Below are 60,948 nucleotides of genomic sequence, written 5' to 3'. Positions count from 1 at the left end.
ACTGGCTGTGGAGTTTCCATTTGCAATGAGTAGCATGGGGCGTGTGGACTGTGTGACTTGGGCAGGAGGGCCAAGAGGAGTGTGATACCTTTGTTGTACACAACCGAGGACTGGGAGGAATTCTAATGTTCCAATAACATACATAATGGGAAGGATCTAGAAAGACGTGAGGAGAAAAAAAAAAAGATTCAAAGGCTGTCTAGAATATTGTAGGAGCACCCTCTAAGGAAGCAGTCTTTATTTGTATTTTAAGAGAGTGAACACATAATGGAAAATGCTGTGACGGTGACACAAAGTTCAGTCCCTTTTTAACCGACTTCCTGGGGAGAAAGTCAAAGACACGGGGAAGCAGAACAGTGGAATGCAAACATAGAAATTACCTCTGTTCACCTCAGTGAGTAAACGATGTGGCCTAACCGCAGCCATTCCCAAGACCTGTCTTCGCTCAAGGTAAACGCTAAGTAAACAGAATGCTGAGCTGTGTATCTGAAACAAACGTGATGCTGCATATACTGGCCTCGTGTGCAGAGAAGGAATTTTGGTCAGACCATGACAAGAAAGGCAGATGGTTCTATGGAATCAAAAGCACAGTTCTTTGTGACTGGGAACGTTTCACTGGCAACGCTAACTATATACAGCCACTAACTGGAACGGTAGTTTCTGTTACTCTTCCCATCCCAAAAGCAGCGTGACAGACAGGAAATGGACGCAGAACAGAGGAGGATGTTGCTAGGTGATCTCAGTGCATCCTGTGGGAATGACTCCATGGGCCGGGCTGGAGTGAGGGTGCCCTCGGCCGCATTCCCCACGTCTCTATGTTGTGCGGTGGTTATTTACAGAAGGGTTAGACAAAATAGTTAACTACTAAAGGTATCCAAAAAAGGCCTGAGAAAATCTGGTTAAAATGTATAACCTTGTATTGCTACTGACGGGAGTAGTCGTTTTTATATCTTTTAAAAATAATAAAAAGATTCTGTTAAAAAATATATTTATCCAGAAAGATGTTGATTTGAACTCTAAAAAGCGACGTGGAATCATCATTTTCCCTTTTGAATACAGAGCCACTGAGTTCCGTTTGTAGCTCCATTTCTAATTTCAAGCCCACCCCTTCCTTTCAGGTGCGCCTAGGGTACGTAGCGGGGGTCTTCCTAGGCCTCTGCGAGGAGACTCTTCACCAGAGAAGGTATGGAACACACCCCTGGTTTGGTGATCCTTTGGCCAGTCTGCCCACTTCAGTAACAAGCCTGGGGCTCTCCTAGCTGCTCCTTCAGGGCCAGGATTAGCTGCCTTGGATTTCGCCTGGAGGATCCTGCTCTGAAAGGAACTGCCTTTACAAATTCAAATCAGATCCCTCAAAAAGTGGAGTGAGGTGGTTTGAAACTATTAGTCATTTTTAAGGCTAAGGCAACATCTGTTGTCATCTGTATATCTTAATTTGATGCAAATAGTCAACCCTAATCTAAAATAGATCCTGTACTTATCTCCTCTTTAGCTGGGGGTGGAAGGAATGGATTAAGGTGGGGATGGAGCTGGGACAGTGACAGTGCCCTAGAAACCCTGTATAAAGGTAAAGATAAAGGAGCAGATCCGCACAGATGATCCATTTCTTTGGTGAACTGTAGAGTGTACCCTAAAGTCTTATATACCCCACTCTGCAAAGGCTGCTGCTCTCGTGTATATAAAAGCACCCTGACTCTGCAAGAACTTGCTTTGTTATCACTCCTTGATAAAAATTAATCTACAAACTCGGGGGGAGGGGTGGGTTTTTATCTAAAGCTCGTAGTAAAAATGTGACCTGCAAGCCAATATAGCTAATGGGAAGTGACGATGCTCTCCTTTCCTCAAGCCTGGAGATGGGGCTGCTGGAGCCCAGCCCCTTTACCGGGAGCATCGCAGGTGGACCCCAGGGCACCCGGCCCCACACCTCTGGAGAAAGCAGCGGACAGCTGCCTTCCGCTGTGTGAGGCGCAGTCCCTCCACCCGCATGCAGACACAGCCTCTGCTTTGTGCACCGTGGGCTGGGCGGGAGGCGGGAAGGGCTATTTCTCCGTGAGTGACAGCTGTAAGACCTGCTGCAGCTCCGCCTCCTCCTCCCGCAGCCGCAGCTCCTGCTCCTCCAGCTCTTTGGCAGAGAGCTCCATGGCCAGCTGCAGGTCGCTGTCAAAACGGCTGTTCTCACTAGAGGCGCCGGGGCACAGGCCTTCGGAGCTGGTGAGGAGGCTCTCCTGGATGGCCCTGCGTTCGAATGACAAGGGGAAAGAGACAGTGATTAACACCACCATCGTGGCAGCAGAAGCCACCTTTCTTAACCGTGGACCTGGTGCACGCCGTGCCAGGTGCTTCAGATCTGCTCCATGTGCACAAATCCATCAATTTCACCTGACTCTGGGGGTGTAGGTGCTGGGTGCACGTACATACCTGCCTGAGATCACCTAGCCACGAAGTGATGGGGCTAGAAATTGAACTTGGATCTATTTTAAAGTAAAACCCAGCTTCTTCAACAGGTTTTCACATGTGCCCAGACTATAGGAAAATGCTTTGTAAAATGAATCTTTCCAGTCTAACCCCTTTTAAAACAGATAATCTGGGGATTCCCTGGTGGTCCAGTGATTAGTACTCTGGGCTTTCATTGCTTCATTGCCGAGGGCACAGGTTTGATCCTTGGTCGGGAACTAAGATCCCACAAGCCATGTGGTGCAGCCACAAATAAATAAATAAACAATCGAATCATCTCTGTAGCCCTTCCCTAAAGTGTCATCATCCTTAAAAAATTGTATACACTTCCCACTGAGAGCACCTAGACCCTCTGTGATCATACATTCTTCACAGAAGATCAGAAGGGTCTGAAAACACTGAGTGGGTGCCTTTCTGCCCATGGCCCTGGTCAGCAATTCTGTCACCAGTTCCTGGAAGCTCAGCCTCCAAGAGTTTAGAGCTAACTTAATGAGGAACTGCCACAAGAGGAAGCAGGAGAGCTAACATTTTATCAAGTCTCTCTTGCCACGCCCGCTGCTGCATGTCCTAAGGGCCTGTGCCAACCTCAGGTTACTCATCAAGGTCATGTCAATCACCTCTCGTACTGGGCATCGTAGGTATGTGCCTGGCCAATCCCTCCGTTAGAAGCTGGTCCTGAAAGCTCCTAGGAAAGACAAACGTGATGGACATGAATACCCCTTAGAAGGAATAAGTTGTACCAATAACGAAATGAAAGCAGCAAGAACAAGATTAAAAATATCTGCAAGTCCATTATCGACAGTGCTGTGTGAAAAATTAATAGGGTCTGGGGTTATCTCTAAAATGACATCCAAATGTCAGATAATATATGGTCTACTACCCTGATTGACGGCTACCACCTTCTCATACTTGATATAAAATCAATCTATTAAAAACAGCAACCGTAGGCAAAGTTTAAAAGAACAAAACAGGTAATTCGTTCAGGGTGAGATTGGAACACATAACTCATTATTTGTCATCTTTGACTCTGGCTATGCCTCTTTTCAAAATTTATGGCCAACAAGGTTTATGTAGTTAATGAGGGACAAAATAAGCTCACTTACAATAGGGAGAGGAAAAGCATACTGGATTGACAGTGATGGCTAGGGAAGGGAAGCCTCTCAAGGGGAACATGCCAACACTGGGGTCTGGCCCTTGGCCCAGCAGCCTCAGAAAACAGAATGGATCCAAGAATGGGTCCATGGGAGGCGAGGCTCACATTACCCAAGCTCTGAGACTTCAGAATAAAACCAGAATGCCAAAAATCTCAGCTGGGGGGACACTGGAGTGTGGGGACCATTGTAAAAGCTTAGCGGCCCCATGAAGGCAGGCACTGGGACTGCTTCACCCAGGAGCTCCCAGCACCTGGCACAGAGCCCAGCAACAAAGGAGGCACTGTGTGAACACCTGCTGAATGAACAGTGGAAGGACAGAAGAAACCAGTGGACAAACAAATGCACAGCAAGCGCCGAGGACCATACCAAAGGGCGGTGGAGGCAGAAGCAGACCCCACTCTAGTAGAGCGAGAAGCCACACAGGGAGGGGACGGAGGCCTGGATGGTCCCAGGCAGGTGAGGCCTTGAGGAAGGACCACATAGGAAGACAAGAGGCAACTGTTCTCCTGCTGGTCTGTCCTATCCTTAGTGCTACTTTCAGCCAGAGATTCAATTATGCCCCTTACCACAGAATGAAACATTTGAGTAAAAAAAAGATTTTAACAATGAATCCACGAACATTTTCATCACACACTTAATTGAGCAACCACAACGCAATGACTGGTCTTCATTGGGAAGGAAATTGGGAGTAAAATCCACATACCTTTGTATGTGACTACTGACACATAGATAAATATTCTAGGGAAAATATGATGGCATAAACTAGCAAGAATTTACTGTTTCACCACTGGAAAGTTATATAGCACACTCCGAGAGATAAAAGATTATTAGCTACATCAGTAAGTATGAGGAAAAGACAAGTCTGTCAGGCTATATCCTGTGAATGATGCTGACTGGGGCTATGCAAACGGTCTCATATCATAAGTTTTTATAAAAGACCAGGTGCATAAAATATTAAAAAATCCATGTATAGACCATGAACATGCCACACTTGTCATTTAGAGTGCGTCTGTCGGCTTAGCCAAAGACAGGCCAAACGGGAGGGCAAAACCTTCCAAGCCCCACCATTTATTCTGATAAATGCACCTGGCTCCTGCTGGACTCCAGTAAGCTCTGCTGGATGGCAAACTGCATTATCTCATAATCTTCGTCCTGCAAATGCACGTTTCTGCCGTTGTCTTGAACGTGGTAAGATTCAGGAATTTCAAACACAGATTGATCAACCTCAAAGTTTGTGAGAGGGGAAGCTGAAACACAAAAGATGACGGTCCAGTGCCTGAGTCAGTAAAATAAATTTCCACTTCAACTTTTTATAAAAATTTTTTAAATTAAAAAAAAATGAAAAAATTAAAATGATGAAAATCAAGATTGGCTACTATGTGAGAGAGATTTCGAAGAAGAATAATCTTGACAGAGGAAAGTACCAGAATAGTTTTTTTTCTTTTTGCCTTGACTTTTAGTAATAAAATGAATAGTCACACACACAAAAAATACAGAAGACTGTAAAATGAAGAGTGAAGATCTCTCTTCCTATACCCTGTCTTCTATTTCTAGATTCCAGAGGTTTTATTTGTGTGTCCTTTGAGGAATGTGATGTCCATGTGTGTATATACACACAATCACACCAATGTGTTTATTTTTTCCTTTTTATTGTGAAATATAGTAAACATATAAAAGAGTATATAAGATACCTGTAAACTTAAAATAAAAATGATAATAATAAAACAAAGGCCTGCATATCCTTCATCTAGCCCAAGACACAGAACACTATTTTACCACAATTAAAAAAAAATGAAAAAAATTCAATTAAGTTCCGATATACTAACAATGAGTAACTGGAAAATAAAATTAAGAAATAAATCCATTTACAACAGCATCCAAAATCTGAATTAGACTGATGGCATAGAGCCTGAGGAAATTTTGGGGGACGATGGAAATGCTCTATATCTTGCCTGTGGTGATGGTTAGAGGGGTGTATTCATTTGTCAGAATGCACTGAACTGTCACATTTAAAATGGGAGTATTTTATTACATACACGCTACACCTCAATAAAGTTGCTTCTTAAGAACAGGCTGTCTTTTTAATTCGAGTGGGGTCATACATATTCTACAAATTGTTTTTCTCACTTAACTGAAACTAAATCTAAAATTTTCTTCCATTCAAGACAGAGATCCACTTCATAAGATACTCTAATTTCAAACTGAATAATCAGTATAATGATTAAATGTATAAATTGTTTTCAATCACAAAATCCAACTTTTTTTTTTTTTTTTTACCTGAATCAGACTGGGTCCCTTCCACGTTTTGAGATACAGTTTCTTCAGCAGTGCTACAGCCATTAACATTTCCAAATGTAATCCGTGCATTTAAGACATGAAACAAGGGAATTTCTAACAAAATAAAAGCTTTTATAAATAAACTTTACTGAGAAGAATAACAGCCACCATTTACTGAGTGCTTACTATGCTGGTACCATGCCAAGTACATTTTATAAGTATGATTTCATTCAATCATCATAACAACACCTCCCAATATACAGATGGGAAAACTGAGACTCAGAGAGGTTAAGCGACTTCTCCTAGATCACAGTAAGTGATCGAGCCAGGATTCGAGCGTCATGAATATACGACTATCCAAAATGTAAATTCCTCACAAGCAATCAGTATTATATGTGGTATCACGCACACTAATTCAAGCCCTAAAACATATTAATGTATCAAAGGATCTTAGTGTCAACTGTCTTCCTCAATAAGTCTAATTTGCAGTTTCACTTAAGTAAGGTTTGATATAAAAATAACGAATGTGTCACATTTTTATGCTTTTTTCATCTGTCAGCACCATCTGTAAATAGAACTATTGGCTGGGGGAATCTCCTAATTTTGATATGCAAAATAAACTAAGACTCATGACACTTCTCTACACCAAATTAAACTAGAGGGTAACTCTGCCCTCTTCCGTTAAGTCTACCATCTGCTACTTTTGCCTCAAGTGCTACAATTCTCTGCAGCTCTCTCTGTTTCCCACAAAAACAGGCAGAACCTATGGGTGCTCCTGTGGTTTATTTAATGGTACCTATTTTGACAGGAAATCCAGGTGGGAATTCCAGTTTGATGAAGTCTCTCAGTCGGGCAAAATGAGCGCTGGTTCGGGCCATCAGGTCAATGATGGGGATGACCTGCTCCACAAGAGACAGAGGAAACTCCTCACACATCCACAGCGTTGCTTTAAACCTGCCAGGGTGGATGAGAAAAGACTTGAGGCCACGTCCCCCAGACAGGGAGACTGCGTTACTTCTATGCAGTAGGCTAGATGAGGCCCGCTTCCTTATGCCCCAGTCTTCCCAGTCATCCTACCTCCCCTGAGTCAGAGCTGGGAAGGGACTAGAGCCACAGAGAACTCGCATCACCCTGACATCTGAAAGCGGGCAAGCAGCAGAAATGACCTTCACTACGAGCTTTAATCGATAGAGAGCAGGAAGAATTGGTAGCTGGTAGAAACCATTTCATCTGATCAGCTGAAGCTTGTTGGCAGTTAAAGAATAAAAAATAAGGAATTCTTATAGCCAATCTGTATTCTAATCGGAGAAGAGCTAATCATAAAATGGACAATTTACTGTTAGCGTTCATCAGATAAAAGAATTTGAATTTTTTTTTTATGGCTGCATGGCATGCAGGATTTCAGTTCCCCAACCAGGGATTGAACCCATGCCCCCTGCACTGGAAGTGTGGAGTCTTAACCACTGGACCATCAGGGAAGTCCCAGTAATTTGAAATTACGTTCAAAGGAAGGGGATGGAAGAAGGACAGAACATGACACTGGAAAACAGCACGACTTCTGAAACAAACAAGAATTCGTTAAGTGGAAGATAGCCGCTGGGTCTCTCTTACTTTTGTGTTCTAATCGTCAGCTCTTTCGGCCTTCCGATGTCCCTGTCCTTCAGATCGAACTCTTCGTTGAAGTACTCATCAGGTGTGATGGCTGTGGGGTTGTTGGCAGTGGCACGCTCTGTGGTGAGGTCCTACCGAGCCAGAACTCAGGGGAGTCAGAAATGCCAAATGATGCTGCCAGGTGGAGGCCTGGGGCACCCCGCCTCTGAGGTGGACATGCTAGCCAGCTACAGGGCAGGACGTTCTAGTCATTAACTTTTTTTTTTTATTAAGTTACTGTACAGAACAAGAAAATCGACAAACATTATAGCCAAACTACATGGCCAAGTCTGATGGATTTCTCCATTTCAAATCGTTCCTCCACTCTCCTTTGCCTTTTTGTCTCCTGATTACAGAAAGGAAAAAAAAAGAGATACAGACAGAAATATCTGAAAGCACGTGGGATCTGGAAGAGTTGGACTTCAAGTTCCAGTTCTGCCCTTCTCTAGCCTGGGACACTGGAGAGGTAATTTCATGTTTCTGACCTGCCGTGACCTCCACAGCAGCAATTTCACACGGTTATTGTGAGGATGGAGTAAGAAAATGTTTGTTCCACTGCTCTATGAAAACATAAAGTCCTGAATCTGTTTTTCAGTTGCATTTTTATGGAGAGGTCCTAGTTTAAAACAGATAAGAGAGGAAGCACCTGGTTTCTATAATCACTTACCCGCCTTTAAAATCTTTATTTTCAAAGACTCCCTCATCTTATTCCCCTCCAAAAGAAGATCTCAGATTCCAGCTGGGGAGTACTCTTTAGCCTTTTCAAATAGAGTGGCCTGCTCAGGATTCAGTAAATGCCTCAACGATCACAGAACAGTCATCGCCTGTTACACTGTGATGAAAGCTCACGCTTCGACTTACCCCTTGAGCACCAAACTGGTGTTCCACAGTCCCCAGCAAAGACTCCAGTGGGTTCCTGTCCGCTAGAGGGGGGGAGGGGAAAGTTGAATGTCGACTATAACAGCTTAATTATGATTACAGAAAAAGATTCTCATCCTACCTTCCTGTTTCTCCATCATGCATTAGGAAATCCATCTATGGACAGGCCAAGAAAATCACCCCCAATAGCCATCAGCTAACTTATCCTTTCTAGGACACTTTTTATTAGGATCTCTAAGCTAGATGAACACCAGTTATAAGAATTCAACCGGAACAGTAGAAAGAGTTTGGATTCAGGAACGAGCCAGATCTAGATTCCAACTACGCCTTGGCTGGTCACCTCCTGTGTGCCCAAGGCCTCAGCTTCCTCATCTGTCAAACTGGACTAATGGGAAGAGTCGTGGAGGTGGGAGTTAGCAGTGACCGCGTGCTGAGCACACGCCGCAGGCCGCAGTCTCGAGGCTTACGTGTAACAACTCATCTAACCCTCCTGATGACGCTAAGGCAGGTCTGGCAGCACTCACGTCACTGCTGAGGAGACAGAGGCACAGCGGGTAGGCGACTTCACAAGGCCCTGAACCAGCCTCGGGCCAGCTGGGAGATGGCAGCCACAGGCGGGCCATGTTTTGGCTCATAGCCCAAGTCCTGTCCAAATCTCTCATCATGACAGTTTGAACTAAATCACGCATTCCAGTGATAAGGATACTGGAGAATATTTATCTACTTTTTTGGCCGATTCCAACAACTGTTCATCGTAACACATAAACAAGCCCTTGTGAATGGCTTCAATTACAGCTGGAGCCAACCACAGGGGAGGACCTCCAAAAAGGAGTCAGACTAAGGAAAATTTTATTAAAAGGAAATTTGCATTGGCATTGACCTGATCACAATAACCCTCAAATTTAACAGAGCCAACAAAGATTTTCTCTAAGCTAAAAAAAAAAAAGGGGTGGGGGGGAAGAGATGAGATTACCTTTATATCTCTTTTTTTCTTCCTCGGTCAGATGTTCTGTCCGTATTCTGGTTATCACGCTTACGTTGTTCACAGTGTAAACCTTGAGAGATGTGTGCAAAAGGAAACAGTGACACAGGGAATCAAAACTCAACAAATAAGCATAGCAAGAGCAAGAATGCTGAAGCCAAAACAAAACAAAATCCAGCAAAATAAAAATGAGAAATGGTTAACATTCATTAGGACCCTTCAGAGAAAACACAGCTACTACGAACTCAGAAATGCATCAGCAGTTACTTTGCATCTCTGACATTTTTAATTACCCCTGAGGAGTTAACAGTGGCAGGCTGCACCTTCCTACTTGCCCTTCCTCTTGCTAAATACTCTCAAAGAAAGTCCTGCAATTTAGGCCTCCCAGCTGGATTTCTACTAAGGGACCCAAACCTGTATGGCGTACTTGGACTGATCTGTGGTAATCTTAAACTAAGACTGACTTAGACAGCCATCTGCTGGGCAGAAGGAGAAAGGAAGGAACACAAGGTTCTCTATACCAGTAAGATGTAGAGAAAACCAGCAAGCCACTATTTAAAAGGTATTCCGTATATTGACCCCGAGTGATTTTAACTGCCAGGGTCAATGCTCTGTTTTCAAGGTTGATTGAGGAATACTGGGGTCTGGAAAATCAAACATCACAGTTCACAGAGAATTAACTATACGCCGAACGTGGATTCCCAGTGTTCAAAGACTCAGGAAACACACGCAGTACTGGAAGGACTATTTCTAAGTGCATCTCACTGAGCATGACGTAAGCCTTCTTTGCTCACTCAGAGGTCACCAGAGGACCCTGCTGCTCCTGGCAGCATCGCCAGGAGCCATCAATCCCCACTGCACTGCAGGGTAACGAGGCCAGGAAACCGCTTTCCAGTTGACAGCACGCCAGATGACTCGATCGACTGTCGTCTCCACTATGACAGCTATCTTCTAAATTCACGGACATCACGTTCATGGGCTGGAAGCCTCCTGCTTCCAGTTAGGCTGACTAAAAATATTGGGAGACTCACAAAAGCTACTTTACAATATATATATATTTTTAACCCACTCAGGTGATAAAAAAATAGATGAACAAGCATGTTAAGTCTAGTTCTTTCTTTCTTTTTTTTTTAAAGAATTAAAGGAATTGTTACTCCCACCAGGACAACTGGTACCTGGACTCATTTCTCTACAACATAGTTTCTCTTTGGCATCACTAGAGATCTCCTCAGGACATGCTATTCTGAAAGTCAAATAAGATACAAATCCAAGGAAGAGACACACTAGACAGAACTTATTCCCCAGAGCACCTCCATGGCATAGATGCATGACAAAATCTGAACAGACTCCTCATTTGCATAGAAGCTAAATAGCTATATTAAATCTTATTTTAAGAGTTTCCTTTTACCTTTGCTTCGTAACCATTAACAACTTCTGCTTTATCTGTCCTCCAGCCCCAGAATCCGGATTTAGTTCTGATAAAAAGTGAACACCACAAATTTCCACATGTACAATATGCCATTCAGATTTATCCCTGCAGCCTTTATAGGTTTTTTTCCCCCAGCTTAAGTTAGTTTGAAGGACACTTGGAAATTAGGGTCCTACTGTCCACAAAAGGATGTTATTAATGAAGGAAGGCTCAAACATCCCCCACCCCCTCCCACAGTTATTAATCAATTTGCCTCACCCCCAGCAGAGAAAGCCTCCATTCTTGGCTTCTTTACAAAAGCTGCCGGCAGAGGTGACAAAGGTGATGACATTTATTGGACAGCTGTCCCAAAGAAGTGAGTGCAGATGACCAGCACCCAAGGGCTCGCCACTAGGTGGCATCTGGGCCAGAGCACTTATCTGGGTCATCCCAACCTCAGGCACCAAAAGAGTCGGTGGCTCTATCGCCATAAGCAGCTGTATCTCAATCCAGGAATTCTCAGAACAGTGAGGCACAGACCACCCTGCTCCTGGGGAGGAAATGGGTGGGGCAGGAACCCAGCACTGTGGAGAGCTGCTTAGAGAAGCCATTAGCGCCTGCACAAAGGCTTGGGAGTCGCATGCTTTATCAGGTTTGGTGCAGCAGGGGAAAAGAATATCAAAAGCAGTTTTTCAGCCCGGCCGTTGAGTCCAGCTCTGTGGAACTGCTTTTGAAGCAGTCCAGCACTTCAGCAGCAGCTGCAGCATTGGGAAAGTGCCCGGACACCCAGTTACTCAACTCAATATACTCCTGGAAAAAAATGCATTTAGGAACTGAAAGCAGCCACGAGGCTCTGATTCTTTTGCAAAGCAGCTCACCCTGGGAAGTGCTCCCAGTCCCCGGGGAGCCCTGCCCAGGCTGCCCCTTTGTCTAGGACATCACATCCCAGCTCTGCTGTGACTGCTGCACATGGGCCTGTGTCAGACAACTGCCTGCCTCCTGCTCCGACCCCAGAGTGAAGCAGGACACCAAGCAGGAAGCTCCAGCAATGGTGGCAGGGAGGTGGTTGGTTATCTGCCTGGTGTGTTTCCAAACAGTTTGCTTTTCTTCTAATGAGATTTGGTAAATGAAATTAGTCCAGACAGGGTATGAGGAGTTTTATGCGTGCATTACAGTCCATCAGAGAAAGGAGGGACCTGAGCTTTAATTTTCCTATTCATTACCCACAATTAGTGCAATGTGACCCACAGAGGGAAAAAGAAAACTCCTAAAGGGATGACACTGCACACTAGCTATCTCTAATTTACAGTCCAGAAGCAAATTTAGGGACCACGCCTGACCAATTAATAAATTAGTCAGTGATCAATGAAAATCAAGATATTCCTTTGGGTGAACAGTTCAACCCTCAGCTCCTGTCTTTCACTAAAACCTTGATACCTTGGCATGGAAAATTTTCACTTTCTGGCCCTCGGTCTTCCGAGGGACCAAAGGATGACTAGGTCGGCTCAACTTTATCCTTTGCGGATACTGAGAAATCAGAGCCGCACCTTCTCCCTGGGAACCGCCACGCTTCTCACTCACCCATATCCTCTCTACCTGCAATCCTGGCTACTCCACCTCCTTCCCCACGTCCACTCTCTGACAGCTTAGTTACTAAACTCAACGTCTACATCCTATTTTAAAACCAAGATTCTAATAAATCCTTGGCTCCTTGATTAACTGTATGTGCAGAGGCATCTGAAAATGACAGGAGAAAACCCAGCTTCCTCTTTTGCCATTTTCACCTCTGCCCGTCTCCACTGAGACCACCACACCGAAGGCCACTTCGCAGCTGCTGGGACTCGGAGGCTGTCACACAGTGTGGAGAAAGGCTCTGAGGGTGGCAGGGAATGTTCTGTTTAAGGTGGGCAGAGCAGAACCTTTTAGAAAAATCCAAACTGCAACCAGGGGGTGTATATCCGCAGGCCCAAAATTCACTTGGGAAAAGTATTACTTTGCAAGCATCAAGCTCTGAGTAAGAATAGAACAAAGAAAATGATGAAAAAGGCTGTCATACTATAACAGACCCACACCTTCCAAATTTAACCAGCTGAACACTCACTCACACCTTGGGTAAGAAGGAAACAAGCACATTTTTTTCTAGCAGCAAACCTCACCCTCAAGAGGGGCTCAAGCCCTTTGCTAAAAGCATGAGAAGCGCACTGAGCACCAATTTCATTCTAAGCACCACCAAAAACAGCAGCTGCCTTCTAGAAATTCTCTCTCAGCAACCCTCTGATGGTCGCAAAATGAGGGTTATGCTGAACCGTCTGAAAACCCCGGGACCACAGGAATACAAAGTGCAACTCAGTACAAATGGAAGGGGCTGTCATTGCCCATCTACCCTCTGCTGGGTCACAGCCAGCAACCAACACACTCTCCATAAATTACACTTCAGAGCAAACAATGACGCTAAACTCTGCTCCTGAACTGGAGGGAACAGTGGCTCCTTTCATGACATCTGAGATTTCATCTCGAGATTCACTCTTTTTTTCCTTTCAGCTGAGGAAACAGAAACCCAAAGATGAAGCCGCCTGCTCAAAGCCACACAGTTAGCAGCCCTGCCGACGGCGCCAGGTTCCTCCAGCCCTCGGCGCCCCCCCCCCCCCCCCCCCCCCCCCCGCATCTTCCAGCTTTATGAGCAAAGCCCTAAGCTAGCGTGCCCTCCCGGCCTGCAGAGGCGAATGCTGAAGCCTGGAGATGTCTTCCCAAGACCCTTACAGGTAAAGCCAAGGTCAGTCCCATGAAGACAGTGGCTGTCACGTGGTAAGGCCGGTACAAGGAGGCTGGCAACAGGGGACTGACCCTGCCTCGGGGCAAGAGGGGGCAGGTGCCACCACCAAAGCAGCAGCACACCTGGCATTTTCTTTTCTGCCACCAACAAATACCCTAACTCCACAGCTTGATCTAAATTAGGGGAAAGGGGCACTTAAACTTTATGTCTGACTAAACAGAAGACTCTCAGTTTTATTAATAAATTTTATACTGGAAGCAAAGAAGAAAAGAAAGAGAGAACAGTTAGTATATTTATTAAGAGAAAAGAAAGCCTAAATCCAGGAGAATACTGTCCATGTCACCTCAGGCTATGCTGCTTTGGTTTACAGAGAGCTGGATGTGACATCCTAGGCAAACACTCAGGGCTCTTACAGACTCCCTCAGTTCAGTGTGTTCTACTGTAGAAACACTTAGCCCAACAGCTGGGACAGCCTCCACCCTCCACCCTCCGTTATAAAGGCCCTCCCTGCCCCGGTGCTGCCCACAGGCAGAGGCCCAGACATGGTGTTCTCACGCTGGTTAACCGAGGTGCAGACCTCCCCAGAGGTCTCCCCAGCTAAAGTCTGGAATAAAACGGAAACCCCGCCAGACTCTTGCTCTAAACTGTTAAGCCTCATGGGGAAGCAGGGGGTGGACAGTGGGGAGAACCACACTTAATCGTCAGTGTGAATCTGACTGACTATTATCAGTATAACTACACTCAATACTGGATCGACTCAACCTTGGAAACTCAAAGCTCCATGGTTTGGGACTAGGGAGTCTTGTGGATTGCCAAACACAAAAATAAAATTCAAGTAAAATCTATTAGAAAAGGGCCCATAAAAGAATATGAACACATTTCTCCAAGGCTTAAACCAATGTGCTATAAAAATGACATATGGTAAAGGATGTCAGCTGCGGTCTCTGTTTGGTTAGAGCAGAGATCAACTTTAAAACCCACTAGTGTTTCTTATGCCATATTAGAAACATGCCAATCCACCCATACTTTCCAATTAATATATACATGCCACTAAAGATGGCAGTAAAGGGATTAGACATGAAAATGCAGAACCTAAATCCGTACCTTTCAAAAGCAATGTTTTTAGTATCGAGGCTGGTGTTAATGACTGGGCTTGTGAGCCGCCGCTCAACCTCCCTTCCTTTTGGCTTCATCAAGTCCAGAGTGAGGCGCTCCATTTCCTGGGAAAGGTCAAAGTGTTCGGTGGTAACCACTCTGTCATCGTGGTTGACTTCCATCAACTCCGCCCAGTTGTCTGTTCATGGAAACAAGGGCGCAACTAAGCATAGTGCAAGGAAGATGCAAAACCAGAGAAGCTTCACGTGTTAAACTGCATCATCTTTCATATCTCCCCCCACCCCCCGCCAGCGCTAGCTGATAAAACCTAAAGCCTACTGATGATTGATTACCTACGTGCCCAAGAATGACCTGGCCAACGTTCCATAACTCAGAGGAAGCTCTGGGCCACCTTCCCCAGGGATGCAGACTTTTAAAATAATTTGCCTTCTTTGTTAGCAACGCATTTCATCTGTGTACTTCTTTAAGTATATGATTACATAATTAATAGAAGTTATTTACACAAAACACTGGGTTAAGCCACATCATTTTTCACCCTCCAGGAGGCAGGCCATGCCTGATCGTGGAGGGAATATAAAGAGATACGAGACAGAGTCTTGCACTCGGAGGTTTAGGAACGTCACATGTCAAGAGGATAACAAGTGTTGGATGCTAAATGACGTGTGCAAGAGAACTATCCAGACAAGACATGAGATACAGGAACTGAGAGCTGAGTAACCAGTAAGAGCAACAACGATAACAAACGTGCCCCAGACAGACACGGAAGAGGCACATACACGTGAATACGTTCTGATGGTTAAAAATCACTCTGAACTTAGCAAGAGCAGTGATTACTACAACAGAACCACTTACCTTCTCCCTTAAAGATAAAGCTCCGCCTCCCTCTTATCCAGCTCATATTCTCAAATCCCAGCAATGTGATATCCACACGTAGTTTGGCACCACTTTTCCAAATGCGACAGACGTCATTCGGGCATATTCTGGAAACCAAGGGCACTGGAGAAGAGAAGTGTACTACTGAGAAAACCCTGAGGGCCAAGCAGAACAGCCAGGTCCCAGAAATCAGGATTCTGACTTTAATGAAAGGACAGGAGTGGTAAGATGGCGTTAGTCATACAGAACTGGGCTTGGCACAAGAAGTCATTCTTCAACAATAAAAATGGACTTTCTGTTCTATAGCTGTTTATAAAACTGCAAATCTATGTCTTGTCAAGAGAAAATGCTAAATGAATTTCCCAAGAGTATTCTCAATCCCGAGTGAACCCCTCTTACTGACCGCCATCAGGGCTAGCCTACGTCCATCTGGCTGTCCCCATCCACATATGCTACTCTCGCCATCTGGCTGAGGCCACCATACTGTCATGCCCACCGTTCAAAATATCAGATGTCTAAAACATGCTGCTTTTTAACAACATCTGAGATCAGAGTGGTTATCTGCATTAAAGAGAACCCAGTTTCATAGAAGAACCTAAAGTCCTCTTCTTTCATATACTTTTTATGTCATTTAAACATTTTATTACAAATATGACTTCTTGCCTGAAAGGGAAGTCTGGAAGTGAAAATAGCTGAAAATCTGGCAGCTAGAAGCTGTCATTAACTGATCTACAAGAAACAGAAGTAGAACATCTAGGAAAATTACTGTCAGTCAATCTGCCTTACATAAAATTTTGGAGAAATACATCCATTTTGTTAAAACAAGCTATTCCAATATTCATCTCATCTTCCTCCTTAGAAAAACAAGTTTAAAAGAATCACGTTGAACTACATAAGGAAATGAGTAACTGAGTTATTATAAACCTACTAAGATTTCAGCCATTTAAAGGGAGATTTTAAAAAATGAATAACATGGGGACTTCCCTGGTGGCGCAGTAGTTAAGAATCTGCCTGCCAATGCAGGGGACATGGGTTCGAGCCCTGGTCCAGGAGGATCCTACATGCTGCGGAGCAACAAAGCCCATGTGCTACAACTACTGAGCCTGCGCGCCTAGAGCCTGTGCTGCACAACAAGAGAAGCCACTGCAATGGGAAGCCTGTGCACCACAACAAAGAGTAGCCCCTGCTTGCTGCAACTAGAGAAAGCCCGCGTGCAGCAACAAAGACCCAACACAACCAATCGATAATTTTTAAAATAAATAAAAAAACGAATAATATGGATAAATGTCAGCTATAACTCACAAAAGGAGGAGACAAAATTGTCTATATATTATATTGATGAATGCTTGGAAGAAAAAGTCCTATGCACGTGGTAAAAGATTGGAAGGAACACACCTAAAGCATTAACAGCAGTTGTGCTTATGTGGGACTGTAGGTGACTATTTTCCCTTATTCTCATCTATGAATTTTCCTAGATTTAAAAAAATATACATAACTTTTATAAAGGAAAAATAAACCTATATTCACACCCACAGCCACTCACCCCAGCTGGTGAATTCCCATTTCATCTGCACGTAGAAATCTGGAGCCTGAAGGACAAAGGTTTAAAACAAATTACCCCTTACGGTGGAAACTAACAACACTGTAAATCAACTGTACGCCAATAAAAATTAATTTTAAAAAATAAAATAAAATAATATAAAATAAAAAAATAAGTCACCCTTGGTACCATTAGCTAAACACAAACACCGTAAGCGTTGTTAATAGGGTTGTTTAAAAGGGAGAGGGAGAAAGAACAGAGAAAATAAGAAGAAACATAAATTGCAAACCCCTCAAACTAAATGCTTATTTTATGTTCAGACTGTTATTTTATCTCAATATAAAATATGTCTAGACAGTTAATAAAGTTAACTGCAAGCGACAAGGTTGAAGGCAGATAAAAGTCAAATCTGATTCAGGGGCTCCATTGGGTTCCTAACAGCAATGACACATGAGCCAGGAGGATGGCCCCAAGCACCACCATGCAGTATAGGTCACAGGCTAGTCTAAGCAGAGCGCAGCGTGTGTAGACCCCATCGGTTCTACGGGGAACTTGACAGTGAAAGGCTCTGAGTGCTGGGAAGTGCTTGGTGTTTATCGGACCACTCTGAAACCAAGAGGCTGCAAGACATCACCACCCCCAGGAAGTTGAGTTTTCCCTCCAATTAACACACTTTTGCCCCTACTTTCCTCTTAAACTTTTAGGATTTGGCTTTTTGAGGTTTCACCACCAGCAGGCCTGTTTAGGATGATTTTCTGACCCACCATGAACTCCTATAGAAGGCTCTTGGAGAGCGACTTAAGAAACCCAACAGTTACCATGCAAGAGGAGAAATACTAGAAATTCCAGGTGTTTTTCTGTTCCAGAAAAACCAGATTCCAATGATATGTGAAGACACTCCAAGGGGCAATGGATGAGAAATGTGGACACGTAACAAGGAGACGCTGTTGAAAGACATGATGTCAAGCACAGCCTCTGGTGCCACCAAGCACCAGGTTATTTGTGAGTTTATAATTTCCAGCAGAGAATGCAATTCAGTGCAGTTCAATCCTATGGATCAATACAGGTGAAAAAAAGAAAATTTTTTACACTGAATTTTTAAAATGTGAGTGACTGCATGTTAAATAAGTCATTTTCTGCTTTGTCAAATGGACAAATGATGTTTTTAGTTCCTCCTACAGTGAGTTAGATAAGAAAACAAACCTATGAGATCTTCATGCACTCAAACACACATCTATTTTAAAAACAATGGATACAACAATTTCATATTTCATGGACGGTTTCTTTGTAGTATGTGGAAAATGAATGTTTTAGGCAGGATTTAGCTTGTGTCACAGAAATTTTCTTTAAGAAGAGTGGTCACATAACAAGCAGTTGTCTCACAGCACAGTTACTCCTTTCTTCAACAGAATTGTTGACTTTTCTCAAGAAATGCGGAAAGCCGATTTATCTAGCAAATATCTTTGGAAATACCTGGGGGAGCTCACTTCTGTGCTTAAACTGAGAATAAACGACATGAAAACTGAAGCACTGGTACTATCTCGTCTTCTGCTGCCTCGGGAATATTGCACATGGTTGACCGATAAGATGGTTATTGCAAGTGACAAAGGTTATCTGAAGAATGGTAACCATCATCCAAGACAATCCCAGAGCCTAGAAATAAAGTCTTTTAAGAAAATGTTCTAAGTGCCACAGAGCCCATACATGTTCATACACGAGAGATAAACTGCCCCAAAGCCAATAACTATAAATCAACTAAAGCAATGGATTAGAAGTCACAAAATACTAACGGCTAGAAGTGACACGGGTGTCAAGGAGAGCTGCACACAGACTTCTGAGCATTAACAAGGCCCTGAAAATCCCCACACAGTAACGATGTGCATTACAGTTTCCACAAGGTGACTGAAGCTCGGGATGCCACTCTTAGGAAAACAGGCAGCTGCACAAATTCATTGCTTGATACCCATTTGACTTTAGTTATAATTTTTAAATAGCACTTAAAAGAGGAAGACTGGTGATGTGGAAACATAATTTGTGACAGACTTCATTTAACAACTTAGAAAAGCTAGGAATAATGCTACTTGGTATTCAATACATCCTAGTCACAAGTCATAACAATCTTTAGGAAGGCGCACAAGGATGTCAAACTGTGTCTGCAGCTGCCGTGTCAACATGCAACTCCAGTGATGGCACTGTCACTGTTGATGGCTACCTCGAGGATTTTCCGGAGCAGCTCGGGAACCCCCTCGAGGGCTGTGGATGTGTTGTGGAAGTCCCGATGCTGAAGGACCATGCACACCATCTCAGGATCGCCGGTGCTCACGGCCTCGTGCAGAACTGCAAGGCAAAAGGGTGAAATGTGATCCCCCTGTATTCTCATACTTTCTAACAAATTCCAAAGCCAGTTTGAAAAGTAGCTATCTGGATCAAAGGCCAACATTTTCGTCAAAATGGGACATGGCTTCCCTGGTGGCACAGTGTTTAAGAATCCGCCTGCCAATGCAGGGGACAAGGGTTCAATCCCTGGTCCGGGAAGATCCCACATGCCGCGGAGCAACTAAGCCCGTGCGCCACAATTACTGAGCCTGTGCTCTACAGCCCACAAGCCACAACTACTGAAGCCCGTGCGCCTAGAGCCTGTGCTCCGCAACAAGAAAAGCCACCGCAGTGAGAAGCCCGCGCACCACAAAACAAAGAGTAGCCTCTGCTTGCCGCAACTGAGAAAGCCCGTGTGCAGCAACAAAGACCCACCGCAGCCAATAAATAAATAAAGTAAATAAATAAACCTGTTAAAAAAAAAGTCCACAGTGGGACAGAGGCTGCAGCCCCAGCTGATCTTTATGACCACGACTACGTCCTTCTAGCCCTCACCTAACTGAGAAGAGGACAGACCACTCTTAGCCTCTCGAGTAAACCCTGCCATTCTTCCCTTCCCCCTCTTTCTTACCATTGGCTCTGAAATTCTGACAGTGTCTTCAGAGCTGGCTTTTACTGTGTGATCACACAACTGTGGAGATGGGCAGGCAGGGCTTGTGTTGTGTGTATCCCTGCTCAGTCAACTCAAAATTATTCTAACCAATAGTACCAGAGCTTGCAAAACAAGCACAGTGCCAGGATTTCACTGGAAAAGGATCCTACTTCCAGCTCTAATTTCTTTTTGGTTTTGTCTATCCTGATGGGTTCGCTGGAGTTACCACCACGTTCCCCAGGGGAAATCCGGCCTTCACACTCATGTCTGGTGCGCTGAGAGCCGCTTTCCAGATGAGGAGTCACCCTCTACCCAGGGCTTCTGACCCAGGACACAATTCGGACCGTTGTGCTGCAGACGAGCAGCTGCGTCCAAGGAGGATTGAGACTGGCCTTTATTCAGAAAATGAGATGAAAGGCTTTAAGTTATTTTACGAGTATACTTGCCTGTCCATCCGTCGTGATTTTCTTTTGTAACATCTGCTTTATGTCGGAGCAAGACTCTAGCAGATTCCAAATGTCCCAAAGAAACAGCAAGATGCAGTAAGGTTCGACCTCGTGGATCCAGAGCCTCCACGTTCTGTAAAGTAAACATTGGCATTTACATAATTGGATATACTGTATAAAAATGTGGGAAGGAGTTTGAGAGATAATATTAAGTATAAAAATTTAAAAAACAGGATTTGCATATTCATGACAGCAATATATGGGAAAATGAATGCTTGCACAAGGGCAAGACTGAAACATGACTCTGGGGCTATAAATAAAGATGACAGTTACTGAGTTCCTTTTTCTATAAAGTTAAGTGCCTCATAAATAAACACTGGCTATAGGCCTCAGATCATCAAACACAACCTTAAGCACAAATGGCACTCAATGCAACAGCACTCAAATTAAGTCTAAATAAGGCTAAGGGCTTTCATGGAAATGCAACCACCCTATGATGCAGAACGTGGGGGATTTCTCCAGCACATCTCAGCATTCAAGTCTAGAACAGGAAGTGCAGGACTTTAATCAAAACTGAAAGTGCAGAAGATAATTTGGGTCAGAATAAAATTACATTCTCTAGCTGGATTCCCACCAAAACACCACTCTCGTTATTGTGCGTTGAGTTCCAAGTGCCCCAACGTAGCAGCACCCACGAGTCCCATGGACAACGAGCACGGTCTGCCAGGCGTGTGTGTGGACAGATTTGCAGATAAATGTCCATTTGGCTTTTGCTCTTCTTTCCTATTCTGGCCCTCCTCCCGGCATGTGCACCGGGTCTCCAGAGCTCAGTCTGAACGACTCGGTGCTGCCTTCCAAAGACGGCTCTGAACATTCTTCCAAGGACACAAGAAACTGCCATGGGGCTTTTAGTATAAACTTTTAAGTGCTGTGACACTGCTTAGAAAATGTGCTTTATGTTGATTTAAGACGCTAGTTGTGGTGCAGCCTCCAGAGATATCCAGAACAAGCCACTAGCGGCCACAGAAAAGGAAGGTAAGTGGGACAGGATACACAGCTACTGTCCAACAGCTACTGGGTCTCCCTGTTCTGCTAATTGTATCACGGCTATTGTGGAGTAAAGACAGGAAGTGCCACTGAGGCAAAACAGAAGTGGCTGAAGACACTGCTAAGTGAACACGCATCCTCGTGGGCCAAGCCCAGGCCTCAGCGTTCTCTCAGGTGCTGAAATGCCAACATGTCTCCTGGAACGGGGCCCACATCACCTTCTGGGATTCCCTGACTTTTCCCAAGGGGACATCCTGTCTATCTCACCAAAGAGAATTCCAAAGGGCAGGATCCAAGTCATATTTCTTAGCTTCTGCCACCCTAGACTCTAATTTGCATTAAATCATTGTTCTTTAAAATAAGTAACATGGCCTAAAACTATTGACTGAGCTGAAGTTTAGTAGGAAATAAATAATTAGTAAATTCATTATTTTCTTTCATGTCCCTTATAGATACTGTCTTCTTACTCAACAAGTTCAATGTGCTATATGAAACATGCTAGGGTCAGCCCACTGCCTGACATAGGACATGCTTAACAATATTTACCACACAAAAGGGGAAACTCTACTCACTTTAATTCACACCCTAGAACAAAACCAACATCTCGGACTAAGCTCCTGGGCAACCATTAGGTACGATGTATAAAATCAAAGCCAAATACATTAAGTTGTTGACTTAGTTCTATTTTGGACCACAGGGAAGACTGTATGTCTGAGTCACATAGCTGCACACTTTGCACGGCTAACTGTTCAGAGCCTCCTGTGCCTCTCCTTCTCATTGGGAAGAAGAGATGAAGAATAACATAATATATTATGGTGACAGTGTGATTTAAAACAAATGATGAATGATGATTAGAGTGGAAATCAGTGGAAAAAAAGGACAGAAAATCAATAGAGAAAAAATCAATAAAACCAAAAGTTAGCTCTTGGAAGATATCCACAAAATTGATGAACTCTCAGCTAAACTGACCAAGGGGAAAAAAGAAAAGATTCATGTTACCAAAATCAGAAATGGAAAAGAGGATATTACTATCAACTTTACAGAAATAAGAAGTATTATAAATGAATATTATAACAACTGTATGGCAACAAATGAGAACTTAGATGAAATGCATATATTCCTAGACAGCCACAAACTAGCAAAAATGACTTAGGAAAAAATAGAAAATCTGAAAAAAATTTATAACAAGTAAAGAAATTGAATCAGTGATTTTAAAACTTCCCAGGGGAAAACACCTCAGGCCCAGATGGCTTCACTGGTGAAATCTACCCAACATTCAATGAATTAATACCAATTCTTCACAAACCCAAAAAATAGAAGAGGAAGGAAAACTTCCCAACTCATTTTATAAGCTCAGGATTATCTTATGACAAACATCACAAAAAAACAAAACCACGGGCCAATATCTCTTATGAATATAGATACAAAAATCCTCAACAATATTTTAGCAAAGTAAATTCAGCAACATATAAAAAATGTTTTTGTACACCATGACCAAGTGAGTTTATCCCACAAATGCAAGGACGGCTTAACAACTGATAATCAATTAATGTAACACATCATATCAATAGAATAAAATAAAAAACACATGACCAGACTTCCCTGGTGGCGCAGTGGTTAAGAATCCACCTGCCAATGCAGGGGACACGGGTTCGATCCCTGATCCGGGAAGATCCCACATGCTGCGCAGCAACTAAGCCGGTGCGCCACAACTACTGAAGCCTACGTGCCTAGAGCGCAAGATCCGCAACGAGAAGCCACCACAATGAGAAGCCCGTGCACTGCAACGAAGAGTAGCCCCTGCTCACCGCAACTTGAGAAAGACTGCACGCAGCAAAGACTCAATTCAGCCAAAAAATTTTTTTAATTAAAAAATGAAATAAATTTATTTAAAACAAAATCCACACATGACCATCTCTATAAATGCATGCTGTGGTCTGAATGTAAAGCAACCACTCAAAAGCCATATGTTGAAATCCTAACCTACAAAGACGATGGTATTAAGAAGTGGGGTCCTTGGGAAGTGTTTAGATCATGAGAGTGGAGCCCTCATGAATGGAATTAGTGCTTTTACAAAAGAGGGTCCAGAGAGGTTGCTAACCCTTTTCTGCCTTGTTAGGACACAGTGAGAAGGCATCTGCTATGAACCAGGAGGAGAGCTCTCACCAGCCACCACACCAACCCTGCTGGCACCATGATCTTGGACTTCAAAGCTCCAGAACTATAAGAAATAAATTCCTATTGTTTATAAACTACCCATTCTATGATACTTTGTTACCACAGTTCAAATGCACTAAGACAATGCAGAAAAAGCATTTCACAAAATCCCATACCCCTTCATGACAAAAATACTCAACAAACTAAGAATGGAAGGGAACTTCCTCAAACAGCAACCATCTATGAAAAACCCACAGCTAATATCATACTTAATGGTGAAAGACTAGATGCTTTCCACCTAAGACAAGGAATAAGACAAGAATGTTCTCTTCCATCACTTCTATTCAACATTGTACTAGAGATTCTAACCAAGGCAATAAGGAAAGAAAAAGAAATAAAAGGCATCCAGATTGGAAAGGAAGATATAAAACTATCTCCAGTCACAGACAACAAAATCTCATTTATAGAAAATCCTAAGAAATCCACTTAAAAACTATTAGAACTAAGGAGTTCAGCAAGGTTGCAGAAGGTAAGAGCAATATAGAAAAATCAATTGAATATCTATACACTTGTAACAACTCAAAAATGAAATTCCATTTACAACAGCATTGAAAAGAATAAAACTCTTAGGAATAAGTAACAAAAGAAGTATAAACCTTATACTCTGCAAACCATAAAGCACTGTTGAAAGAAATTAAGATCTAAATAAATGGAAAAGCATCCCATGTTCATGGTTCAGAAGACTTACTATTTTAATATGTCAAAACCCCCCAACCTGAGCTACAGAGTCAATACAATCTTTATCAAAATTCCAGCTGACTTTTTGCAGAAACAAACAAGCTGATACTAAAATGCATAAGGAAACGCGAGGAACCCAGAATAGCCAAAAACAGCTTGAAAAGGAGTAAAATTTGAGGATTCACATTTCCCGATTTCAAAATTTACTACACAAAGCTACAAGAATCAAGACAGTGTGATACTGGCAAAAGGACAGACATATAAATCAATGGAATACAATCTCGAGTCCAGAAATAAACTTACACATTTATGGCCAATTGATTTTCAACAAGGGTGCCAAAATGATTCAATGGGGAAAGAATAATCTTTTGAACAAATGGTACTTGAATAACTAGATATCCACATGCAAGAGAAGGAAGTACTGTATATACCATATGCAAAAACTAGCTCAAAGTTGACCATAAACCTAAATGTAAGAGTTAAAACAATAAAACTCTTAGAAGAAAACATAGGATTCTATCTTTGTGACCTGTGTTAAGCAAAACCTTCTTAGATACAACACCAAAAGCATAAGAGACAAAAGAAAATACAAATTACACTCCATCTAAACTGAAAACTGTTGTACTTCGAACAACATAAAGGAAGTAAAAAGACAACCCAAAGAATGGGAGAAAATATTGGCAAGTCATATGCTTAATAAGGGGCTAGTATCCAGAATATATGAAGAACTCTAACTACTCAAGAATAAAAAGACAAATAATCCAGTTTTAAAATGGGCAACGGATTTAAATAGACATTTCTTCAAAGAAGATATGCCAATGGCCAATAAGCTCATGAAAGATGCTCAACATAACTAATCATTAGGGAAATGCAAATCAAAACCAAAATGAGATAATACTTCACACCCATTAGGATGGCTACAATCAAAAAGACAGACAATAACAAGTGCTAATGAGGATGTGGAGAAACTAGAACCCTCACACGCTGCTGGTGGGAACGTAAAATGGTGCAGTCAATTAGAAAAACAGTTGGTAGTTCCTCAAAAAGTTAAACACAGAATTACTACAAGACCCAGCAGTTCCTCTTGTAGGTGTTTACCCATGAAAAATAAAAACATACAACCACACAAAAACTTGTACACAGATATGCATAGCAGCATTATTCATAATAGCAAAAAGGTGGGAAAAAACAAATGTCTATCAACTGGCAAATGAATAAACAAAATGTAGTATATACATACAATGGAATACTATTCAGCCATTAAAAGGAATGCAGTACTAATACCCGCCACAACATGGATGAACTTTGGAAATACTGTCTTAGGTTAAAGAAGCCAAACACAAAAAGTCACATATTGTATGATTCCATTTATATGAAATGTCCAGAATAAGCAAATCTATAGCGACAGCAAGCTTTATGGTTTGCCTGGGGCTGAAGGGGTTGGAGGAAAATAGGGAATGACAGCCAATGGGTGTGGGATTTCTTTTTGGGGTGATAAAATGTTCTGGAATGTGATAGTGGTGATAGTTGCACAACTCAGTGAATATACTAAAAAACAGTGAATAATAAACTTTAATGGGTGAATTGCATAAGTGAATTATATCTCAACAAAGATGCTTAAAAATCAACATATGTATGTTTTATGTAACACATAAAACTAATCTACCATCTATATGCTATTTGACGAGTTGCTTAATTTCTCTTGAGTTTCAGTTTGCTCCCTTGTCAAATGGAAACAATAAAAAAAAACAAAAACAAAAAACAAAAACCACCTACCTTACAAGGTTCTTACAAGGGCAAAGGCACAAGCCTAACCCCACTGTAAGCACTTGGAAGAGTCAGCTCTTATTATCATATACACCTACAATACATCGTTTCATACAAGCTGTCACTTTCTCCCTGAAAGGGATTTGTTCAGATTTCCTTACAGTTCATAGTAGAGCTTAGGGTCTTCAACTAATGACATTAGTTTAGTGAGCAAGAGCTTTCAGATTTTAACTGGAATTCACTGTTGAAGCTGATCATTTAAGTTTTTCCTTAAAGTTTCTTCAGTCATGAGCTGTACCAGATTAAAAATGCCAAAAAAAAAAAAAAAAAGAGCCCACCCTTTTAACTATCATAGTGACCCCCAGAGAAGAAAAGGAATGAGATTTCTACACATCTCCTTATGTGCTAATTTAAGCCCACCGACTTTTCCTGTCCAAGCCCTCTTTCCTGCTGGCCTCCAGTGGCAGTCGAGGCGCAGCTGAGTGTGGGCCGCAGAGCCAGACAACCAGGGCCCTCACTAGCCTCAGGTGAATTACTCAACCCCTCTGAGCCTCGGTCCCTAGAGTGCAGCCAGTGCTTCAGAAACTATCACAGGCACCTCCTAGGGGTGCCTTGGGCAAGGGGCCGCTAACTGGCCCTCCATGCGCTCAAGAGAGTCAACCACCCTTATTCCCGGTCACTCTCAGACCACCCTGGTCCTCTGCAGCCGTGGCCTAAGCTGGTTATCCCACCCCAAGTCGGGGGTGGGGGAGATAGCCATACAGGCCTGGTTCCTAAGGTGAGCTCCTGAGGGCGGAGGAGAAGCAGCTGAGAGGAGGCTCCAGGCTCTTTCCCTTGGATGCAAGGCTCTGGCTCACGGTGGGCCTCCAGCCAACAGGCACAGGCTTGAACGTGCGCCCAGTGGCCTCACCCAGCCTTGCCCCGGGCTGGGATGAGAACCCCTGGGTGGTTCCCTGTTAGGTTCCGAGAACGGCTGCTGCCTAAGAACCTCCTCTTCCCCTTGCTCAGATTTCGTGCTTTCACTGCTGGCTCCCTAACTGGGGGCAGGCCCTGAAGTCAGGCCTCATCTGCCACCCTCCACCTGACTCGATCCCAGGGCTTTCCCTCCCCTGCTAAGGTGCACTGACTGACCTCTGCGTGTGTCCCCTTACATTTTCATTCATTCTCCCAGCATAGGCAGGAAGGCCGAACAATGTTTAACAGGCCTCTCTGGCTAAGTGACAAATGACATAATCATAACACAAATCATTTCAACTGCACCAACCAACTTCAAGGCCCCACTGAATATTAAAGACAGTAGAGCTGATGGGTTAAGGGGCGCTTAATAAAGTGCCTCTGCTGAGTAAACGTTGAAAGCCTGAAACAACCTCATCGTTGGCAAAGTTACACAAGCAGTGAACTCCAGCTATTAGCAAGACGGGGGCACTGGGGCTGACTCACTCACACTCAGAAACACGTGCTTATCCTCTTCATCTGGATAAACTTGATTCTTTCAGTGCTGCTGTTCCTAGAACAAAATAAAATTCTTACAGCTACCAGTGTGCCCGCTTCACATCTCACTCGTGGGATGCAAGGAACGAAGGAACGGACAGCAGAGCATTACTAGCAAACAAAGTCCCAAGTGAAACCGCTGGTTTTATTGCTGGGGTGATAAGAATTTTTTGTTTTTAATTATGCAACCAATACACGTTCTTTGTAGAAAACCTGGAATATACATAAAAGAAGTTACATTTCCAGGATGATTATGATAATAACAGCAGCAACTTGGTAAATGTACTGCTCCCATTTACGACATGCCTGCGCTTTCTGGTCTGTTCTCTGCCTCATTCTCCAGAATCCTGAAATGGAGGCACTTTTACTGAAAGAAGTAAAGCGGAAGGGTTAAGAATACAGGATTAGAGCAGAGTGTGACTTTCTGGGTTGACATCCTGGTTTGACTACTGGGTAAGCAGGTGACTGAACCTCTCCACCTCTGTTTCCTCACCTGTAAAATGGGAACCACAACAGCACTCACCCCAGGGGACTGATGTGAGAATTAAATCCAAAACTGCATATAAAACATTTCAGCATCGTGCCTGGCAAAATAGTAAGCGTTCAGTGTTATTCTCCGCATTCTGACAGGTAATGAACCAATTGGACAAGGGTAAATTAAGCACCCAAGCTCACAACTTAACCAGCGTTGGTACTGGCTATTAACCTAACTGCCTCCAAGGCACAGGTGTAGGTAGCGGTTTTGTAATTAACAGGCTCTTGACAAATATGAAAGCAACAAAATATTCCCTGCCTTGCATTTGAATGATATCAATCATCAACTTCTTGACCCTGAACCAGTTACATAATTTGCAGGACCCAGAGAAAAATAAAAATACAAGGCCCCTTATTAAAAAAAAAATTAAGAATTTCAAGACAATAACAGCAGAGCATTAGACCAAGCACAAGTCACTGCTGAGCACAGGGCCCTATGCCACTGTCCAGGTTGCACACCCTTGAAGCCATTCCCATCTCCACCCCTTCAATGGCCAAGTTTCAGGATCGAAATCTGAATGCATGGTCATGACAGTCAAGCTTCCACAGTCAAGATGTTCTTTCTAAATACACTTCAACTATCCCTTCGCCAGAGAAAATAGGACTCTGTGGAATGATCCACAGCGATAACCAGTAGCAAAGTCAAAACCAAATAATTAGCAAAGATGAGTATTCTTTCTTGATCTCCTTGACAGTCAAAGGCATTAAGGACCAATTTACTCCAAGACAACCTGCTACAAAATTATAATTCTCCAACTGCAAATGTCTTTAATGTTTTTCAAGGTAAGAAGCACAGAGAACTTTTGATTAACATTTCTTTCACAGCTTGCAAGAAAAAGAAATAACACAACCATGCCGCACTTTAGATTATAAACCAAGACTTTGTTCTCATCGAACAAGTTTTTCTATAAAGACTGTGCTCCATTTAAACTCTCCTCCTCACCCCCCATGAACAAAAAGCCTGCTGTTTTCAGAAACCAGTATTGAACGTGTGTGTGGTTTAATGACAATTAACCTCTCTATCAGATAGGATTTTAGTTTTGTGACTTTCCTTGTATTTTATCTCAATATTTCATAAGAAGCTGGGCGGTGCTGATACTGAGGAAGTGCAGAAACAAAACGCAGCAGACCTAAAAACAAGACTGTCTGGTCATTTTTAAAGTGTCCAAGGTGAGACTTAAAGCTGAGAGCAAAATGGTGAAGGATTCCCTTCTGAGCCACGTCTAGTAAGAGAAAGGGAATTAAATCATCAGGTATACTGCGATGCCTATTGTTGAATCATTTACTCTGGGGGCATGATCTAATTAAGAGCAGTGACTCTTACAACAAAAGTTTATTCTGTCTGGACAGATTATTTAAATGAGAAGAGCAACTTTTGACTTTCAGTGGGTGCTCAACAGACTTAAAAGAAAGACGGCAGGGTACAAGAACACACTTAGCAGTAACTGTTCATCAAATGAGGGGATGCTGACGTTGCTGAATTTTTGCCAACCATAAGAAAACCAATGCCCCCTTTCCTCTAAAATTTCTTGACAATTACAGCGTCAAGTTTCAGCCGTTCAAAAACCAGAACTTTAGCATACTGGATAAAACCAAGTCAACCAGAACAGTGATACCAAATAATTACAAATCCTTATTCTAACTGCTAAATCTGTTAGTTTGTAACTTGAGGGTACCAATACCTCCCAGAACTGCTGGGATGCCTTTAAGGCAGGGTTTCTCAAGCAAAATGCTACTGACATCTTGGGACAAGATAAATCTTAGTTGGGGAGGTGGGTGTCTTACACATTTGTGCAATATAGGATATTGAGCAGCTTCCCTGGCCTCTACCCACTACATTCCAGTAACACCCACTCCCCACTTGCAGCAACCAAAAATGTTTCCATTAATTACCAGATGTGTGGGATGAGGGAAAAAATCACCTCCAACTGAGAACCCCTGCTTATAAAAATGGGAATAAGTAAAAGATAAGGAATTAAAGCACTTATGAACAGGAAGTGATTTTAAGGATGCTGTGTACCAGTGATTCTCAAACTTTAGTATATATCAGTCATCCTGGGGAGCTTGTTAAAATACTGATTCCCAGGCATCACCTCCAACCTACTGATAATACTCAAATACCAGATTTGCCCACGTGGATATCAACACCCTCATTCTACAAATAAATGGACGTGGGCCAGAGAGGGAAAATGCCTTGCCCAAGGTCACAGGGCGAGTTAGAACCTGGACTCCAAACCCAACCAAGCCCTTCCTTACAAAAAGGATGGGTGAGGTGAGAGGTGTGTGTTGCTCATACATTTTGGGGAGAGGCAGGCCTGATTGGTTAGGACGGTGCACGCTGGAGCCAGCTGGCCAGAGTTAAAATCTTGAATTGGTATTTATTAGGTAAGCGACCTTATGTAATAAGGCACATAACCTCTGAGAGCCTCAGTTTCCTTCTCTGTCAAATTTAACGACAGTACCTACCTCCTAGGGTTGTTGGAAAGGCTAAGAGAGATAAAATATATAGCATCGACACAGGGCTTGGAACACATTAGACACTCAATACGTGTCCTGTTATTATTGGCCCACTGACTGCAGAGTGGAAGGGGTCTGCCGGCTGGAGATGCGCTCAGGGAGGCGATTACGACCCCCGACTCCTCCCTCCTGTAGCTGGGAGCGGACCCCCGCCTGGCCCCTCACCTGGCCCCGCAGCTCCTTCTCCAGCTGCCGGTAGTCGTTGTTCCAGACCAGGAGGTGCAGGGGAAAGTGGCCGCTACCGTCGCGGGCCGAGGACATGGCGAGGAGGCCGCAGCCGAGCCCTCCCCGCCGGCTTGCCAAGCCTCAGCCCCGGCGGGGGTCTCCGGAGCCCGCGCGCCCAGCGGCCGGCAAGCGAGAGAACCAGGCGAACGAGCGAGGGGGGCGGTAAGCGGCCGGGCGGCCTAGCCGGCCGGGTGCGGGGCACGCGCGGGAGGTCGGGGGTCGCGGGCCGGGTCGGGGACCGGGTCGGCCGCGCCCACCCCGCACCCCGCCGCGCTCCCGCCCGCCCTGACAGCTCCCGAACCGACTTCTTCGGGCCGAACTGCCCCAAACAGGGAAGTGCGGGGGGGGCAAACCACCACGCGCCACGGCTGGGGGGGGAAGGTGAGGCCAGCCACCTGGTCCGGGGTCCTCCCAATCCCACCCACCTCCATCTCCACACCGGGAAACATAGTATAATGCCCGAAACAGAGCGAAAACTCTCTTTGTTAGCCCAGAATCTCGACATGGGAAACTCGGTCTACCCTTCATCACCTCTTTCCCCCTGCTCCGACTCTCTCATATGGTTCGGCCCACAACTGAGCCTCTTCCACCGGCTCTGCGGTCAGGGGTGACAACAGCGCCTGGACCAAACCATTCTAGTTACTGACTCCCTTGCAGCCTTTTTGGACCTGGGCAGATACTTCCATGATTGGTCAGGAGCCATTTTGGAAGTGGGCAACACCAAATAATTTTTCAAGGGGGAATTATAACCTCTCAAGAAGTGGTGTTAACTAGTTACGCAGTAAGAGGATGGTTCTGTTCCAGGGTTTCTCAACTCCAAAACATTTTGAACCACATAATTTTTTTTCTTTTTTTTAATTTTATTTATTGGGTGCCTTGGGGCTTTGTTGCTGCACATGGGCTTTCTCTAGTTGTGGAGAGCAGGGGCTACTCTTCATTGTGGTGTGGGGGTTCCTCATTGCTGTGTGGCTTCTCTTGTTGCGGAGCACAGGCTCTAGGGGCATGGGCTTCAGTAGTTGTGGCATATGGGCTCAATAGTTGTGGCTCAGGGGCTCCAGACCACAGGCTCTATAGTTGTGGCACACGGGCTTAGTTGCTCCGTGGCATGTGGGATCTTCCTGGAGCAGGGATTGAACCCGTGTCCCTTGCATTGGCAGGCGGATTCTTAACCACTGTGCTACCTAGGAAGTCATTGCAATTCTTTTTAATGTATTTATTGTTTCCTTTTATTTATTTCTTACACAATTTTAAAAACTTGCTATTTACAGTTTTTACTAAATATTGGCTATATACCCGGATGTTGTACAATACATCCTTGAGTCTACTTTACACCCAATAGTTTGTGCCTCCTACTCCCGCACCCTTATATTACTCCTCTCCCCGCTGGTAACCACTAGTTTGTTCTCTATATCTGTGAATCTGCTTCTTTTATATTTACTAGTCTGTTGTATTTTTTAGATTCCACATATAAGTGATATCTTGTAGTATTTGTCTTTCTCTGACTTATTCCACTTAGCATAAGGATCTCCAAGACCATCCATGTTGCTGCAAATGGCAAAATTTCATTCTTTTTTTATGGCTGAGTAGTATTTAGTATTCCATTATAAAATACTACATAGAGGGAACATTCCTCAACATAATAAAGACCATATATGACAAACCCACAGCTCATATCACACTCAACAGTGAAAAGCTGAAAGCACTTCCTCTAAGATCAGGAACAAGACAAGGATGCCCACTCTCACCACTTTTACGCAACATAGTTTTGGAAGTCCTAGTCACAGCAATCAGAGAAGAAGAAGAAATAAAAGGAATCCAAATTAGAAAGAAGATGTGAACCACATGATTCTTTACGTGGGATTGTCCTGTGCTTTATAGGCTGTCGAGCAGCATCCCTGGCCTTTCTATCTATTGGAAGCCAGTAACAGCCCCCTGCCCCCACTACCAAGGAGAAAAATCCACCCCCACCCCCTGCTGAGAAGAACTGTTCTACCTGAACTCCAAACTGGGTTATGATGCAAAGTTACCTAAGGTGGTGGTTTATTCCACATATGAATGTCATTTATTTTTGAGGCTAGCCATTTGATTTTGGGGTTATGCCCAAAAGGACTAATAGTAATACTTAGACTTGACCACAGTTGGCCAACATTATGTTCATTCTTTGGGTTTCAACCTAAGACACTATAGCTCCTTGATTCAATGAAGAACCAAGTCAACTTACAGCTACTCACCAGCCTGAGCTTTCTGCACAGCTGTCTACAACTAGACCACATAACTGGGCAAAGTTATTTAATGCATCCTGAAAGCATACCCTCTGCCTTCCCTGCTTCTGCACATCCAGCTTTTCAGATGCCTGCAACAACAGCTGTTCAAGAATCCTGGCCTAATCCACTCTCCACACATGTTGAGTCCAGAAGATTTTCGAGTCTGCAAACCAAAACAGGATGAAGGAGCATCAGAATGGAACCCAGAGCTCTAACTGTGGAATGTGTGGGAATGATGTGGTTATGCCCACACCACACATTTATGAAAATGGAGAGATGAACCAAAGACCAGTGCTTCTGAGACCTCTTCCAGGAGTTCCTATTCTTTCAGAAGCCTTGTGCAACTTAATCTTCTTTCTCTTCATTGTCTTATGTTTATCAAACATCTCTCTTAATTCATTAGTCAGAAAACTCCACGATGGCTGCTCATCAAAGTACTTAAAGTCAAAACAGTACATGGCGCACAATAGGCATGGAATATTTGCTGAATGGAGATCATGGTTGTATTTACGTACAACATATACAATATTCATTAGCATTAGGGTCACATCTCTCTCTGCTCTCCTTCACGCTGCTTAAACTCATCTCATTGTGTTTATCTCACAGGATCCTGTAAGTTAGGTTATCTATTCTTATCCTCAAGAAAAAACAAACAAAAAACAGTTGTGATTAGAAAGTAATAGTAATATCAAATCCCAATAATAATAGGAGCTACTATTATTGTCAGTTTACTGTGGGTCAGACACACCACAGGCCCTTCTGTAAATTATCCCATTTGTCCTTGGCCAGCCAGTAAATATTTAGCTTTGCATTTCATATTTGAGTTTTGTTGAATATTCTTTGTCCCCTCCCTCCTCTCCTTTTTCTTCTTTACAACACTTTAAGAATGTAAAAATTATTTTTAGGTAACAGGCTATACAAAACCAAATCATGGACCAGAGGTAGATACACATTATCTCCACTTTGCAGATGAGATTAAAACCAAAGCATAGGGATTTCCTAGGTGGCGCAGTGGTTAAGAATCTGCCTGCCAATGCAAGGGGCACGGGTTCGATCCCTGCTCCAGGAAGATCTCACGTGCCACAGAGCAACTAAGCCCGAGTGCCACAACTATTGAGCCTGTGTGTTGCAACTACTGAAGCCCATGTGCCTAGAGCCTGAGCTCTGCAACAACAGAAGCCACCTTGATGAGGAGGCTGCACACCACAATGAAGAGTAGCTCCTGCTGGCTGCAACTAGAGAAAGCCTGTGTGCAGCAATGAAAACTCAACGCAATAAATAAATAAGTAAATAACTGAAGCATAAGGAAACATCAAACATATTCCTATTTTACTTATTTTATTTTAGATCTAGTGCAGTTGAATGTAAGCTCCATAAAGACATGAAATTTTATCTTCTTGGCTCATTGTTCCTTCTCCAGTGCCTGGAACAGTATGCGGAACATAGCAGATACTCAATAAATATTTGTTGAATAAAGAAATGAATAAATAAGTGAACTTGGCCAAAGCTATGCTAAATGACTTGACTATTCACTGCCTCAGAAAGGTTGCGGCCGCCTACCTCCGGTCGCAAGATTTTGCTGCTTCCCCTGGTGTTAATTACCGCCGGAAGGAAGCAAATCTCTCCCAGAGAGAGAAACCCCAAATCAAGGAGATTTGGAAGCCAGACCGAAGACACCTGCCCTCACTCAAGATGGCGACAAGGCAGCGTGCCCTTTCCGGTCACATGACCTGCCCGTCGCCGAAGGGTGCCTCCCCGCGCGTGCGTGCTGCGCCGCGGCTGTGAGGCGCTGAGGGGAGAGACGCCGCCGCCAGCACCGCCGTGGGGACCCGTTAGAGCGGAAGCGCAGCCGCCGCCGCCGCCTTCTCTGTCCCGGGGCCCCAGGTTCCCGGCAGGTGGGAGGCGGGAGCCATGTCGAAGCGGCTCCGGAGCAGCGAGGTGTGCGCTGACTGCAGCGGGCCGGGTGAGTCGCACCGGCCGGGCCCGTTCCCCTCAGCTCTCCTGGCCGGGACCCCTGCCCCGGGGCCGCCCCTTCGATCCGGGAGGGTCCCGGCGGTCGAGCTGTGCACCCTGTGCCCCCGATCGCGACGACGAGGAGTCGGGGCGGCCTTGGGGCCGGACCCGTCCCGGGCCTGTCAGAGCCGGGCGGGCAGGGGGCCGCCGCCCTCCCGTCCCTCCCGTCTCTCCCTTCCCTCTCGTCCCTTCTGTCCCAGGCCCGGCGGGGAGGCGGCGGGGTCGGAGCCGCTTTCCCAACAGGAAGGGGCTTGGGCAATCCACAGGAAAGCCAATTACAGAAGTAAAATGCGAGCGTCCTCCCGGCTGAGGCCCCCAGAGGCTGCAGGTGTCATCCCCCTGCCCGCAGCTACCCAGATCCCCGCCCCGGGAGGGGACCCCGCCCGGAGTGGGCGACACTCGCCTCTTCTCTCCACTGAGACACGCCAGAGGACCCCCATGGATGAGTTCCCCGCTCTTGATAGCCGACTCCCACTCCACCGCGGACAGCCTCCAGGATGTCAGGGTCTTGCAAACGCGACCAGCACTTAGGAGGCGATGCTTGTCTCAGGTTCTGAGAGCTGAACGGGATGAGTTCAAACTAGATTTTGCCTGTGGGTGACCTTGGGCTGCTGACTTCATTTGGCCGAGTCTTGATTTCCTCATTTTTCCGATGAGGATAATGTGGGAGTACCCGTGCTCGGGGTAGGGGGAGATTCAATGAATATTCTTAGGATTATCTCATCGAAGGTGGTGGGTTTTTTTTTTTTTTCCTTTTTTCTTTTTTGTATTGTGTACAGAACCTTTACAGCCCCTTAAAGCTGTAGTCGAATTTCTAAGTCATACATTAATTACAGCTTACAAAACAAACACACACCAAATCACTGGCAAGTATACCCATTTGGGCATTCAGGCAGTACAGGCATACGGGAGCACTGAAAGGCCAAAACCATCCCTCCCATGCGTTGTTTTCAGATTTAGAGTTCAGATCCACCTTAGCACTTGGAACTGGGTTGACAGGTCTCTAGGCTGTTTTCAGTGCTTGGATTTGTCTGCTTTGAATTTGAAGTGATTCGAAAGGTAAGGTGGCTTCTTTGGCACAGCAGCGTCCAGTAGACTATCTTAATGAAATCATTGAGCACCAGTTTTTTTTGCAGCTGTTCCGAACTTTATCTTGTCATATGGAAGTGGAGTCAGACTTTAAGTAGTATTATGATAACTCAAACCTTATGTGGTTATTTCATGGACTGTGTAATGTAAGTGGGGTTGAAGATAGGGAGATGGGTGGAGGTGTCTAAAAAGAGGTGTTTTAGAAACCAAATTAGTGTGTTATACGAACTCCATCATATTCTCTAAAAATGTTATTTGTTCCACTTCCTTATTTTCTTGCCTGTTTTCGGTTGAACTTTCTGTGATGTTTGATTCACATGAATCTAGATTCAGACTTCCTCTTGAAATGCATTTTCTTTGCTTCTCAGTGGATGGTATGGGGCAAAGGAAAACTGCATCTCCATTGCCACACTAAATACTATACTAAATAATAAAGACCATCTTGCACTTCTGCGGCGTTTTGTGCATTTCAGAACATTTTCTCTTCCATTGTATCTTTTTAGCTGTTGTCTTATATGCCTAATCTACAGAGACTTGAGTCACTTCCTTCCTGTTTTGAACATAATTAGGCTACCTTGAAATGTTCTGATCTTGAGCAGCTAGGAATTTGTGCTGCCTTTTCTGCAAAGTCCTAGTGAAAGACTTACCTTTAGGGTTAGGGATCCCTTTGCAATTCTGATGACTACTAAGGCCTTCTCCCCAGAACATGCACATGTACTTACTCGTTCACACAGAATTTATGTTAAGATTTCTCAGTGGGGTCATAGACATTTCTGAAGCCCATTGGTTGTGTTCCTAGAACCCAGGTTAAGAAGCCCTATCATAAAACGTTCAGATAAATTGGGAGGGGTTCACTGGATTTTACTATGTTGTTAACATTCTGATATTCTCTCCATGGGATTCTGATTCATGATGTTAAAGTGATTAATAGAGAGCCTTGCTTAGTGTGTGTTAAATCTTCACTGTCTTGTTCCTGTTTAATTTCCTCCAGAAAGATTGTGAATCCTCTGAATGATATGTGAAAATCAAGGCTAATCTTCAAAACAGATCGTCTTTTTGTACGTGTGTCAGTAGTAGTATCACCAACTTTGCAAAAAGCAAAGTTGTTATGTGTCTTTGCAGGGATCCTTCACCTTGATGTTTCCAGTCTTTGGAAATGACCTAGTAGTACTGACATAGTTGTACTTCATTGAATAATTTTGTTTCCGTTTTATTTCATGGCAAACATTTGATTAACTATGATGAAATCTTAGTAAATAGTTTTTTTTTTAATGAATCTAGTTCATATCCTACTCTGAGTTCAACTACCTGAAAACTCCACTGAAATTTTTCACTATAGTAAGACAGTGTTCATGTGAAACATTCAATGTTTCCAGTATTAGCAATCAAAAACTTTCTCTAGCAGCTATGAATTTCAGTGGGCTCTTGAAAATATTTGAATGGTACTTACAAAATAATTTGGAAGAGTTATAACAGCTAACATTACTGAGTACTTACTGTATGCAAGGAACTTTACAAACTCTTTATATCCTCACCACCCTGAGATGTGTTGTTCTTCCCCTTTGATCTGTGATGGGGACCGTCAAAGAAATAACTTCCCTGAGATCATTGTGCAAGAAGTGGCAGAGTTGGGGCTCAAACCCTGGCCTGCTTGTCTCCAGAGCCAACCCTCTTAACCACTACACTCTCTGACTCCCAGTTTGTCTTTGATTGAAATCCCATAACTTTTCATTATATGGTTGGAAGGGGTTTGAATAAACTGTTAGAAATGGTAAAGATGGTGTACATGCATTTTAGAGATTTTTGTGGACATTGAAGAATTTTTAAATATAACCCTCAAGCCAGGCAGCTTGAGTGGCACCTATTGTCACCCCATTGTGAGTCTGATGTAATGTAGGTCTGTATTTTGAGTTCCTAAATATTCCGTTTACTTTCCCAGTGTAATTCTTACTGCTTATCAAGTGTGAATTATTCCTTGTTTCAAAGGATGTCTAATGAAGTGCTGTGGGACTTCATAGGAAAAAAAGTATTTTGCACACACCGAAAATATTACTTGTATTTTACACCTTTGCTTCTGTGAAGCCGCTGTTTTTTGTTTTTTGTTTTTTTGTTTTTTACAGCTGCTGTTCTTTCAGATCAGTGGTGAGATCGGACTCAACAGTTTATTTAAAACAACTAATAGATATCATAGCACATTTCCTAGTGGAGGAAGCCAGGTTTCCTAGTCTGTGTTCAGAACCACAGCAGCCGAGCAGTTTTATAGTTGTATCGCTTGCAGCTTTCTGCTAAGCCCAGAGGCACATAGATGTGTAGCAGTTGTAGGGTAGCTGTCTTTTCACTATTCACTTCACGTAATGCTGTGTGGATTGTTCCCTGACACAGTTCTGTTATCTTGCCGTTTGTGGAGATGGATTCGAAATGATTCAGGTGAATCCTCTCAACTTGCTTCTCTTACGTTGAATGAAAGAGCACACATCTGAGATGGTAGATCTCATTAGGGCTATAGATTGTGGCCCTGAACCGGAAAGCAGATAAATGTTTATTTAGGGCTTCAACTCATGTTTTCCGTCTCTGTTAACATTGTACCCCAAGCCAAGGTAGGTGGTATCATCAGACAAGCTCGCCAGCTTGATATGTTGACTAGCATACTAAAACAAAAACCTCAGTCATCTTTTGCCATCTGGCGGAATAGCAACCAGCTGGTATCCTTGCCACTGATTTCATTCTTCTTTCCAGATCCTTCCTGGGCATCAATAAATAGGGGAACTTTTATATGTGACGAGTGCTGCAGTGTCCATCGGAGTCTAGGGCGCCATATCTCTCAAGTAAGGCATCTTAAACACACACCATGGCCTCCAACATTGCTTCAGGTAAAGACTAAGAATTCTTCTCATGGTTTGTAATTTAAGTTTTTAGGAGTCACTATTTTAACAACTAAAGTTATACTTCTTAAATCTTACAAAAATGTTTGAATTATAATTGAGTAGAGGTGCCATGCTTATCAGTGCTATATGTAAGTATCAAATTCATCATTTAAGATTTTTTTTCCCTCCTAATGTAAATCTTGTCCCAAAAGCTCGACTATAGGTAGATAGCTAGTCATTAAAATTTCTTGCCAATGTTTCACTGCTGACTTTCTAGAACGTTACCAGAAATTGTTTTTAAACAGTCCATCTTTTCCACACATCGTGATGAATGTTTCTGAAAGCGACTGCCTTAGAAACTTTTCATTAAGTTTCCTGGTTGGTAGAAGCATTGACTGAGATTCTTTGGAAATTTCTGAAACATCTGATTTAAGTTTTCTTAAAGTTCTGCAACCTGTTAGAGACAATTAAGTTCTGTTTTGATTGAATGCTTAACAACCTGCTAAGTATTCAGTGGGCCCTTTGTTTTATTTGAGGGTCCATTGTCACATCACTGGTACTTCTATTTTGGGGTATACATTCTTCAAGTTCTGCTGGAACTCAGACTTAAGCATGTGTTTCGCCTTCATTTGTCTTGAGTACATATTTTACTAAATCTGTGGCAGCTGCAGAGCATGTCTCTAAAACTTGCCTATGTGAACCAAAGGATCAGAACAAGTGAGTTTGGATCTCTGATGTGACAGTATTTTCACTAATGTAAGAAATAGATGAGGCCTTGTCAGGAGTCATGCTCTGAAATGAAATTGGGAGATATGGTTTATTAATAACTTTTGCTGTTAGAAGTTTCTAACAGCTCATTGTCGTGTGAAAATGGATGTTAACTGCTGTCAGATTATACAGAGTATAGATTATATTATAGGATCTGAATAAAGTCCAGAGATGATTAGTTTAAAATGCCAGAGCTGACCCTAAAATGACAGTTCGCAGAGTGTGGCATGCGAACGACCAGTGGTACTCAAGGTAGATGTAGGTAATACTCATATATTTATTTTAATAGTTGCATAAAACTGTAACTAGTACATCAAATTATAATTGCTAGTGAAAGTTTTAGAAAGTAAGTGGATTTAAAGAAAAATATTAAGTGGACAGTTAAGACGGCACAGGGGTTGTTAAGAATCTTGAAAACAGTATTTGGATACTCAGCCTTGGGATATACTGTCCTAATGTGTCAAAGTACTCTTTCTTCATCATCTATAAGAAAATGTAATCAAACCTGTTTAAGTATTTAGCTATCCTCTTGGTCAAACCTGAATCCTGCGTACAGGTTCATCTTTCTTGTTCTAAAACAGAAAATGATGACGTGCGTGATATCCCAGTCACGCTAGTGTTTGTAGTGGGGCTTTGTTTTCCCCGTTCAGCCACCGATTCCCACTGGATATTTGTAGAAAGTAAGTAAAATATGATGTTATACTGCTTGGTTTTAGATGGTCGAAACCCTGTGTAATAATGGTGCTAATTCTATATGGGAGCATTCTTTGCTGGACCCTGCCTCTATTGTGAGTGGAAGACGCAAAGCTAATCCACAGGATAAAGTACAGTGAGTGGAGTGTTTATAAATACTCTTATTTCTTTGTGACCCCTGGGGCCCGCTGAAAGGAGTGCAGCTGTTTTTGACCAGCCTCGACATGGGCAGCACAGGAGGTGGTCACCCAGTTGTGCATTGAACTCTTTGCTGTTAGGAATGCAGAACGAAGCCAGGCATGGGACCATCTCTTTTGCATGGTTACCCAGCACAAGTCAGTGGTTTCTCTGGTTTAAGACTAAGGCTTGGTGGCTGTTGATGTAATCAGATTTGAGCTTAGATGCTCAAACGCAGGCAGTCAGACCAGAAATCTGGGTTCTGGTCTCCAGTCTGCCTGATGCCTCACTTATAAGAAGGGATGAAGAGCTGCTTCCTCCCAGGGTTGCTAGGTCAATTAAGAAAATTACACAGAGAAGAAAGATGCTATAAAAAGCAGGTATTCTGCAGTCCTGGCCATTATAATGACTAATGTATGTTTTCAGACTTCAGGTCTTAACACACTGCTGAAACTTACTTCAGTATTGTTCATTTTATTCTTGAGTGGGGGATGTGGGTCACTTCCTCTTCTTTTTACAGTCTGAAGAATGGGGAATGTGGCATCTGAACTGCAAGTGAACTGTTTTCTTTTTTGTTTTCGAACCAGTCCTAATAAAGCAGAATTCATCAGAGCAAAGTATCAGATGTTAGCATTTGTTCACCGCTTGCCCTGCCGGGATGACGATAGTGTGACTGCCAAAGATCTTAGTAAGGTGGGTCACACCTTTGAAAATCCCTAAAATTGCTGGATGAAGTAGCATATTGTCTCGTTTGAAAAAAACGTAAAAAGAAGGAAAAAAAAACTCCTTTCTGTACACGAAATAATTAGTAACAGCTTTTTTTGCAGTTGGTTTCTTCTTTCATCTTAATTCAAGTGGCAGCCATTCATATTAGTGGAGGTATGAGGGGAAAGGAAAAAAGAAGTTTCCAGAAACCTATTTGTGTTTTTCAGATATGGTTCTAAAATTGTATTTCTGTGTTTGTTTGTTTAGCTTTGAAATAGGAGCCACCTCAGAGTTTGTTTCTAGGAGGCACTAAGAGATTTGTGGGACTTCTGTGGGTTTCTAGGTTGCATGCTGAGTGGGATCTTCAGGAAGCAGGGTGTGACTCAAAGCGGTAGTGCACGGGATGGTTTATTAAACTTGCAAAATGAGTAGATGGTTTTCTTTATGTGGGCCTTTGCGTGTTTTTGAGAGATGCCGTGAAAATACATATCTTTATTTTAAGTACTGCTTTTGGCAAATGCTCACACAGAGCGTAGGCACTCACAATTCAGAATTTTAAACTTTGCATGGAAATGTATATGATTGTTACTTCCATTCATTGATAAGACTTGGTACGAGTTTTTTACCACAATTTTAAAAAATAAAATGAATTAAAAAATGAGACTTAAATACAGATGTTAGAGTAGATTTCTCCATTGCTATGATAAGAGTTATTGCATTTTGGACAATTCTAGGTTAGACTTGAAGGAAGGCAGCTCATCTTCTGGATGTATAGGGGCGTTTCTGTAGTGGCACAGAACTTGGTACACCACAGGCCTATATCCCACCCTTGAAAGACTTCATTAAATCATTGTATGCAAGGCCGAGAATAGTGTTGTGGAACAACATTGTAAAGCAACTATACTCCAATAAAAATTAATTAAAAAAAAAAAAGGATAGTATTGTGGAGAGGGTGTGATGTAAGGCAGAATCCTGTGATTTACACGGTGTAGGGTATGAAGCTCTAAAGCCCTAGGTCCAATAATAACAACAAATGACACCAACGACAATAATAATAGCAGCTGTGTTCTTTGAGCATTTCCTAGGTACCAGGCTCTGTGCTTTGCTGTATCATCGACACCTCGTAGTAACCCTGTGAATAGGTGGCATTATTATCACCATTTTAGAGATAAGGAAACTGAGGATCAGATTGCTTAAAGATCTTCCTCAAGGTCACACAGCTTGGTGGGGTGTATGGTTTGAAATTCAGATCTGTCAGACTTCGGAGCCATGTTCAGCCACCTCCTCACACTCCCTCTCACTCAGGGTCTGGTTGTGCCACTTAGATCACGCATTTGGGCAGGTCAGCCTGCCCAGCCCTAGTTTCCATCAGCAAAATGGGCCTGACTCTGCCTTAGAGCCCAGGGGTGGTTGTGACCAGTGAGGGAGAGACTGCTTCATCCACCTCACTAAGCTGAATAAAGCTGATGTAGTACTACTATCATGTATATTAAAAGGGTCTGCCAGCTGCTCTGCTATGTCATTCTTTATGCTTTTAACAAATATTCTTTCTTGTTTGTGTGTTTTCCAGCAACTCCATTCAAGCGTGAGAACAGGGAATCTTGAAACCTGTTTGAGGCTGTTATCTTTAGGAGCACAAGCCAACTTTTTTCACCCTGTAAGAAAGCATGAGTTGATTCAGCTATTAAATTGAAACTAGATGGGTTGCAGTTGTGTAGCCTTTAGTTTATTTAATTTGCTTCTTTTTGTATACTTTTTATTATTAATGATTCCTAGGAAAAAGGAAACACCCCACTCCATGTTGCCTCCAAAGCAGGGCAGATGTTACAGGCGGAATTATTGGCAGTATATGGAGCAGACCCAGGCACACAAGATTCTAGTGGGAAAACTCCTGTCGATTATGCAAGGTGAGAGGCTAGGTTCTTGTCACCTCTCTCTGTTTGGGATTATTTATGTTGTGTATGATTCATTTTGTTAAGTGGCTAAATTGCATATGATTAACACTTAATCCCTTCAAAGATTTGCATTCTGTTATTTTGCAAATGAAGACATTTCAAACGCACATGATCTTAAAGGCAGCCAGAGTCAGGGAAGGTAGAACCATTAACCATTGTACTTAGCTTCCAATCTTTCATTTCTTTTTATCCTTTATTACGCAGTGGTATTTGAGCCATAATTGGAGTCCAAATCAAGTACAAAGAATTGCAGAACCCACTCCTCAGTTTTTTAATACTTTTAGTCATTGCTTGAACTTAGAAACGAATCTGTATGGATAGATGTGTGGTTAAACAAGTATAGTAGAATGTTAATTGTAGGATTTAGAGGGTGGACATCTGGGTGCTTGCTATGAAATTCTTGAAATTTTTCTTTGAAAATTTTGGCTGTGAAGTGCTGGAAAATAAAGAAATCCATAGGTTAATCCTGAATATCATTTAAATGATAGAAGATGGGTCATCTTCCCTTCTTTTTCCAAATTAACTTTATTAACTGCAAAGAACTATGCTCTGCAGAGGATAAAATGACAAATGACAGCTTGAAAATGGCAAGTGAAATGACAAAACTCTGCCCTTCTAGAATTTACTCTCTCACGGATGAGAGGATTCATAAATGCATGTAAGAGTTAAATGAGGCAAGACAAGGTAGAACTCATTTGGATACATATATAGGATTTCTTCACTGTGGCCCAGATCATTAAGAAATGTCTTTAGTTAGTCTTTGAAGCGTGGATTGGATTTGGATATATGAAGAGGAGCTAAGGTATTCCAGGTGAGAAGAGGGGCACGGGTCAAGTTCAGGAGGGAGGGATGGACAGGGCATGTTCGGCACAGCAGGGGACCTGACTGGATAGAGCAGGGTGTGTCTGGGAATAAGAGCTAAGGTATTGAGGAATACAGTATTTCATCAGGTCTAACACTCCACTGTTTATATGGGTCATCATTATTTCATTCACCATTAAAAAGGAAAAAAGTCAACCAATTAAATGATGTGCCATCAGCTATAGGATACTTCCTGATTTCACAGATGTTTTAAAAAATGAGAAAAAAAGATGTGCATCACCGAAATCAAAGATGTGTGGGTAGGTTGGAGAATATTTTTGTAGTACTTTGTATGTGGGAAGAGAAACTGGCAGAAACTAGACTTCAGCTTTTAAGGGGAACAGAGCCCTCAGTAAATGATACTTATCACTTACCTTGGAATTTCCTCTTGTACCTTGCACATAATAGTCTCTAGGTATAATGCTTTATTTATATGCCTTGTTACTAAAAGGATTTCAAGCAGCTTAAATATTTGTTTCAAAGGCAAACTTAATATTTTCTGTGATAGAAATTGAAGACAAGGAGGTATGAGCTATGTATTAGGTTGGTCTGTCTCTCCCCGAATCGAAGATCTTGAGGTGGTTACTGAACACTCATCCAGAAGTCAGAATGGCTTCACGAGAAGCATCTAGGGGAAGGACCTTTCTCAAAATATTAATGTCCACACTGCTCCCATTCTTATTGGTTCAGAATTTCCAAGGGTGGGGCCTGGACATCTGCATATTTTTTTTAAGCGCTCTAGTCAATTTTTGAGAACCTCTACCCTTGACCATTTATTAATTTTATTTTCTATCTCATTAGATGAAGTTATTCTTTGTCCCTCTCATAAGCCCTTGAATTCCTTATTAAGTATTCTGTCTTATAAATTAATAAAGGAAAGGGGATAGTTGAGATTGTGAAAACAGTTTTTGTAAAGGTGGGAATCAAAGTAGACCTTGACAGTTAACCTCACACAAAAAGGTTGATTATTCTAAAAAGTCACATTTGATAAATCACTGAGGTATCTCAGGGGGTGTCGCTGTAATTTTCTATTCTAGCTCCAGTGGCCAGTGAGCAGTATAAATGGTACTTTGTTTTCTCTTGGTAGGCAAGGAGGGCACCATGAGCTGGCAGAACGCCTCATAGAAATACAGTATGAGCTGACTGACAGACTAGCCTTCTATCTCTGTGGCAGGAAACCAGGTGAGTGAAAGGATAGCAGCCTCTCCACACCTCCAGCCAGTCTCTGGAAAAACAAGTTGGGACACTCTTATTTATGATCTCGGCTTTAACGTATCCTTGAGAAAATTGCAAATAAGGATTTCTGTTTGAAATGATAACTACAGCATTTTTTGTTATATGTGAAATACATAACGCTGGTCAAATCTTGAATTTTAGTTTTTAAAATTTTAGCCCTACAGTAGTGACTATTTCAGGAATCGAGGAGCATTGCTGATTGAATCCAAACTGAATGTGCAGAGCAGTTCTTGAATGGGAGTAGGAATGAAAGAGCAAAGCATTGACTTTAGCAGTTATTTACAGAATTCTGCTCTCTAAGGAATCAGAAAAACTAAAAAAGTGAACTTTACCGTCAGCCAGCTTTATTCATGAGATAGAACTGGGGTCGGCAAACCATGGGCCAGATAAACCTATCACCTGTTTTTTTTTAAATAAAATTTTATTGCAAGGTAGCCATGTCCATTCATTTACATATTGTTTGTGGCTGCTTTCACACTACAACAGCAGAGTTGAGTAGGTTTTGTAGTTGCAACAGAGACAGTATGGCCACAAAGCCTAAAATATTTATAGTCTCGCCCTTTGCAGAAAAAGTTTGCCAATCCCTGATATAGGATATCCACATACATGTATACAGTGGTTCTCCACCCTGGTTGTACGGCAGAGTTAAGAGCCCCTGGTGTGGTTCCAGTTCCCAGTGAGGTGGAGTAAGCACACCCCTCCCTGTCTCTCCTGCTGAACACAATTAAAAACCCTGGACCAAATGCATGGAGTAGCTATCTAAGGACTCTAGCAGGTGGTTGAGGGAACTCAAAGTACCATCAAGCTGGTGGTGAGTGTCCCTTTTATTTTACTTCTGATATGGCCTCTGGGATAGCCTAAAACCTGGAACTGCATAACAGGTGCAAAGAAGCCGTCTCTGTGTGGTCTGACGAACAGGAAATGGGACTCCTACAGGCAGAGAATAGGGGAATTCCCCTGGGTGTTTTTTCCCTTCCTTTCTTCCCCACTCTAGTCCCTAGGCAATCCTGTGGCTTCAGTAGTCGCGACAGCAGTGGCAGCACAGGTGCCTAAATCTCTGACCAAGAGCCTGTGGAAAGTCTGATTGCTTTTGTTTTCCTCTTTATTCTCTCACTACTTGGCCCAGGAGGCAGAACCTAACCTGGTCAGGTGCCTGCCAAGACAAAATATTAACGTTCTCCATAGACTTTAAGGAAGACTCAGAGTCTCCACAATATAATATGCAAAATGTCTGGGATGCCATCCATAATTACTTGACATATGAAGAACCAGGAAAATCCCAAAGTCTTGCGTGGGAAAAGGTAGTTAACAAGATACCAACCCTAGATGACTCAGATGTTGGAATGATCAGATAAAGATTTTAAAGCAAATAGTAACATCATGCTCTAAGAAGTCAGTGTGAACATTTTTTTTAAATTATTTATTTGTTTGTTTGTTTTTTGGCTACATTGGGTCTTCATTGCTGCTCGCAGGCTTTCTCTAGTTATGGAGAGCAAGGCCTACTCTTCCTTGCGGTGCTCAGACTTCTCATGGCTGTGGATCCTCTTGTTGCAGAGCATGGGCTCCAGGCCAGTGGGCTTCAGTAGTTGTGGCTCACAGGCTCTAGAGTACAGACTCACTAGTTGTGGTGCATGGGCTTAGTTGCTCCACAGTATGTAGGATCTTCCCGGACCAGGGATCGAATCCATGTCCCCTGCATTGGCAGGGGGATTCTTTTCTTTTTTTTTTTTAAATTAATTAGTTACTTAATTGGCTGTGTTGGGTCTTTGTTGCTATATGTGGGTTTTCTCTAGTTTTGGAGAGCGGGGCTACTCTTCGTTGCGGTGCGTGGGCTTCTCATTGCGGTGGCTTCTCTTGTTGCAGAGCACGGGCTCTAGGTGCGCAGGTTTCAGTAGTTGTGGCACATGGGCTTAGTAGTTGTGGCACACAGGCTTAGTTGCTCCACTGCATGTGGGAATCTTCCCAGACCAGGGATTGAACCCATGTCCCCTGCATTGGCAGGTGGATTCTTAACCACTGCACCACCAGGGAAGTCCCATAAGTGTGAACATTCTTGAAACAAATCAAATATGGAAAGTCTCAGCAGAGAAATGGAAGATATAGAAAAGAACAGAATAGAAATGTTAGAACTAAAAACCTAATAACTAAAATTTTAAAACTCAGGATGGGGGCAGATGAAGATGACAAAGAAAAGAGTCAATGAATTGAAAATAGATCACTAAAAATAATCCACTTTGAGCAACAGAGAGAAAAAAAAGTAGGAGGAAGAAGAAACTGAGCAGAGCCTTAGGGACCTATGGGACAAAATCAAAACATTTGTATCATCAGACTCCCAGAAAGAGATCAGGAAGAATGTGGTGCAGAAAAAATATTTGAAGAAATATTGGCTAAAAACTAAATTTGGCAAAAGATGTAAACTTACGATTCAAGAGGCTCAGAGAACTCCAAACAGGACAAACTCAAAGAAATCATCACTCGGACACATCAAAATCAAACTGCTAAAAAACAAAGAAAGAAAATGTCTTGAAAGCAACCAAGGAAAAAAATGACATACTATATAAAGGAACAATTATTTGTATGACTGGATTTCTCATCAGAAACCTAACTGTATGCTGTGTCCAAATATAATGATATAGGTAAGTTAAAAGGCAAAAAGGTGTAAAACAATGTACCATGCAAACACTAAGTAAAAGAAAGTTAGAGTGGCTATATTAATATCAAAAAAGTAGACTTCAGAGCAAAGAAAATTAGCAGGGATAGAGAGGGACACAACATGATGATAAAAGGGTCAACTCACTGAAAAAACATAACAATTCTAAATGGGTACACACCCAGCAATAGAGCTTCAAAATATAGGAAGCAAACTTTGATAGAAGTGAAAGGAGAAAAGGTCAAATCCACAATTATTGTTGGAGACTCAACAACCTTCATTTAGTAATAGATAGAACTGGAGGTAGAAAATCAGAAAGGATATTGAAGTGAAAACAAACCATCAACCAAGTACATCTGGTTGACATTTATAGCATCCTCTACCTAACAGCATCAGAACATACATTTCTTTCGAGTACCTAATGAGACATTCCAAGATAGACCATATTCTGGGTCATAAAACAAACCTTAGCAAATCTAAAAGAATTAAGATGATACAGTGGTGAGTACTGTGATTGCACTGGTGAATACAGTGAACCAGCTGAAATGGAATTGCCAGACAGCAGTATAGTCAGTGTGACTTACGACTCACATGGCTTGCTAGCTTTGCAGTTAACAATTCTTAACAGATATTTTTAAGTGTTTGGAATTCCCATTTCAAGTTTTGCACATATAATGAGACTACCCTACCAAACATTTGAGGAAGAAATAACACCCATTTTACATGATGTTTTTTAGAAAATAGAAAGATGGGGGTGGGGGGTGGGGGGAGGGAATGCTTCTCAAGTCATTTTATGAGGCCAACATTACCCTAATACCAAACCCAGCAAAGATGGCACAAAAAAATAGCCCTAATGAACAGGGACACCAAAATTCTCAAAAAAGTGGTAGCAGATTGAATCCAACAATATGTAAAAAGAAAAATGTAGCATACCAAGTGGGGTTTCCAAATATACAAGACTGATATTTGAAAATATTTGAAAATCAGTTAATGTAATTCATCACGTTAATAGATTAGAAAAGAAAAATGGTACAAATCAACCGGTTTGCAAGGCAGAAATAGAGACACAGATGTAGAGAACAAACATATGGACACCAAGTGGGGAAAGCGGGGAGGGTTGGGGGGGGAATGAATTGGGAGATTGGGATACCAAATAGTACACTCTAAATATATGCAGTTTATTGTATGTTAACTGTATCTCAATAAAAGTTCTTAAAAAAAATAGACTAAAAAAAGAAAACTGGGCTTCCTAGGTGGCGCAGTGGTTGAGAATCCGCCTGCCAATGCAGAGGACATGGGTTCGATCCCTGCTCCAGGAAGATCCCACATGCCACGGAGCAACTAAGCCCGTGTGCCAAAAAAAAAAAAACATTTAAAAGAAAACTGTATAATCTTATCTGTTGATGCAGAAAAAGCATTTCATAAAGTTCAGCATCCCTTCGTGATTAAAGAGAAAATAAAAACCTTAGCAGACTAGGAGTAGAAGGGACTTCCTTAATCTGATAAATAGTATCTATTGAAAAGCCACAGCTAACATCCTTAATGATGAGAAATTGAATGCTTTTGTCTGAAAATCAGAAATGAGGCTAGCATGTCCACTCTCACCACTTCTGTCCAGCATTGCACTGGAAATCCTAACTAGTGCCATAAGGCAAGGAAAACAAATAAAAGGAGCACTGATTAAAAAGGAAGAAATACAACTGCCTGTATTCGTAAATGAAATGATTTCCGTGTAGAGAATCCCAAGGAATCTATAATCAAGTTTCTAGAACTAAATGAGTGAGTCTAGCAAGGTGGCAGAATGCAAAATGAACAACCAAAAAATCAATCATATTTCTGTAGACTAACAGTGGACAACTGGAACCTGAAACTAGAAGAATAATGCCATTTATAATAGCTCCAAAGTAAATACTTAGGTATAAATCTAACAAAAGATATGTGGAATCTATATGCTAAAAATTACAAAATGCTGGTGAAAGAAATCAGAGAAAACCTGAAAAAGGGTTTCTGCTATGTTTATAGATTGAAATACTCATTAGAGTTAACATCTCAATTCTCCACAAATTAATTTGTAAATTTAATGCAGTTAAAGGATTTACTTATTGACATGGAGATGCTGGTTCTAAAAGTTACAAGAACAAGCAAAGGAACTAGAATAGCCAAGGCAGTTTTGCATCAGAACAGTAATAACATGAGAGGAATCATACCACCCAATTTTAAGACTTCCTATAAAGCTCTGCTGTACTCAAGACAATGGTTATGGTGAAGAGGTGGACATACGGATCAATGAAACCACATAGAGAATTCAGAAATAGACCCACACAAGTACATTCAATTGACTTTTGACAAAAGTTGGGAAGGCAATTCAGTGGTGGAAGGACAGTACAATACATGGTGTTGGAACAACTGAATATCCACGTGCAGAAAAGTGAACTTCAACCTAAACCTCAAACCTTGTATGAAAACTAACTGAAAATGGATCGTAGATCTAAATGTAAAACCTAAAACTATAAAACTTCTAGAAGAAAACATAGGAGAAAATCTTAGTGATCTTGGATTACATAAAGTGCCTAAATGTAACACCAAAAGCAAAATCCATAGAAGAAAATATTGATAAACTGGACTTTGTCAAAATTTTAAGCGTTTGCTCTGCAAAAACTATAGTTAAGAAAATGAAAAGACAAGGCACAGACTGGGAGAAGATATTTGGAAATCACATATCCAACAAAGGACTTGGATCCAGAATATTTATACTTAAAACTCAACAGTAAGAAAACAAACAACCAGGACTTCCCTGGTGGTCCAGTGGGTAAGATTCCGTGCTCCCAATGCAGGGGGCCTTAGTTTGAGCCCTGGTTGGGGAACTAGATCCCACATGCATGCCCCAACTAAGAAACCCACATTTGGCAACTAAGACCCAGTGCAGCCAAAATAAATAAATAAATGATAAGTAAATTTTTAAGAAAAGAAAAAACCCAGTAAAATCTGGGCAAAGATAATATACAAATGGCAAATTAATAAGCACACAAAGAAGTTCTTCAGCCATTAGGGAAATGTGAATGAAAACCCAGTGAGATACCACTATGTACCTATTAGAATGACTAAAATAAAACAAAAACCAAAAAAACCAACAATACAAGTGCTGGGGAAGGTGTGGAACAATGATAACTCTCGTACGTTGCAGTTAGAAAACAAAATGATAGGGCTACTCTGGAAAAAAGTCTAGCAGTTTCTTACCAAGTTAAACATGCATTTATATATAACCCAGAAGTCCTAGGTATTTACCCGAAAAAAGTAAAGACTTTTGTTTACACAAAAACCTGTATGTGAATGTTCATAGTGGCTTTATTCTTTGGCACATGATCAGTGTCCTCCACAAGCTTGATTAGGACTCAGTGGGTAAGCTTATAGGAGACGGACCCCTGCCTGGACCTGCCCAGACCACCTGGGCCACCAGCCCTGTTTTATGCTAATTGATTAATTTGAAGGTAAGACACCAAAGCCCAAGGAAGCCCCACCATCCTGCATGGAGAGCTGATGGAAGCCTGCTCTGAGCTACTTCAGCTCCCTAAGTGTCCTTTCCATGGCTGAAGATCATCAGTTATATTGGGGACGAACAGCATAAGGATTAGGGTGAGCATAGGCTTTCTGCTCAATGATGTCAGGATCTTTGTACCAGAAGAAAACGAGGAAATGATCCTTGTTACTGGCCAGATTTTGGGAATTTGTAGTCAGTCTGGCATCTTGTTTCCCCCACATAGTTCATAATTATGGGAAGATACTAACTGCAAAACATAAATCGAGAAAATGATGGTATTCCTTTACAGATCTTATCAATATTTATATGAACAAAACTTTGGCTTGGTTTCTGTTTCAGATCACAAAAATGGACAGCACTTTATAATACCTCAAATGGCAGACAGGTAAGGCCATTGAAATACCAATCAATTTTATCTGTCACTAGTATTTCCTTGGTTGTATAGTGTTTAAGTGTATTATATTTTGTGTTTAACAAAGCCCATACATTTTTCTCTTTTATGGCTATGCAATTTGGAAATAAGACGGCTGTAAGTAAACCACCATATAAAACTTAAGTTTGAAAGAGCACAAGTAAAAAATTTGCTAATAGAAATTGGAGTCAGTGATACTGTCATAGTTTTAGCCAGTTGTGACAGTATGTTGTGTCTCTAGATGTATCACAGAATATTTCTGTGGTGTACGCGAGTAGATCCTTTGTCTGTGACAGGGATCAGCAAATTTTGTTGTTGTTGTTAAGGGCTAGATAGTAAATATGTTAAGCTTTTTGGGCCATACAGCCTCTGCCACAGCTATTCTGCCAGCTGTAAGTGAAAGCACCCATGGACACTATGGAAATGAAGGATGTGTCTATTCCAATAAAATTTTATTTCTGGATACGAAAATTTGAATTTCATATAATTTTCACATACTCCGAAATGGCATTTGTTGTTGTTTTTTCCCCCAACCACTTAAAAATGTAAAAACCATGCTTAGCCCATAGGCTGAACAAAAAGTGGGCCATAATGTGTTGACCCCTGGTCTATAAGGTCAGATGAGTTCTTGGGTGCAGAAATGAAACTTAAACCCTTATTTGGCCTATTACCTTTGCACAGATACTGTCAAGAATTTATGAAATGATTAATTGCTATTCCACATGTAATGTTGCCATTCTGGTTTTTAACACTGTGCCCTTTTTGTATTTTATTGTATCGTGCTTTTTTTTAATACTTAAAAAATTATGACTTCTCATATAAAGGGCCTGGTGACTGACCTGGCAATAGTTTTTGCCTTTTGGTTAGTAGGTGATTATTTTTCTCCTTACCATGTTGCATGATTATGGTATTTCTAGGAGATAGTTTCACCAAGTTTTGTTCAGTTTCCTGACTGACTATTTATTGGGCTGTAGAATTTTGACCTCTTACCTTGTCCATGAACTGTAATTAATATCTTGATCCCTTGGCTATCTTAATCTTCTACAGGGCTTATGAAAATGGTTTTATTTATTTGCTTATTAGTTTTGTACATTTTCTTAGCAGCCTGGATTTGTCTGAATTGGCAAAAGCTGCTAAGAAGAAACTTCAGTCTGTGAGTATCTCTCTTTCCTAGTGAACTCCAAACTCCAGTATGGAAAACCATGTATCCTGCTAATACCTGTTCTCAGCCTATTACCTAGCACATCAAATGGCTTTGTTTCATGCTCTCAGATGTTAAATCAGAAGCAGACCATTGAGTATGTAGCAAAGAAAAATGAAAGTATTAGTAAGTTTAGTATATCCAGTTTATTGGCTCTGCTTCAAATAATGCCATTTTTTCTGTCATTTTAAAAGTGAAGACTGTGCCTTTGACATTAGGAAGTTGTTTCTCCCCATGAGAGTTCCGTAATTTCTCTCAATGTAAATGAGTAAGTGGGACACACTTATTGGGATTACTTCCTGTAGCCTCATAGGATGCTAGAGAATGATAAAAGCTGAAGCTGGAATGGTGAGTACCGCAGATTGACTTGCTGCTATTTGGGATCCAGCCACGGCTGTCACGCGTGTCCCACGCCATTCATCAGGGCTTTGTAAATGTAGGCTTTTAACAGCTGGTTCTGCCTGGCTATGTGCTCTGAGTTTGTCCAGTTCTGCAGGTCACAAGCTCACTTTAGTCTGCGTATTTCTTTCCAACCTGCCCATTTCAGCCTTAGTCAGACCCGCAAGATATCTACTCCTCTGGAACAATTTCTCTCTGTTTAGTCCCCACAAATGAAACCTCACCCGGCACCTCCCCAGCCACTCTAACCACCAGATTACCCGCCTCAGCTGTTCTCATTGCTCTCAAGATCAGAACCAAGATTACTAACTTCTTTTCGTAACTTTTAAGGGCGTCATCCCACTCTCACTTCAGTTCTTGCCCTGCTTCCCATCTGGTTCCCATTGTGTGTGGGTGGATGGGTGCGTGCATTTAAATATCTCTTTAAGGGTTAGCACCCTCTAAGGCCACCTTCAAGTCTTCTTTCAGGAATCCTCTTTTGCCTGCAGTGTTCTTTCCCAACTGCCCTCCCTTTCACCATTCAATAGCTGTAATCTGACCCCCTTCTCAGTGTAGGTAGGAGTTCTCCCAAAGCTTAACTCTGAACTTGCAACTCCTCTAATTTATGTCTTACTCTTCATTCCCCTTTTCATAGACGACTCTTTACTAGAACTTCATATAATATTAAGTACTAAATATTCCATAAAATGAATTTCTCATTACTAGCATTTAACTGTAATATGAAATAAATGTATTTTATGCAATTTGGTGTCTCTGTGTTCTCTGTCTGCAGTTTTGTGTGTATGTGTTTTTATTGCCTTTCTTAAATTAAGGAGGTCATATAGTAAGATGGTTAAGATGATAAGCTTTGGAGTCCGCACTGAATATTCTATGATTTCCTTTTAAATACAGTATGTAAGCCAGTTTTTATTTTAAATAATTTAAACATAGATAAAACCCAGGCTCCCCTTGACTATCCAGTTCTACATTTGCTGGGCTGAAAGCTGGGGTTGTCTGTGATATCTCTTGCACGTGGCAGGCACTAGATAATTATATGGGACAAAGTTGAGTATAGCTCTCAAGAACTCGGGCTCTGGGTCAGACTGGTCGGGTATAGATCCCGGCCCTGACACGCTTCTTCACCTCTCTGTTCCTTGGTGTCCTCTCCTAGAAAGGGAGGCAGTGATCCAGCAGAGGCTGCAGGTCAGAACTGCTCAGTGAGGGTGAGCTGCCCCCACTCTGTGGTGTCCTCCTCTTATCAGTGCCAATTTAGTGTTTATCCTACAATCTCTCTCTCTCTCCCTCCCTCCCTCTTTCCTTCCCTCCCGCCCTAGTGAAAAGCTGGGAGAAATATAAGATGACTAATGTATTCCTTGAATTAGTAAATATTAACATTTTGAGAGAAACTTGCATCTCAGGTCCATCACTTCTTGGCTTTGTGACTTTAGGCAAGAAGCTAACTTCTGTGCCTCGGTACCCTTCTCTGTAAAGTGGGGTAATAGTAGTTCGTGTCTTCAGAGAGGTGTGTTTACTGTGATGATATTAGCAAGGCGCCTGGGATGTGAGCCCACGACAGGATCGCTATTATTGTTAGTGATAACGTCAGCTTGCAGCGCCTTAGAGGAAACAGATTGGGTATTTGTGATGCAAGTTCAGTTTCCTGATCCTTCATCACCTTCTCCAGAAAAAGGCTCTCAAGAGTTTATTTTTAATTATACATGTAATGTAACCACATTAGAGAAAATTTGGAAAATAGAGAAAGGGAATCATCCTCATTTACTGTATTCTTCATGGGTTCAGGCTCAATATTTTGGTATATTTTTTCTAATTCTTGTTTCAGTTGCCTATCTTTTTTTTTTTAACTGAAGCATAATTATAATTATAGAACTTTATATCCTGCTTCTGTCACCTAACAATGTATTGTACCCATTTTAAGGATTTCCCATGAGGTGTGTGCAGCCAACTTTAAATTCTGTGTGAAGTACCTTCTGGCCAGCGTGTGAATGGGTATTTACTGAGTCCCATCTCGGTGCCGGGTACTGTGTGGGGGTGTAAGGAACAGTAGAGAATGGAACAAATTCAGCATCTGCCCTCACAGAGCGGGGAAGCCATGAGCAGCAGGGTTTCATGAGGGAGAAAGCGCAGAGAGAGCTGGAGCCAGCCTGGCAGGGCCTGAGCCTCCTCTGGGTTGAGGAAGACCCGGTTGCTGCCAGGCGGGCGCCCCAGTCTGTGGGGACTGTTTTGTTGGGACACTGCACAGTGTACTGATTAGAAGGGCTGTCCTTGGTAGGGTAGTTTCTTTAAGGGCTTGGGGGACCCCTACTGAGGAAGACAGCAGAGAGACTTAACCGAGGTCTGGGTGGTATTTTCCTGCAGTGGCACATTTTATCCTCTCAAAATGGCATATTTTGGCTTCTTTATCCTACCAAGGGGTTAAAATCCTTTATACTGGGGTCAGGAGGGGACTGGCAAACATTCTCAAGAAAGAGCAGAAGAGACTTTAAGGTGATGTCACACAAAGAGCGAGAACTGAACCATGCCTTTGAAATAGCACTTTAGATGCCTCTTGCCTCTCTATGACACAGCCCTATTTGCATATCAGGGGGAGGCTGCTGTGGGTGGCAGGTATTTGTAGAGGATCTGTACTGTTTTGGAACTGTCACTGTCTGTTTAATGGTGGGTATTTACAAGTAAGCGCCGGCAATGATAAGATGTTGGAGGTAGAAGAGTGAATAAGTTGCAGTCCCCACTCATTCTCCTAGTGTTAATCCTTGTCCCTTGTGTTCCTGATATTTTTTTACTTTCAGCTAAGTAATCATTTGTTTGAAGAACTTGCCATGGATGTGTACGATGAAGTTGACAGGCGAGAGACTGATGCAGGTGACTTAACATGTGGCTTTATCTACTAAGCTTCTGTTATCAGTAGGCAGCAACAAGCTGCCAGCCTCAGTGTTTTTACTTGCCCAATTTCTACTGTCCTGATAACACATGTCGACATTGACTCTTGTGTATGTTGGCTTCAGAGTGTGCTACTCTGAGTCTCCCTAGTAACGCGGGAGCCACGCCTCTCAGAGGAGCAGTGGCGCCTGTGGTGATGAGATTCTATCTCTGGCTCTTTCCTCTGGCTAGTCTGGCTTGCCACGCAAAACCACAGCACCCTGGTGACCGAGACAACCGTCGTCCCCTTCCTTCCAGTCAATCCTGAGTACTCATCAACACGGAACCAGGCAAGTGGCCAAATCCAAAAACTCACTAGTAGTGATATTTGGGGAATGGCTAATATCATGGTATTTTATTTTCCCAGGACAGGTGTTTAAAATTTTTTTTTTTTTTTTTTTTTTTGGGCACACGGGCTTAGTTGCTCCGCGGCATGTGGGATCTTCCTGGAGCTGGGATTGAACCCATGACCTCTGCATTGGCAGGTGGATTCTTAACCACTGCGCCACCTAGGAAGCCCCTAAAATTTTTTGATTAAAATGTTAATATCCTTTACACACACACACACATACACACACACACACACACGCCACGCCCCTCACAAATTGATAAGAAAAGCAATAGAAGTTAATGGATGACTGGGAAAGAATATAAAACAATTCACAAAAGGAATGCAAATGGCTGGGAATTCCCTGGCGATCCAGTGGTTAGGACTCTGCACTTTCACTGCTAAGGGCTCTGGTTCAGTCCTTGCTCCCGGGAACTAAGATCCTGAAAGTGCAAGGCCAAAAAAAAAAAAGAAAGAAAGAAAGAAAGAAATACAAATGGCTTTCAAATGCAAAGAAATATTTAACCTCATTAGTAATCAAAGCAACCCGAAGGCATTAATGAACGTTTCATCAATCAAATTAATGAAGTACTGAATACATAATAAAGGATACTCCAAACTGGTAAGGATGTGGCAAGATGAGCTTCCTTGTGCTATAGGTAAGAGTTTAAATTGCTGCAGACTTCCGAAAAGCAATTTGTTAACTGGTTTCAGAGGCCTTAACGTTAACTATATCCTTTCACACAGGAATTCCTTATTTGGGAATATGTTCTAATAAAATAAAAATACAAAGCTTTATGCACATTTTCATCAAAGCACCGTATGTAATCACAGAGCATTGAAAAAAACCTAAACACCCATCAGGAGGAGTGGAGTTGAGTAAATTATGAAGCTCTTTTCATTTTTATTGATTATTGGTTACATACAATGATCGAGTCCCAGCATCTAGACTGTAACTTTATCTTGAAATTTAAAAAATTGTCCCTTCAAGTTAATTTTTGATTAGTAGGCCCACTTTGAAACTGAATTGATACCAGAAAGAAAGCACTGCATAGAACCATTTTGTTTTGGTTAACAAAAATAAATATGCATTGTGAGAACTTAGACGTTACATTGTTCTGTTATGTAAATGGTTTTAAACTGTTCACAAGGAGAATGTTAAATTTGATTCAGTTACGGCTGTGATTGATGATGCTTTGAGCATGCCGGGAGGTCTTTGCTGAAGTCTAACAATAGTAGGACTAGTTTTATATGAATATTGTGTGTATTTTTACATCTGGGAATATTTCCAATTATTTTCTCACCCTCAGGGCAGGCAGAAACTAGCTCGGTTTAACGCCCATGAGTTTGCCACTCTGGTTATCGACATTCTCAGTGATGCCAAGAGGAGACAGCAAGGCAGTCCTCTCTCTAGTTCAAAAGGTAACTGTTTCAGACCTCTAAATGTTTGCTCCTTTGGCCTTCTGAACGTCACACAAGTGGTAAAGTTATAGAAATAATTAAAGCAGTCATTGGCACCACAGCTTAATTAAAGCCCTGTAAGTTTTTTGGCTTTTGTTTATTTAATATTTATTTATTTATTTATTTATGGCCACGTCAAGTCTTAGTTGTGGCATACAGGATCTTTCATTGCAGCACGAGGGCTCTTTATTGAGGCACGTGCGCTTCTCTCTAGTTGTGGTGCACAGGTTCTGTAGTTATGGCATGCGGGCTTAGTTTCCCGGCGGCTTGTGGGATCTTAAGTTCCCCGACCAGGGATCGAACTGCATCCCCTGCATTGGAAGGCAGATTCTTAACCGCTGGACCACCAGGGAAGTCCCCTTGTAAGTTTTATTGGTACTATGTTGTAACAACAAATTTCTCTTTTCAAGCCCTGGTGAGTTATAAATATTTCAGTGTTATTAACTGTGATTCAGATTTATGTAATATATGATTTTTTTACCTCCTGGGTCACCTATCTTCCTTATAAAATTGCATTCTGAAATTAACTCAGAAGCCTTAGATCTTGTTAAAGGACATAAGATAATAAACCCTCTTGTTTGAAATTCCAGCTCACCTGCTGTTGTTTACCTACAAGACTGCATTCTACATAATTAGAATTTGTCACTGTAAACTTTAGATGTCTACAGCGAGAATTATTGGGGTTTACAATTGTGCAGAGAGCACCAAGCGCCTATTTCCGAGATGCCCTTTGAGTACTGTTCAGTAACTTAGGATCCTATCTCCATGCTTGGGGACACACTTTCTCCCCAGCCCTGATACTGTATTTTTGTTGTTTTTTCCTAATTATAGAAATAATACATTTTTAAATTGAAAAAATTTAAACAGGAAGAATACATACCATAAAGATTCAGTTTTCAGTCAGCATCACATTCCCCAAAGATAGTAATCATTAACTGACAACAATGTTTTTCTTGATTTTACTGATTCAACCAGACATAAACAAGTTCTAAGAAACTTTATTAAATTTTGGTGAAGATGCAGTGATGAGGGTCCTTTCATACAGTTAAAGTCTCAAAATGTACAGATTCTTTGATTTGGTAGTTCCATTTCTAGGTGTTAATTAAGAGGAAGTAGAGATGTTATATGTATGTTATGGAAAACACTGGAAACATTAGAAGCAAATAAACAATAATAGAGCAATTATTAGTTACATATTTGAATAATGCACAATTTTTTTCAGAGACTATGCAATGACGTAATATAAAGTAATAAATTAATTTTTAAAAATCTTCAGTATAGTCCCAATTTTGTAAGGAAAACATTTATATACATATACAGGTGAATATATCACACGTAAGTATACATATACCACTAATCCCCATTACTCATGGATCTTATATTTGCCAGTTCACCTATTCATTAAAGTTTATTTGTTACCTCAGAATCATACAGCACTTTGATGGTAGTTTGTGGATGTGTGTAAGGTGGTGAAAAATTTGAGTCACCCAAAACACATGTTCCCAGCTGAGATGGAACAAGGCCAGACTGTGCCTTATTTCAACTTTTATACTGTAAACAAGTGTCCTTTTTGAGATTTATTTAGTGCTGTGGTTTTCACATTTTTATGCTTTTTGTTGGTGACTTCACTGTTTAAAGTGGTCAGCAAGTATAGCGCTGAAGAGCTGTGTAGGATTCCTAAGCACAAGAAGGCTGTGATGTGCCTTGCATAAAAAATGCAAATACATGTGTTAGATCAGCTTCATTCAGGCCCGAGTTACAGTGCTGTTGACCATGAGTTCAATGTTAATGGGTCAACAATATATATTAAAGATGTCTTTAAGCAGAATCACATGTAAGACAAAGTTATATATTTATCAGGTGACAAAAATGTGACCAGAGGTGTGCAGAAGCCTAAGGCTGTGTTTCCACTCAGAACAGCGGTTCAGTATTTGCTAACTTATTCTTCACAGCAACTGTATAGACCGTAATTGCTACAGATGATGAAATTGACTGTATGTATGTGTATATGCTTAGGAAAAAGACTGGAAGAAGGTAGCACAACACGTATCAATAGCTATGAATGATTACTCTATCATTAGTTTCAATTTTTCTGTATTGAATCTTTGTTACTTCTGTAATCTGGTGGTATGTATATTTTATATATTAATTTTAAAATACTAAAATTCCTTTTAAGTAAACATAATCTATCACCCAGATAATTATCCATCAAAATATCCAGAAACAATATTGGAAATTAGAGGTTCGTTTGAGTTGCCAAAAAGAAAGTGGATAATTTGTGAAATCTTTCATTCAAAATATGTTAGAGCCAGTGGAGTCACCCTGCTTCCCGGTAGACAGTGCCTCCCTGGTGTGCACGTGTGTGTTCAGTGGGTTGTTCTCCTTTCCTCTCTCTCACTGACATTTAGCTAATGAAAGGCCA

General features: G+C 42.1%; 2 protein-coding genes across 13 annotated transcripts in view; one reads left to right on the top strand and one right to left on the bottom strand.

The window, feature by feature from the left end:
* Positions 1-205: 205 nt before the first annotated feature.
* ANKRD13A (ankyrin repeat domain 13A) lies at positions 206-31,314 on the bottom strand. The gene is made up of 15 exons (XM_057744735.1): positions 30,937-31,314; positions 20,521-20,653; positions 19,319-19,443; positions 17,110-17,155; positions 15,546-15,689; positions 14,682-14,871; positions 10,805-10,871; positions 9,388-9,469; positions 8,397-8,458; positions 7,497-7,627; positions 6,682-6,839; positions 5,886-5,999; positions 4,695-4,855; positions 3,072-3,139; positions 206-2,235 (listed from the first exon to the last, which is right to left on the bottom strand). Exons 1-15 carry the CDS (start codon positions 31,030-31,032, stop codon positions 2,040-2,042), a joined length of 1,773 nt encoding a protein of 590 aa, XP_057600718.1. The 5' UTR covers positions 31,033-31,314; the 3' UTR covers positions 206-2,039.
* Positions 31,315-35,044: 3,730 nt separating this feature from the next.
* The window catches only part of GIT2 (GIT ArfGAP 2), a 48,291-nt gene continuing 22,387 nt past the window's right edge, over positions 35,045-60,948 (top strand). For 10 of the 12 annotated variants that reach the window (XR_009055009.1, XM_057744148.1, XM_057744146.1 and 7 more), the window contains exons 1-12: positions 35,045-35,223; positions 39,099-39,232; positions 40,711-40,823; positions 41,452-41,557; positions 43,140-43,226; positions 43,346-43,476; positions 45,473-45,567; positions 52,149-52,194; positions 53,323-53,374; positions 56,608-56,680; positions 56,930-57,027; positions 58,376-58,487. Coding sequence is in view for 11 of the 12 variants with exons in the window: in XM_057744148.1 (XP_057600131.1) it covers positions 35,172-35,223; positions 39,099-39,232; positions 40,711-40,823; positions 41,452-41,557; positions 43,140-43,226; positions 43,346-43,476; positions 45,473-45,567; positions 52,149-52,194; positions 53,323-53,374; positions 56,608-56,680; positions 56,930-57,027; positions 58,376-58,487 (1,099 nt within the window). In the remaining variant the exon portion in view is untranslated. The remainder of the gene's footprint in view (positions 35,224-39,098; positions 39,233-40,710; positions 40,824-41,451; positions 41,558-43,139; positions 43,227-43,345; positions 43,477-45,472; positions 45,568-52,148; positions 52,195-53,322; positions 53,375-56,607; positions 56,681-56,929; positions 57,028-58,375; positions 58,488-60,948) is intronic. The other 2 variants (XM_057744147.1, XM_057744143.1) reach the window with 1 other exon arrangement.

Source organism: Hippopotamus amphibius, chromosome 8, assembly GCF_030028045.1.
Source record: "Hippopotamus amphibius kiboko isolate mHipAmp2 chromosome 8, mHipAmp2.hap2, whole genome shotgun sequence".
Lineage (NCBI taxonomy): Eukaryota > Metazoa > Chordata > Mammalia > Artiodactyla > Hippopotamidae > Hippopotamus > Hippopotamus amphibius.
This window is presented reverse-complemented; position numbering and strand designations above follow the sequence as displayed.

What these genes read in the sequence shown, in the direction of transcription:
- ANKRD13A (XM_057744735.1), bottom strand. Translation starts at nt 31,032, where the DNA reads ATGTCCTCGGCCCGCGACGGTAGCGGCCACTTTCCCCTGCACCTCCTG. An exon ending in TGCTCCGGAAAATCCTCGAG is followed by an intron (nt 17,156 to 19,318) that starts GTAGCCATCAAC and finishes TTTGTCCTTCAG; the next exon opens with GCTCCAGATTTCTACGTGCA. An exon ending in CTGACGATTAGAACACAAAA is followed by an intron (nt 6,840 to 7,496) that starts GTAAGAGAGACC and finishes CCACCCTGGCAG; the next exon opens with GTTTAAAGCAACGCTGTGGA.